The sequence below is a fragment of the Salmo trutta genome, chromosome 18, assembly GCF_901001165.1.
Source record: "Salmo trutta chromosome 18, fSalTru1.1, whole genome shotgun sequence".
NCBI lineage: Eukaryota > Metazoa > Chordata > Actinopteri > Salmoniformes > Salmonidae > Salmo > Salmo trutta.
Window position 1 is genome coordinate 17422979 of NC_042974.1, and position 71635 is coordinate 17494613.

General features: G+C 45.9%; 3 protein-coding genes across 7 annotated transcripts in view; 1 reads left to right on the forward strand and 2 right to left on the reverse strand.

The window, feature by feature from the left end:
- The window catches only part of LOC115152905 (adapter protein CIKS), an 11534-nt gene extending 10642 nt beyond the window's left edge, over positions 1 to 892 (forward strand). For both annotated transcript variants that reach the window (XM_029697827.1, XM_029697828.1), the window contains exon 10: positions 482 to 892. In XM_029697827.1, the coding sequence (XP_029553687.1) occupies positions 482 to 628 (147 nt within the window). In that variant the 3' untranslated portion in view covers positions 629 to 892. The remainder of the gene's footprint in view (positions 1 to 481) is intronic.
- Positions 1 to 9042, reverse strand: part of tepsin (TEPSIN adaptor related protein complex 4 accessory protein) — a 25559-nt gene extending 16517 nt beyond the window's left edge. The window contains exons 1-13 of one of the 2 annotated variants that reach the window (XM_029697813.1): positions 8952 to 9042; positions 8486 to 8558; positions 8249 to 8340; positions 7957 to 8050; positions 7766 to 7833; positions 7597 to 7678; positions 7211 to 7282; positions 6918 to 7106; positions 6582 to 6771; positions 6372 to 6485; positions 6166 to 6244; positions 5915 to 6049; positions 2219 to 3799 (exon numbers count right to left, since the gene is read on the reverse strand). In XM_029697813.1, the coding sequence (XP_029553673.1) occupies positions 3089 to 3799; positions 5915 to 6049; positions 6166 to 6244; positions 6372 to 6485; positions 6582 to 6771; positions 6918 to 7106; positions 7211 to 7282; positions 7597 to 7678; positions 7766 to 7833; positions 7957 to 8050; positions 8249 to 8340; positions 8486 to 8558; positions 8952 to 8990 (1938 nt within the window). In that variant the 5' untranslated portion in view covers positions 8991 to 9042 and the 3' untranslated portion in view covers positions 2219 to 3088. Of the gene's footprint in view, positions 1 to 2218; positions 3800 to 5914; positions 6050 to 6165; positions 6245 to 6371; positions 6486 to 6581; positions 6772 to 6917; positions 7107 to 7210; positions 7283 to 7596; positions 7679 to 7765; positions 7834 to 7956; positions 8051 to 8248; positions 8341 to 8485; positions 8559 to 8951 lie in introns of those variants that run through there. The other variant, XM_029697814.1, reaches the window with a different exon arrangement.
- A 2599-nt stretch (positions 9043 to 11641) lies between these two features.
- On the reverse strand, positions 11642 to 58883 carry LOC115152894 (putative sodium-coupled neutral amino acid transporter 10). Of its 3 annotated transcripts, none has more exons than XM_029697805.1 (17): positions 58781 to 58883; positions 58181 to 58476; positions 57676 to 57839; positions 48394 to 48487; positions 44319 to 44462; positions 40705 to 40829; positions 36146 to 36248; positions 35321 to 35503; positions 31915 to 32026; positions 28947 to 29053; positions 25814 to 25973; positions 24602 to 24802; positions 23963 to 24382; positions 23759 to 23851; positions 23519 to 23539; positions 14014 to 14151; positions 11642 to 13882 (listed from the first exon to the last, which is right to left on the reverse strand). In XM_029697805.1, the coding sequence occupies exons 2-17, from the start codon at positions 58274 to 58276 to the stop codon at positions 12705 to 12707; spliced, it is 3339 nt and encodes a 1112-aa protein (XP_029553665.1). In that variant the 5' UTR covers positions 58277 to 58476; positions 58781 to 58883; the 3' UTR covers positions 11642 to 12704. The 3 variants fall into 3 exon arrangements, with proteins under 3 accessions (XP_029553665.1, XP_029553664.1, XP_029553666.1); XM_029697804.1 differs by having other exon boundaries at positions 24602 to 24805; XM_029697806.1 differs by lacking the exon at positions 23519 to 23539 and having other exon boundaries at positions 24602 to 24805.
- Between the last annotated feature and the right edge of the window lie 12752 nt (positions 58884 to 71635).

Genomic DNA, 71635 nt, shown 5'->3' on the forward strand with positions numbered 1-71635 from the left:
CATTATTATGATCCGTCCCCCCCTCAGCAAAACGATTGTACCCATGTTTTCACATGTGTCCACACGTGGTATTAAAATGTGTCTTTTCCGTCCACTGTGTCTGCATTGTGACCAGGTTTTCTGGTCCCTCCCTGTATGCAAATGATATGACAGATATTGTTTCAAATTAATATGTATTATTTATTTTAAGACACCTATTGATGCCACAAGTCAATGGTGACACCTGTCAATGGTATTAGAGGGTGGGAAATTATGATTTAAATGGTTTCACTGTTCAGATCCGTTTACACTTGTACAATATCCAGACACAATGCGTGCCTGACTACCTCCAGAGGTGGGCAGGAAGATCTGATCACAATCAGATGCTTCTTTTAATCATCTACACCTATCTAAAAGTGTGGGCACAATCAGAATGTGGACAAGATCAGGACAAAGGCTGCATGTTAGAACCAGGTATAAGCAGGTCTTCTGTCTGTCTCAGTGCCATGTTCCTGCCTGGCTCCAGAACACTCTAGTCTACACCTGGCCAAAGGACAGAGACGACATCCTACGTCGACTGATGAGAGTGGAGAAGTACAACCCTCCGCCTGTTGGGGAGCTACCCACCATCGTCTCCACCCCCCTCTAGAACCACAGCCTGCTGGGTTTACTTTACAGTGAAGTCCAGTCATGCTGTTTTTCCATCAGGACTGGGTCCCACTCCCAGCCTTTTTTGGGGTGAAGGCACTAGTGTTATTCTAGGGAATTTGTGTTTCCATAGCTATGGCTGAGTGACACTAAGGAGTTGTGAAGCACATAATCAATAACCTCTGAATACTCTTGTCTTTTGAGAACATCTGTTGCAGTATTCTGCCCAGGGAGGTTGCAATAAATTGGATTTGATTGATATTTACCCTGTCTTATTTCAGTTGGTTTGCTCCCTATAAAAACTACTATTGCATGCATCCAAGATGAGTGAATAAATAGAACATTATTTTACTAAATAAATGTTTTCCCTTATGGAAATACTCTTTTAAACGGAGGCATTTTGACTTGGACTTAAGTCACGATTTTCATGACTCTGACTCGACCAGTGATGACTTTGTCAGTCTTTCTCTCTTGCATGATTCAACATGCTAGCTATAACAGCAAATGTGACATAGCTACCGTACTAGCAGTCTAGCCTTACTTAGCTTTTTACCTGATGAAATATTGATTTAAAGATTGTTGGACCGCAGCTTTTAGCATGACTTGGGACTCAAGTATAAAGGACTCGAAGTTGGACTCCAGGTATAGTGACTTAGACCCCGCTGGGCAGTGATTGAGTACCTAGACAGACAATTTTGACAGGTCGGTCCATCGGCAAAGAATATCTGCATCTGAAATGGTGCACTATCACAGGTGTCAAACTCATTCCAGAGACTAAAGTGTCTGTGGGTTTTCACTCCTCCCTTGTACTTGAATGATTAAGGTAATTGATTAGTTAGGACCTCCCCGCACCTGGTTATCTAGGTCTTAATAAGATTAGTTTGACAACTAGGTGAGGGGAGGTCCTAAGTCTTCGTTTGACAATAATTGAAAGGAAGTAACAGACCAGCAGACACTCGGACCTCCACGGAGTTTGACACCCCCTGCCCTAGAGTGACATGGTTAATGCTATACGGGATCCTTGGGACATCCCGACCCTAAACCTTTTACATTTCATCTTCAATGAGGTGATGTCCCATGGGCTCTTTTCCATAGTGACATACCTGTTATTCTTGTAGTGCAGGAATGTGTTTTAGTTCTAACATGGGCCCCCTCCGGGCACATAGCAAAGCTGAACCGCATATGAGACAACTCCCTGCTGACTGAAAGACCCACTAGATTACCTAACTTCTATGATCTGACTTCCCTGCCCCCAATGTTTTCAATCAAATTTAAAACACATGCAACAAATGTGAGCTGGTAGATTAGCCCACCCTGGAGAGGGGAACATTTGATTCAAAACATTGCAGTGCCATGGTCCCATGGGGAGTTGAATATTAGGCTGTGTTTATACAGGCAGCTCAAATCTGATATTTTCCTCTAATTGTTCTTTTGACCAACCACATCATCTCTTTTTCAGAGCTGATGTGATTGCTCAAAAGACCAATTAGTGAAAATGGATCAGAATCGGGCTGCCTGTGTAAACGCAGCCCTAGTGGCATATCCAGAGACCAAATAACTACTGAACAGATAACACATTTCTGACAAGGGAGGAATTGCAGTGAATCAGATTCATTTATTTAACGCCTCTAGGGCAGGGTGCTGCTAATGTTATGTAATGCCCCACCATAAAAGGCCTTTCTTCTACTTAGTGCTGCAACAAAGACAGCCGGTTTTATTGTAGTCACACACAGTGGTGCAACAGCATGGCTTTAGTTGAAATAGACACAGTGTCACCACTGAATGTACCAATATGCTTTCAATCTGTCGTATACTGTAGCGCTCTGACCAACAGACAGGCATGGTTTAGAGGACATAGAGAAGGACAACTCCTCATTCATACATTACTTCATTATGTTTCACTGAGGTTTTGGCAAATCGTTCATGCAACCTACAACCAGTCCCATTCCTATTGAATGTGAATCAACAGTAGAAATAAAACACACTTGTGAAATAACAATGTTTATATTTAAGGTAGTAAGAAGGGCACCTAGTGCCAGAGAAGAGCGGAAGACACATCCCACTGGGCACAGATGTCAATTCAACATCTATTCCATGTTGGCTCAACGTGGAAACAATGTTGATTCAATCAGTGTGTGCCCAAGTGGGATTACTCTAACAAAAAATCATTGTAGTGCAAAATCCTGAGTCAAAGTAACCATTAGCTAGCTTGTGAAAATGATCTCACATTTGTTAAACATAACTCTGCAAACTGAACATACTCCAGGCATACTGTGTAGAGTTTTTACCTCTGGGGATTATTGTGGAAATGAAGTTAATATTACGACTCACAGATCACAGCGAACATTGCATACCTTCAGGACTGGGAGCTGGGCACCCCTGACAAACTGTAGTCATGGTTTTAGAGCAGAGATGCCTATGGTGCCAGCATTATCCTAACCATCCTGTTCTGTGTTGGAGATCAGAGGTTAAGGAAAGAGAAGGCTGAGGCTGATTGGCTGCTGGTGGATGTGAGGTCGTATGTAGGCGTTGTATTGCTGATGTCATCGACACAGAGTAGCGGTGTGTTTGTAGGGGTAACACTCAGGCGCTCCCTCCCTTCTCTCTTTTCCACCTGAGGCTGCAGATCTCCATTCCTCTCTGTAAGGGTTGATGGACACACAGACCTCCCTCTGGTCACCAGCTCCATGCCACTGAACAAAGAGAGTCTACCCCCACAGGGCTGCTCGATCTGGGGGTCCGTGACTCGGAATGGGTCCCTCTCTGTCTGGAGTTCTGAGTCTTTTACTATAACATCTGAGGTGAGCTGGGTCTCACCAGTCCTAAACCCAATCTGACTGTCCACAAACTCTTCATCCTGACTAGCAGACCCTCTCTCATCATCAAGGTTGAGATTCAGTAACCTCTCAGATGTACCCCTTTGGGCCCAGCCCAGGTCAGGCAGGGGAGGGGGTTGAGCTTGCCCCCCAGGTGACTGCTCAGTCTCAGGGTCTCTCCCTCTGTGATGGTTAAAGACCGTGATGTCACCTGGGCGTGTTGGCAGTAGCAGTGTGGGACTTGTGGGAGTGGGGGGCTGGTCCGAGGAGGATAGAGGAACACCATTGGCTGCTGCTGCATCACATCCGGCACCAATGATTGGCCCGCCCATCAGAGCCTTAAACTGACGAAGGATCTGGAAGGCAAAACCATCCTTTTTTACAATGCAAAACTACATAGTGTATGTACCAAGAGTCAACCATCGTAGATCATCATCTTCGATTATAACACCCAGGCTCATCACACTCTGTCTCTCTGGTGTTTACTTATTATTAAAGGTTCAATATGCACAAATCGCTCTGCCATTCCCTGGTTGCTAAAATTCTAATAGTTCGCTTCATTTCAGTTTGTGACAAAACAAGCAATATAGTGTAGAGAATCATTGTTCCATCTAAGCTGCTGTGAGCAGGTCGAGAGTTTCAAGTTGCTTGGTGTCCACATCACCAATGAACTATCATGGTCCAAACACACCAAGACAGTCTTGAAGAGGGCACGACAACACCTTGTCCCCCTCAGGAGACTGAAAACATTTGGCATGGGCCCCAAGATCCTCAAAAGGTTCTACAGCTGCACCATCGAGAGCATCCTGACCGGTTGCATCACCGCCTGGTATGGCAACTGCTCGGCATCTGACCGTAAGGCGTTACAGAAGGTAGTGCAAACAACCCAGTACATCACTGGGGCCAAGCTCCCTGCCATCCAGGACCTATACAATAGGCGGTGTCAGAGTAAAGCCCATAAAATTGTCAAAGACTCCTGTCACCCAAGTTATAGACTGTTTTCTCTGCTACCGCATGGCAGGCCTTCAGAGCTTCAAACTCTCTAACACACAGGTCCTTTCTCAGCTCCTGTCTGCCTGTGGTGGGAGCAGTCACACACTTCCTATAAAACTGCAGTCGGGAGAACAAGATATTCAGAAGTAAGTATTTTGATAAGATTTAGAGGATGACTGCACTGGTTAGATAAATCTATGGTCCAAGTCATTTCTAGTTAGTCCACACTCAGTTTCCACTTGATTATTCCCTAAGAGTCCCCATAGCAACATCGGGGGCCACTGACACAATACATAACAATTGAAGCCAAATTCCTTGGCAGGCAATTCCTGTAAGTCGCTCTGGATAAGAGCGTCTGCTAAATGACTTAAATGTAAATGTTCTCCCACTGACATACAGTACATCACCAAAAGTATGTGGACACCCCTTCAAATGAGTGGATTTGGCTATTTCAGCCACACCCGTTGCTGAAAGGTGTATAAAATCGAGAACACAGCCATGCAATCGCCATAGACAAATATTGGCAGTAGAATGGCCCGTACTGAAGAGCTCAGAGACTTTCAACATGGCACCATCATAGGATGACACATTTCCAACAGGTCAGTTCATCAAATTTCTGCCCTGCTAGAGCTGCCCCCAGTCAACTTTAAGTGATGTTACTTTGAAGTGGAAACGTCTAGGAGCAACAATGGCTCAGTCGCGAAGTGGTAGACCACACAAGCTCACAGGATGGGACCACCAAGTGCTGAAGCGTTAAAAGTCGCCTGTCCTCGGTTGCAACACTCACTACCGAGTTCAAAACTGCCTCTGGAAGCAACGTCAACACAATAACTGTTCGTCGGGAGCTTCATGAAATGGATTTCCATGGCCGAGCAGCTACACACAAGCCTAAGATCACCATGCGCAATGCCAAGCGTGGGCTAGAATGGTGTAAAGCTCGCTGCCATTGGACTCTGGAGCAGTGGAAATGCATTCTCTGGAGTGATGAATCACACTTCACCATCTGGCAGTCCGACGGATGAATCTGGGTTTGGCGGATGCCAGGAGAATGCTACTTGCCCGAATGCATAGTGCCAACTGTAAAGTTTGGTGGAGGAGGAATAATGGTCTGGGGCTGTTTTTCATGGTTCAGGCTCCTTGTTCCAGCAATGTTCTAATATTTTGTGGAAAGCCTTCCCAGAATAATGGAGGATGTTATAGCAGCAAAGGGGGGGGGGGGACCAACTCCATATTAATGCTCATGATTTTGGAATGAGATGTACGATGAGCAGGTGTGAAACCGAAAGTAAAAAAGACGCAAAAACAAAACTTAAGAATGGAAAGCATATAAATAGCACACATAGAACAGATTTACCGCTTCTTAGACTTGCTTTCAATGGGAATGAAATATCTATAACTCATTTCTATGTGAATTTGGTTTGGTCACCTAAAAAGTTACATATTGCAGCTTTAAAGGTAATAACTAGACTATGCGTTACCTTGATGGTCTTGTTGGCCACAGGCCCTGGGGGTCCCTCACTCAGCTGGACCAGCCTCCTCTGGGTCACCCCGAAGATTTGCTCCAGAGACAGCAGATCAGAGGTCATGAGACAGGCCACAGCACACAGCGCCCTCTGGTGAGACGGAGGGAAGCAGCACATTCACACATATTTGAGATTTGATGTTTATTTTTCAAGAGAAACCTAGTCAAAATAGCAGCACATTCAAGACACATGTATATTGACTGTACCATCTGGGCAGTCTGTGACGGGTCCTGCAGTCTGCGAGAGAGCAGCTCCACCACCACCTCACAGTTCAGAGTGGAACACCTGGGGACAGATGGGAGGGAATTAAAACATCCAAAAACACACTGGACAAAAATCAAGGTGAAGGCAGACAGGAACAAAGGTCGAAGCCAATGCTCTAATAACATGCAACCTATTGGTCTGTACTGACTCCTTGATGAAGTGCTGGTTCTCCTCTCTGGACAGGAAGACCTTGGAGCCCTCAGTCATCCTGCTGATCAGCGCCATCTCCTGCCCACAGTCCCCTAACTGCATAGCCTCCACCCTGACACAGAGAAAGGTAGATGGAGGGAGACTCAGCATGGTTGACTCATTTAGTATTTTCCTGGTAATGACTTCTTATATCATGTAATATTTCCACCGTTCTGATAGGTCTCCGGAGCTCTCCCTACTGGCTCCCGATTGGCTACCGGTGCCACCTGAATTGCTGCTACCGCCCCCCGAGACCTGGCAGTGGTCTGCGTTCTCCTGACAGGAGTTGTGGGAGGAGCTATGGCTGCTGTCAATCTCCTCCCAGCCCCCACCCACCTGCCCTGGACACCGCTGGGAAACTAAGAGTGGGGGAAGAGAGAGAGGGAACAGGCCAGGATATTGAGAGAAGTACAGGCGAAGAAGGCTTTCAGTCCTGTCAAACATGTAACAACTATGTAATAAAAGCCTAATGATCTAATCAATATAACAGCTGATTTAAAAACACCTTTGGGTCTGTGAGGAGGCACAGTGTAGGCACATGCTGGCACTGCCACCTCTACAGGGCCCGAAGGCGCCACCACCGCCCGGTAGTGGTTGTCATGGAGACGGATACCCTGGTGTTCCATCGGGGGCAGGACGGCACTAGCCACAAACTCAGTAGCCTTGCGGATCTTGTCCATCAGGGTCTCACCACCTGCCGGAAACAGGACGTGATATAAGACATGGATTTGACTGGGTGTAATTGAAATCTATTCAAACAGGTCCACTGAGCCACATGAAACCAAAATGGTGGCCTACTTGTTATGTTCTTCCCTGGGCTGTAGCCAAACCCCTGCATTCTGGATCCGTGGGCAGACTCCGACCCCATGCCTGGAACAAAAGACCTCAGCGATAAAAGACAACCATTGTACTTGTCTGCCTGCCTTTCCCCACTCTTCCCATCCACTCCCTCTTTTCCCACTGTCTCTTCCTCTTTCCTCCCTGCTTCTTTCTTCTTCTCCACCCTCCCTCCTTTTCTCTAACTCAATCTCTCTGCCAGAAGGATTGGTTTAACTTGATTGTAATTGAGGTCACATCCATTCATTCAGTAGCCAGATGTCTGTCATTAGTAGCAGTATTAGGTCAGAGATTGTTTGTTAACTAATAAGAGAGATACACATGCAATAACAATACAATGTACTCACCCATGTTGGCCATGGCTAGTTTGCATGGAGACGTGCTGCTCTGGTGGGAGACTGTCTCTGTGAAGAGTAACCTGGCCAATTCCTGAAGACCGATAAAGACAGAGAGTTTGTGAGTTTCAAAAAGACGCATTGGGGGATAGTAATTGTTTTAGACATTGTTTTGGCTCACCTGTGCCGTGGCCCTCACTTTCTGGTACATAGCAGTGCCATGGATGGGGTCAAGAGGACCACTGTAAACTGATATTCAGCATAACACACAGATTCAGTATAACACTCATAGCTCTCCGAAACCCTACTGTCATAAAGAGAAGGATGAAATGGAGACACTGAAATGCATTAGTGGTCACATCATCATCTCACCTGAGGCCTGCTGGATGAAGGTGGAGTTCCGTCTGAGTTCCGTCAGAAAGTGAGGTGATCCGTGGCCACAGAGATGGACGAAGATCTTCAGAACCTGGAAGGACAGAGAGGATGGAAAGGGAAGAGGCACAGGAGGAACAGATGAATAGCTGATATGATATATGGTGAAGATTAGCTGCATTCTTCTACATGATTCCTCTTCTGCCTCAGTTAACAAATCAAGGTCAAATTCAGTGTTTGGGGGCTTCTAAAATGCAGCTGAAAGCCTGGTGACCTGGCTAGTTGAGCTCACCTTTATTTTGACATGGCAGGATTCTACCTGCAGCCTCTCCAACAGGTACTCCAACAGGCACTGACCACACCCAGTGGACTCCTGGGAGATTTCTGCAGCGCCAGGAGGGTAAAGGATACAAACTGTACTGTCTTTGGGTTGACATTGAAAAGAATAGGATCTCCCTAAATGATCTTTAATATCAGAACACAGTACTGTATCAGCATACAGTGAGAGGTGATGGGGATAAAAGGATACTTCCGATTTCTTCAAAGAGGTATCCAGGACAGGGCTTTTCGTCATCTGCTGTTGCTTTCATCAAAGTGGGAACCTGAGAGGGTGAGAGATCATGCATGGATTGGCCAACAGATGAACACCAGAATAGACCATTTAGCTAGGATTTGTGTCATTTTATGTTTGGGTTTATAGCGAAAAGCACAGGGTGGTGGGTCCAGCGTAATACACTGTGGGAAGAAATCATACCAATTGACTATAGAGCTCAAGTCTTATATTAGTCTGATCACGACAAACGATTTATGTCCTGGGAGTGTGATATCATATGATGTGCTAGCATGCTAACGTTAGCTAACTAGGTTGCTGTGGTACAGTAAACAGTGGGCGTAATGGGATTTACAAAACAATGTACTGTTCCCCCATAAAGTGACATATATGAATTATATCAACATGTTATTCGCAAGCGTTTATATTGGTAAATAACACCTACTTTCTGAAGGAAAGACAGTCGTTCCATGAATGTTGCCATGATTTTGCAATAACTGGAGGCTACACATCTCTTCCTTGGGACAGACAACGAGGCGGGGTCTACAATGACAGGTAGCCAATCAAACAACTATGGGTAGGACTCATACGATACCATTGGTCCAATGCTATTGCGTAAGGGTAACCATTGGCAAATCAAAATGTCCATAATCCATACTCCCCTAACAAATCACGTTCGTAGATTACATGCGTGTAATTTCCTGATTCAGGGTCAACAACATGGCGCTGTCCATGGACTATGTCATCAAATGGTTTGAGTGATGTTTTCCTACGAGTGCCATCTATTTCTATGATACTTAGTTAATATTGTACAAGAGCTTATGCGGAGGCATTAGATCGTCATTCAATTGATTGTGTTCGTAGTTTTTTTTTTCCATCGTCAAAGACTATTGATCAAGTGTCCACCTATTGATCAAACGTGTGGACTCGCAGTCGGGAGAGGACGAGATGGTTTCCAGAGCTGTTTGCCCAGTGCACTGGTGGAGTGCGTATGTAGCTACTTGCTAGCTACCTAGCAAATATGGGCACACATAATCCAAAAGCATCTATACCTCAGTCAGTGGTCATCATACACTACATGACAAAAAGTGTGTGGACACCTGCTCGTCTAACATCCCATTCCAAAATCATGGTCATTAATATGGAGTTGCCCCCCCTTGCTGATTTAACAACCTCCACTCTTCTGGGAAGGCTTTCCACTAGATGTTGAAACATTGCTGCAGGGACTTGCTTCCAGTCAGCCATGAGCATTGGTGAGGTCTGGCACTGATGTTGGGCGATTAGGCCTGGCTTGCAGTCAGCATTGCAATTCATCCCAAAGGTGTTCGATAGGGTTGAGGTCAGGGCTCTGTGCAGGCCAGTCAAGTTCTTCCACACCGATCTCAACAAACCATTTCTCTATGGACCTCGCTTTGTGCACGGGGGCATTGTCATGCTGAAACAGGAAAGGGCCTTCCCCAACTGTTGCCATAAAGTTGGAAGAACAGCTTCATCTAGAATGTCATTTGTATACTGTAGTGTTAAGATTTCCCTTCACTGGAACTAAGGAGCCATGCCCAAACCATGAAAAATAGTTCCAGACCATTATTCCTCCGCAATATGCCTTCAGGCAAGTAGCATTCTCCTGGCATCTGCCAAACCCAGATTCATCAGTCAGACTGCCAGATGGTGAAGCGTGATTCATCACTCCAGAGACCGCGTTTTCAATTGTGGCGAGCTTTACACGACTCCACCCGACGCTTGGCATTGCGCATTGTGATCTTAGGCTTGTGTGTAGCTGCTCGGCCATGGAAACCCATTTCATGAAGCTCCCGACGAACAGTTATTCTGTTGACGTTGCTTCCAGAGGCAGTTTTGAACTCGGTAGTGAGTGTTGCAACAGAGGACAGTGGTCCCGTTCTTTGAGCTTGTGTGGCCGAAACGTTGGATATTAGGTTATTAAATTATTGTATCTGGGCTCCTAGAGTGTGCGGCTCTCCTTTTCATTTTCAAGCTTGTGTGGCCTACCACTTCGCGGCAGAGCCATTGTTGCTCCTAGACGTTGCCACTTCACAATAACATCACTTACAGTTGACCGGGGCAGCTCTAGCAGGGCAGAGATTTGACGAACTGACTTGTTGGAAAGGTGGCATCCTACGACTGCCACGTTGAATGTCACTGAGCTCTTCAGTAAGGCCATTCTACTGCCAATATTTGTCTATGGAGATCGCATGGCTGTGTGCTCGAATACACCTGTCAGCAACGGTGTGGCTGAAATAGCCGAATCCACTAATTTGAAAGGGTGTCCACATACTTTTGGTGATGTACTGTACGTCAGTGGGAGAACTCAGAAGGACAGGAATTGCCTGCCAAGGAATATCGCTTCAATTGTTATGCATGGTGTCCGTGGCCCCCGATGTTGCTATGGGGACTCTTAGGGAATAATCAAGTGGAAACTGAGTGTGGACTAGAAATGACTTGGACCATAGATTTATCTATTCTAACCAGTGCAGTCATCCTCTAAATCTTATCAAAATAATTTATTCTGAATATCTTGTTCTCCCGGCTGCAGTTTATGGGAAGTGTGTTATTGCTTCCACCACAGGCAGACAGGAGCTGAGAAAGGACCTGTGTGTTAGTTTGATGCTCTGAAGGTGTGCTTTGTTACAGCAGTGAGTGGCATATCACAGGGGTTTCATTGTACATTTGATCAAATTGTCTGTTTTTGATGTATCAATTTACTTTATCATCAAATTGTCTTGCAGGACAACTAGGCAATGGACCCAATGTCCCCTCCATGAACATCATGTAGTACTGTATCAGTAATGTGCTGGCAGGTGCTGAAAGACTTCTTGTCTAGTCTCACAGGCTTTACCTGTTTAAAATTGGTTCCAGGGGTAATGACAGTGTTAGCCCACTACAGAAGACTTGTAGGACTGTGTCTTTATAATGTAATGTCCTTTATGGCTCAGTTGGTAGAGCATGGCGCTTGCAAAGGCAGGATTGTGGGTTTGTTTCCTGGGGTCACTGATACGTCAAATATATGCACAGCACGCATGACTAAGTCGATTTGGATAAAAGCGTCTGCTAAATTGAATATTGTTATGTAAATACATGTGTGTATGGGGTCGCTTTTGTTCATTTACGCAACACACATTTTAACAAGCAGTTAAGTTTAATATTTTGCACATTTTCAAAAAATACAATGAGTTGAAAGCTTTACAGAAAAATAAACTCTTATTCTAAAAAAGTCATGAGCAGTTATGAAGCCTCTTGATGTCCTCTCTCTGTGGAGTCCATTTCATTCACTGTCCTTATAGTAGCCACAGCACAGTGCACCAGTGTAGAAGTCAAAGCCACTGTTTCAAATGCTACAAGAACAGAGAGCTGACAATTAAATCGCATAAATAAACCACCTCTACAAGTATTCCAGTATTTTGCTTCCATTCTGTCACTGCTAGAGAAGCCACTTCTTAGGAAAAATTCAGTCAGGGTTAAAGAAACTTACATTTACATCTCAACATACATTACAGTATAGCATTGAGCTTCTTAATAAAAAAACTAAAATAAGTTAATATTTACATACAAATAGATTTTAAATAGATTTATGGCAGCATAATACAGCATATTATTATAGAATAGTCTACAATATATTTGATCATTATTACAATATCTTTATCATCACTATATCTGCAATGTCTTCTGGAATCATGGAAGGAGCATGCTAAAAAAAAGCATTCCTATTTGGTAGAAGAATACAGACTAGGGTCAAATGAAGACACACTGGCTGTTTACACAGGCAGCCCAATGCTGATGTATCTTCAGCCAATAAATGGTATTTTGACCAATCAGATCTTTTGCCAATAATTGGGAAAAAGCTCAGAATTGGGTCGCCTGTGTAAACGCAGCCAGAATGTTCCCTATAACAATCAATGCACCTCACACACACACAATCCTCCTGTACTGGTCAGGTATTATGAAAACAGGTGGTAAGGCAGTGTGATCTATGGTACATGACTATGTGTGGGAGAGAAAGAGTGTGTGTTGTGAATGCGTGTATAACGACCTACTGTACGTACGTGTGTGTGTGTGTGTGTGAGAGAGAGAATAGGGTGTGCACATTCTAACCAACTGTATGTGAGTGTGTGTGTGTGTGAATATAGGGATTTGCACAGTCCAACCCAACTGTCCGTGCTTGTATACCATTACCCAGTCCCAGTTATTCGTCTTTCTCAAGCTCAGAGGTCTGTTTTATCTGGCGTGTGTGTACCAGTGCTCCCCCCAGTAGCGGTCCCTCCAGGGCTGCATGGAGATCCCACCCCCCGTCCAAGAAGGGCTCCAGCCCCAGCACACCCCTCCTGGAACCCCCAGCCTCCCCTACCCCCAGGGCTCTCCTCCTTCTTCTCAGGTCCATGTTCCCTTGGTCCCTAGCCTTCTCCTGGACCCCCTGGTCCTGGCCTTTGTGGGTCTTCTCTTCAACAACGTCGCTGGAGTCTGACTGGACGGTCGCCCTCTCCTTCAGGTCCCATCCACTCTTCTTCACAGCCCTTAGTTCTTCTCCTAATCCTGGTTTGACAGGTCCTGGCCCAGCTGCAGCCAGAGCCTGCTCCTCCTGGGCCTTGATGGCGCTCTCCAGCTGTGCCAATTTCTCCTTCTGCTCCTGGACCTTTTTCTCCTTCTCTGCTCTCTCCATCACCTCTCTCTCCGTCTTCTCCCACTGGATCCTCTCTCGCTCGGCTCTCTCCCTCTCTGCTCGCTCCTTTTCCAGCCTCTCATTCTCTATTCCCTCCTTCTCTACTCTGGATTTTTCTATCTCCTGTTCTCTCGACAGTTTCTCTCTCCTCTCCCTCTCCCTATCCAACTGTTCCTCCTCCACTCTCCCCTGCACCGCTCTATCAATCCTCACTTCCTCCAGTCTCTCCATCCTCTCCTTCGCCTTGTCCACTACCTCCACCCCTCCTTTAACTACCCCGTCCTCAGCTTTGGCAGGTGGCGGCTGGGCTGGTTCTACCTTCATCCCCCCTGTCACCTTCTGACCCAGCGGTACTCCCCTAGCCACAAGGTCCCTCTCCTTAGGGGCCTCCACCGCTGCCCCTGCCACGATTGCTGCCTCAGCCAAAACAGGCCGTTTAGGGACCTCCTGGAGTACTTCTTCCTTGGTGATAACAGGGGCAACCACTTTGAAGACCTGCTCTTCTGCACTCTTCTCCACAGGGAGGACCTCATTTTGGGGCTGGATGTGAGGCTCGGCCCCTCCGGCCTGTGGAGCTCCAGCGGGCTCCCCAGGCTCCATGGTGTCTGAGGCCAGGGCAGGACCACCTTGAGCTGGGCCTTTGGGTTTGGATGCTCCCCCCTCCTCCTGGACCCCCTTCTCTGTGTCGGCCTCTGGAGCTCCATCTGTTGCAACACAAAGATCGTTATTTACTTTCCCTTTTAATAACCAAACAGTTCAATTACTCAACACTTAGATACACATCACAATATAAAGACAGAACACGTATGAGAGTGCACACACTGTGCGTCTGTACCTGTCTTTTTGGGGTGCATCTCCTGGTGCTGCTCCTTTATGACAGCCAGAAGTTTCTCCTGCTGGTCCAACAGCCTCTTCTGTTGCTCCTGCTGCTCCTTTATAACCTGCAGCAGAGCAGCATGCTCCAACTGACCCTCTACATGGGGGGGGGGGGGGACAGGGTTAGAACACAACAAACACACACAGGGGGGTGGGTTGAATATACCATTCATAAATCATATATTTGGAGGTATTGGGTATCTACATTGGAGGGAGAAAGGGTATTCGATTTATCCACACAAACAGTATAGGGATGTGTTTAAGGGTGGGGGGGGGGCTGGAGGAGGGATAACTCAGTCAAATTAATGTTGGGTATGGTTGCTACAAACAACAGTTTGGACAAGGTGGGGGGGGGGGGGGGTACTGTGTGAGAGGGTGAGGTGGTTTAGAACTTGAGGGTTACGGCCATTTGGGTTAGGGGGACACAGCATTAGAAAGGTGAGTGACAATGTGAATACAGAGAGTGAGAGAGAGAGAAACACTTGAACACACTAAACAAACAACAAGAGTTATCTATCCAAAACAGAGATGTAAGGATAAACCACTACTCCAATCTTTTTGGCTCTATAACAAAGAACAAACAGCAAAAACATATACATGATCAAATACAAATCTTAGAAACAACTATTAAAGACTACCAGATTCTCCAATTACATTGAATGAAATTCAGGACAAAATACAAACCCTCCAACCCAAACAAGCCTGTGGTGTTGATGGTATCCTCAATGAAATTATAAAATATACAAACTACAAATTCCTATTGGCTAAACTCTTTAACATCATCCTCAGCTCTGGCATCTTCCCCAATATTTGGAACCAAGGACTGATCACCCCAATCCACAAAAGTGGAGACAAATTTGACCCCAATAACTACCGTGGGATATGCGTCAACAGCAATCTTGGGAAAATCCACTGCATTATCATAAACAGCAGACATTTCCTCAATGAAAACAAAGTACTGAGAAAATGGTCAAATTGGCTTTTTACCAAATTACCGTACAACAGACCCGCGTATTCACCCTGCACACCCTAATTGACAAACAAACCAAAACGAAGGAAAAGTCTTCTCATGCTTTCTTGATTTCAAAAAAGCTTGACTCAATTTGACATGAGGGTCTGCTATACAAATTGATGGAAAGCAGTGGAGAAAAATCAAACAGTGTGCGCTTAAAACGGGCAAAAAAACACCTTTCATTCCACAGGGCCATGGGGTGAGACAGGGATGTACAGTACCAGTCAAAAGTTTAGACACACCTACTCATTCAAGGGTTTTTCTTTATTTTGACTATTTTCTACATTGTAGAATAATAGTGAAGACATCAAAACTATGAAATAACACATGGAATCATATAGTAACCAAAAACATTAAACAAATCAAAATATATTTTAGATTTGAGGTTCTTCAAAGTTTCCTTGATGACAGCTTTGCACACACTTGGAATTCTCTCAACCAGCTTCATGAGGAATGCTTTTCCAACAGTCTTGAAGGACCCTAAGCAACCGCCATCTCATTGTCGTCATAGGAGGATTTATGCCGGCTTTTATTTTATTTTTGACAAGCGCGAGTCTCTGCAACACCACACGCCTCCTTCACTCTATCGCAATACTCTCATCAACTATAGATTTTTGGGCTCATGCAAAAAATAAAATCTTCCCTAAGTTGCTGAAATATATAAATATATATTTTTCATATGTTTAAAAAAGACAAACTGTTTTAGTGGGGAAAACAACCAGGTTCTATTTCCTATTGGAAATAAACCTTCTTAGCCCTTATAAGTAAAGATTTTTCCCGCAGCTATTCAGCTGTCATGTGCATACAATTGTTTAGCTTTTTTACCTTTGACACAATTGCACTTCATTGTATCAAGGATATTTGAAAATAAAATGAAACGTTCACAGTAAAACTTTTTTTTACCCCCCCTGAGTACTTGTTGGCTGCTTTTCCTTCACTCTGCGGTCCAACTCATCCCAAACCATCTCAATTTGGGTTGAAGTCGGATGATTGTGGAGGCTAGGTCATCTGATGCAGCACTCCATCACTCTCCTTGGTCAAATAGCCCTTACACAGCCTGGAGATGTGTTTGGGTCATTGTCTTGTTGAAAAACAAATGATAGTCCCACTAAGCACAAACCAGATGGGAATTGCATATCGCTGCAGAGTGCTGTGGTAGCTATGCTGGTTAAGTGTGCCTTGAATCAGATCAAAGGACATATTTCCACTGGTCTAATGTCCATTGCTCGTGTTTCTTGGCCCAAGCATGTCTCTTCTTCTTATTGGTGTCCTTTAGTGGTGGTTTCTTTGCAGCAATTCAACCATGAAGGCCTGATTCACACAGTCTCCTCTGAACAGTTGATGTTGAGATGTGTCTGTTACTTGAACTCTGTGAAGTATTTATTTGGGCTGTAATCTGAGGTGCAGTTAACTCTAATGAACTTATCCTCTGCAGCAGAGGTAACTCTGGGTCTTCCTTTCCTGTGGCGGTTTATTAAACAAAGAATGAGTGTGAGTTGTTGTCACAACCTGGCTCGTGGGAAGTGACAAAGAGCTGTTATAGGACCAGGGTACAAATAATAATAATCAATAATTTTGCAATCTGACATATAAAACCTTAATTTGTTCATCAAAAATGGTGAATAACTCACAGGTTAATGAAAAGGGTGTGCTTGAAAGGATGCACATAACTCTGCAATGTTAGGTTGTATTGGAGAGAGTCTCAGTCTTACATCCTTTTCCACACACAGTCTGTGCCTGTATTTAGTTTTCATGCTAGTGATTAGAGGTCGACCGATTAATCAGAATGGCGGATTAATTAGGGCCGATTTCAAGTTTTCATAACAATCGGTAATCGGCATTTTTGGACACTGATTATGCTGATTATATTGCACTCCACGAGGAGCCTGCGTGGCAGGCTGACTACCTGTTATGCGAGTGCAGCAAGGATCCAAGGTAAGGTGCTAGCTAGCATTAAACTTATCTTATAAAAAAAGGATCTTAACATAATCATGGTTGATGATATTCAGTATTTTTGTAATTATTTATTTGAGGCTAAATTGATTTTATTGATGTATTATATTAAGTTAAAATAAGTGTTCATTCAGTATTGTTGTAATTATCATTATTACAAATATATATAAAAATCGGCCAATTTATTGGTATAGCTTTTTTTGGTCCTCCAATAATCAGTATCGGTGTTGAAAAATCATAATCGGTCGACCTCTACTAGCGATGGCAGAGAATCCACTCTCACATTGTCACGGCTGTTTGAAAGAGCGGACCAAGATGCAGCGTTTTCGTAGTTCCACATGTTTTATTTAAATCAGTGAAACAGAATGCAACCATTAAACACTACAAGTATATACAAAACAACAAACCGTGACGCTGGAGGAACAATAACATCACGAAGAACAATCACCCACAAACACCTGTGGGACAAACCTAACTTAAATAGGACCTCCAATTTGAGACAACGACAACCTGCTGCCTCTAGGTCATGCCAAACACCACCAACATAGAAATGCAAACCTAGAACCAAAACATAGACATACAAAAACTAGACAAACACCCCATCACGCCCTGACCTATTCTACCATAGAAAATAACACTACTATGGTCAGGACGTGACAGTACCCCCCCCCAAGGTGCGGACTCCGACCGCGCCTAAAAAACACAACACAAAGGGAGGGTAGGGTGGGTGGCAACTGTCTATGGCGGCGGCTTAGGTTCCGGGCGTGGTAACCCCACTGCCCCCGCTGATCCCCCCGCTTCTGTATGACTGGGGGAACCATACCATGGGTCCTCATTGGATTCTTCAGACCACCAACCGCCGCTGACTCCAGGCTGCAGATTACCGCTGATGATTCTGGGCTGCAGACCGCCGCTGATGACTCGGGGCTGCATGCCGTCTCCGGAGGCTCGGGGCTGCATGCCGTCTCCGGAGGCTCGGGGCTGCATGCCGTCTCCGGAGGCTCGGGGCTGCATGCCGTCTCCGGAGGCTCCGGACTGGGGGGGCGTCGCCGGAGGCTCCGGACTGGGGGGCGTTGCCGGAGGCTCCGGACTGAGGAACGTCGCTGGAGGCTCCGCGCTGAAGAGCATCTCTGCAGATTCCGGACTGGGGACCTTCACTGCAGGCTCCGTGCCATGGGTCATCACTACTGGTTCCGCGTCATGGATAATCACTGGAGGCTTTGTGCCATGGATCATCACTGGAGGCTCCGGGCCATGGATCATCACTGGAGGCTTCGTGCCTTGGATCATCCCTACAAGCTCCGGGCCATGGATCATCACTGGAGGCTTCGTGTCATGGATTAACACTACAGGCTCCGGGCCATGGATCATCACTGGAGGCTTCATGCCATGGATTATCGCTGGAGATGTTGGACCATTGACCATCATTAGAGGCTTCCTTCGGGGCGCTGGAACTGGTCTCACCGGACTGGGGAGACGTACTTCGGACCGCGTGCTCACAGCAGGCACCGGCCTTACCGGGCTATGGTGGCGCACTGGAGGTCTGCTACGTGGGACTGGCATAGGAGGCGCCAGGCTAGTCACACACACCTTCAGGCTAGTGCGGGGAGCAGGAACAGGACGTGCTGGGCTCTGGTGGCGCACTGGAGGTAGAGTGCGCGGAGCAGGCACAGGGTACACTGGGTCTTGGAGGCGCACTGGAGGTCTGGAGCTCACGGCCTGCACAACCCGCCCTGTCTGGATACTCAACTCCGCTCGATCACTGCGGGGGGCGGGCACAGTTCGCACCGGCCTTTGTATGCGCCCTGACGACACAGTGCGCGTCACCGCAAAATACGGTGTCTGCTCCATCACTTGCTCCTCATAGTAAGCCCGGGAAGTTGTCTCAGGACTCAATCCTGACTCTGCCCAACTCCCCTTGTGCCCCCCCCCCAAACATTATTTTGGGGCTGCCTCTCAGTCTTGCCTTTAGGTGCATTTAGAGCCTCCTCTCGTCGCCGCTCTGCTCTTGCTGCCTCCACTTCTTCCCATGGACGGCGATTCCATCCCTTCTGAATCTCCTCCCATGTCCAGGATCCCTTGCCATCCAATATCTGCTCCCATGTCCATTCCTCCTGCTGCTCATTCTTACGCTGCTTGGTCCTTCTTTGGTGGGTGATTCTGTCACGGCTGTTTGAAAGAGCGGACCAAGATGCAGCGTTTTCGTAGTTCCACATGTTTTATTTAATCAGTGAAACAGAATGCAACCATTAAACACTACAAGTATATACAAAACAACAAACCGTAACGCTGGAGGAACAATAACCTCACGAAGAACAATCACCCACAAAAGACCTGTGGGACAAACCTAACTTAATAGGACCTTCAATTAGAGACAACGACAACCTGCTGCCTCTAATTGGAGGTCATGCCAAACACCACCAACATAGAAATGCAAACCTAGAGCCAAAACATAGACATTCAAAAACCAGACAAACACCCCATCACGCCCTGACCTATTCTACCATAGAAAATAACACTCACTATGGTCAGGACGTGACACACATACAGTTGAAGTTGGAAGTTTACATACACCTTAGCCAAATACATTTAAACTCAATTTTCACAATTCCTGACATTTAATCCTAGTAAAAATTTGGATCACCACTTTATTTTAAGAATGTGAAATGTCAGAATAAAAGTAGAGAGAATGATTTATTTCAGCTTCTATTTCTTTCATCACATTCCCAGTGGGTCAGAAGTTACACTCAATTAGTCTTTGGTAGCATTGCCTTTAAATTCTGTTTAACTTGGGTGAAACGTTTCGGGTAGCCTTCCACAAGCGTCCCACAATAAGTTGGGTGAATTTTGGCCCATTCCTCCTGACAGAGCTGGTGTAACTGAGTCAGGTTTGTAGGCCTCCTTGCCCGCACACGCTTTTTCAGTTCTGCCCACAAACTTTCTATGGGATTGAGGTCTGGGCTTTGTGATGGCCACTCCAATACCTTGACTTTGTTGTCCTTAAGCCATTTTGCCACAACTTTGGAAGTATGCTTGGGGTCATTGTCCATTTGAAGACCCATTTGCGATCAAGCTTTAACTTCCTGACTAATGTCTTCAGATGTTGCTTCAATATATTCACATAATTTTCCTCCCTCATGATGCCATCTATTTTGTGAAGTGCACCAGTCCCTCCTGCAGCAAAGCACCCCCACAACATGATGCTGCCACCCCCGTGCTTCACGGTTGGGATGGTGTTCTTCGGCTTGCAAGCCTTCCCCTTTTTCCTCCAAACATAATGACGTAATTATGGCCAAACAGTTCTACTTTTGTTTCATCAGACCAGAGGACATTTCTCCAAAAAGTATGATCTTTGTCACCATGTGCAGTTGCAAACCGTAGTCTGGCTTTTTTATGGTGGTTTTGGAGCAGTGGCTTCTTCCTTGCTGAGCGGCCTTTGGGGTTATGTTGATATAGAACTCGTTTTACTGTGGATATAGATACTTTTGTACCTGTATCCTCCAGCATCTTCACAAGGTCCTTTGCTGTTGTTCTGTGATTGATTTGCACTTTTTGCACCAAAGTACGTTCATCTCTAGGAGACAGAACATGTCTCCTTCCTGAGCGGTATGATGGCTGCGTGGTCCCTTGGTGTTTATACTTGCGTACTATTGTTTGTACAGATGAACGTGGTACCTTCAGGCGTTTGGAAATTGCTCCTTAGGATGAACTAGAATAGTGGAGGTCTACAATTTTTTTGGCTGATTTCTTTGGATTTTCCCATGATGTCAAGCAAAGAGGCACTGAGTTTGAAGGTAGGCCTTGAAATACATCTACAGGTATATTGACTCAAATGATGTCAATTAGCTTAACAGAAGCTTCTAAAGCCATGACATCATTTTCTGGAATTTTCCAAGCTGTTTAAAAGGCACAGTCAATTTAGTGTATGTAAACTTCTGACCCACTGGAATTGTGATACAGTGAATTATAAGTGAAAAAATCTGTCTCTAAACAATTGTTGGAAAAAGTACTTGTGCCATGCACAAAGTAGAGATGTCCTAACCGACTTGCCAAAACTATAGTTTGTTAACAAGACATTTGTGGAGTGGTTGAAAACCGAGTTCATGACTCCAACTTAAGTGTATGTAAACTTCCAACTTCAACTGTAGGTACATGGTTGCAAAGGGCATCAGTGTCTTAACAGCTCGATTTGCCAAGGCAGGATACTCTGAGCGCAGCACAATCAAGAAATCTGGCAGTGGCTTCTGATTAAAATCAGTTCTCACAGAACCGCTTGTTGCAATTTCGATGAGGCTCTCTTGTTCAGATATCGGTAAGTGGACTGGAGACAGGGCATGAAAGGGCTAACAAAGCTAGTTGTTTGTGTCATCCATTTTGGGAAAGTACCTGCTTAATTGCGCACCCAACTCACTCAGGTGCTTCACTATATCACATTTGTCATTGTCCGTAAGCTTGAGTTCATTTGCACACAAAATATCATACAATGATGGAAAGACCTGTGTTGTCCTTGTTAATGCAGACAGAAAGGAGCTCCAACTTCTTAATCATAGCCTCAATGTTGTGCCGCACACTGATTATAGTTGCGGAGTCCCTTTAATCCTCGATTCAGATCATTCAGGCGAGAAAAAAAACACCCAGTCATGTGAGAAACTCGTCGTCATGCAAGCAGTCAGACAAGTAAAAATTATGGTCAGTAAATAAAACTTTAAGCTTGTCTCTCAAATTTAAAAAAAAACTTGTCAATACTTTGCCCCTTGATAACCAGCACACTTCTATTTGTTGTAAAAGCATTACATGGTCGTTGTCCATATCGTTGCATAATGCAGAAAATACATGAGAGTTCAGGGGTCTTGCGTTAACAAAGTTAACCATTTTCACTGTAGTGTCCAAAATGTCTTTCAAGCTGTCAGGCATTCCTTTGGCAGCAAGAGCCTCTCGGTGGATGCTGCAGTGTACCCAAGTGGTGTCGGGAGCAACTACTTGCACGCGCGTTACCACTCCACTATGTCTCCCTGTCATGGCTTTTGCGTCATCATAGAATTCACTGGCTTATATGCGAAGCAGTAATTGTTGCAAAACATCTCCTGCCATGTCACTGATGCGTCGTGAAACAGTGTTGTTTGATGAAGTCATTGTCTGTATAGTTGTTTTGGTCTTTTCTCCCAGCATTGTCCCAGCCATATCCGAAAGAATGAAGTCCTCCACAATAGTATGGGGCTTGCCTCTCTCAGCCACTTGGTAGCTCACCATATAAGAGGCTTCTAGCCCCTTCTTATTAATGGTATCTGATGCTTTTATACATGTCTTACTACTTGAAAATCTTCTTTATTCTCGCTCAAAAAACTCCCGTGGTTCTAAATGTCTGCGCAACAATGTCTGCACAACAAGTTTCATCGAGTTGTGAAATAGTACTTTTGCACATAACACACTGTGGCTGAGGAAAGGCACTACTCCCAATATAAGTGAACCCCAAATCAATGTAGATCTCATCATATTTGCGCCTCTTCGATGGTCCAACGTCCCTGTCTGTTGTTCGGTGCTTTCTTGGGTAAGGAGGCAGTAGCTCTTTGGCTGCATCAGATTCACAACCCTCAGTGTCCATGCTAGCTGGGCTAACAACAAATGTAGAATTACTGATGCTAGCATTGGATGTGCTTGTGGAAGCAGAACAACTTGTGTCATCGACAGGTGCAGGTGTAGTACTGCTGATAGTAGCAGTACTACCAGTAAAGCTGGTATGTGTCTCTATGGACACATTTATCAATTGTCGAGCAAACGGAATGAGCAGCAACTCCATTTGGCTACATACGGACCGTTAGTGTAATTCCCGCGAGAGAGTAACGGTTAATGTGATTGATGATAATTATTTGACTAGGCTACCTGTAATTGACATTGTGTTGTTATTTCGCTGAACACTAAATGGTATAATTTAAATTTTAGGCAGTGAAACGGGGTGAAACTCAGGCGAGAAAAAAAGCTCACCCAAATAGGCCCGTTGGACAATAGAAATGTGAATCACATTTTTATTTGGCGTACCCCCGACGGCATTGCATACCCCAGTTTGGGAATACCTGGCCTAGACCACACAAAAAAACTATACGTACCTCGGCCTAAACATCAGCGCCACAGGTAACTTCCACAAAGCTGTGAACTATCTGAGAGACAAGGCAAGAAGAGTCTTCTACGCCATCAAAAGGAACATAAAATTTGACAAACCAATTAGGACCTGGCTAAAAATAGTTAAATCAGTTATAGAACCCATTGCCCTTTAGAATTCACAAAATGGAACAAACACCAAATTTAGACTCTGAATGCAGAAATCTGCATAAATATCCTCTGTGTGCATCATAAAACACCAAATACATGCAGAGCAGAATTAGGCCGATACCCGCTAATTAACAAAATTCAGAAAAGAGCCGTTAAATTCTACAAGCACCTAAAAGGAAGAGATTCCCAACCCTTCCATAACAAGCAGAGGGACAGAGGGACGAGTTCATACCTGCAACCAGCTTTTTTATCACTGTGACAGGAGCCGGTATACAGAAAAGAAAGGAGAGAGACAAGAGTTAGAGGAGAGAAACCAAAAACCTGATGTGGAGTATCCTGAGAGAATCAACCCAAGTCTGTCTGGTCTGGCCTGGTCTGGTCTGTGAACTGCTAAACCTGGTGCTTGTTCTGTACTTCAATCCTACTCTTTAATCTTGCTCATCCTCAGTGCAATTTCCACTCCTCCACTTACCATCCATCTTGTCCTCCGCTCCTCTCTTCTTCACTTCTGGAACAGCAGCCCCCTCTGCTGCCACGGGAACCACTGCTTCAGCAACTGGCTCACCTAAACCACATGGTCAAAGGCCAGGTGATGTCCAACACATCTACAGCCAATCAAATCACCGAGAGCATCTGAGATGATTGAATGTTCTGCATAAAGACCAGACATACTCACGTTTCCCAGCAGCCTCTGGGGCTTTGGCCGCGTCAACCAGCGCCTGCTCAGCCATCACATCCTTCCCAACAAGCACCTCTTTCACTGGGGCAAGTTTCTCCACTTGCTTTAGGGGTGGGACTTCCTGTTTCTTCCCCGCCCCTGGGTCAGGCTTCTCCAGCACCTCATTGGACTGCACCTCGGCTCCTCCCACTGCCTCCTTTTTCACCAACAAAGGAAGTTTCTCCTCCTCCTCTCTTCCCTCTTTATTCTTCACCTCTTCCTGGTCCGCCACACCCTGACCCTCAGAATCTTCTCCTCCTGCTGCAGGTTGGTTCTCCTCCTCCAGCTCTGCGTCATTCTTCCTCTTCTCTATCTGGACCTCATCATGGGGGATGGGCGGCTCGTGCCGATGGGCCTCCCCGTCAGGTACTGCCACACCTGGAGGAGGGGGAATGCACACAGCTATAACACATGGAGTTTCAGGTGTTGCTGTAAATAGTATTCTGACAATCCATCACTTATAGATTATTGCTTTTCTTCTATGCTCTAGTCTAGTAGATTCCCTCTGGTTCTATAGGGTTCACCCTGGTTCTATAGGGTTCCTCCTGGTTCTATAGCGTTCCCCCTGGTTGTAACGGGTTCCCCCTGGTTCCGTACCTGCATCAGGGCTGTCCAGCTGCACTTTCTCCTCCTCCTTCCTGTCTGGAACTCCTTGTTCAGGTCCTTTGATCTGGGGGGGCTCAGCCTGTTCCTGCTGTCTCTCTACTGGACGGACTGGCTCTACAGCAGCAGGGGCCTTAGGCCTCTCCACCAACACAGGCTTCACCTCAGGCTGTTTCGCTACCACCGGCTTCTCTACTGCTGGGAAGGAACAATTTGTTTGTATGTGTAAGAGCCACTAGATGGCAGCAGAAATCTAAGCTATAAAGAGATGCAACACTAATACGGACCTACAATACAGCCTAAGAGAATGAAAAGGGGACAGCGACAGAGAGCTAGTGAGCTCGACAGACAGACAGGGAGCTAGGGAGCTCGACAGACAGACAGGGAGCTAGGGAGCTCGACAGACAGACAGGGAGCTAGGGAGCTCGACAGACAGACGAAGCTCGACAGACAGACAGGGAGCTAGGGAGCTCGACAGACAGACAGGGAGCTAGGGAGCTCGACAGACAGACAGGGAGCTAGGGAGCTCGACAGGCAGGGAGCTAGGGAGCTCGACAGGCAGGGAGCTAGGGAGAGAGACAGACAGGGAGCTAGGGAGAGAGACAGACAGGGAGCTAGGGAGAGAGACAGACAGGGAGCTAGGGAGAGAGACAGACAGGGAGCTAGGGAGAGAGACAGACAGGGAGCTAGGGAGAGAGACAGACAGGGAGCTAGGGAGAGAGACAGACAGGGAGCTAGGGAGAGAGAGACAGGTAGCTAGGGAGAGAGACAGAGAGAGCTAGGAAAAGAGACAGACAGAGAGCCGTCTGTACCTCTGAATCGTCTCCCTCCATCCCGTTACAGGAAAGAAATAGCAGGCATTTCAGCTGCCCAGGAGAGCGGGAAAAAGAGAAGGGGAGAGAGAAGAGGAGAGAGAAAAGGAAGTAGGAGAGGGGGAGAGGAGAGAGCGAGATGGGGGGAGATGAGAAACCACCGGAGTTTGAAGAGCATCACTCTGGCTCAATCAATGTCAAAGGCTGCTCCTCTTATCCTCTACCCCGTCTGTCTAGCTGTCTGTCAGTCAAACATTCAATATATTCCCCCTTGGTCTCTTGGTCTCTCTACTCTCACCAACAGTGACATCAAAATATGATCTTTGGAGTTCGGAGCATATCAGACTTAGAACTGAATAGAATAGCTGACTCAACATTGTAATATGGTCCACACCGTTCAGTAAATCAGCCATGTCAGGAAGGACTCGCAAGATGGCATTCTTGTCAGCTGCAGGGGGAGGAGGGGCATGCTTGGGGGTGGAGTCAATGGCTGAGATTGACACCGTGGTGAAGGTGCTGACCAGCAAGATGCCTAACCCAACCCACAACACCAACTATACAGAGAGAGAGATGTTGGTCAGTGATGAGGTTAGTCGAGAGAAATAATGAATGAATGAATGAATGAAATGTATGTACAGTGGGGGGAAAAAAGTATTTGATCCCCTGCTGATTTTGTATGTTTGCCCACTGATAAAGAAAGGATCAGTCTATAATTTTAATGGTAGGTTTATTTGAACAGTGAGAGACAGAATAACAACAAAAAATATCCTGAAAAACACATGTCAAAAATGTTATAAATTGATTTCATTTTAATGAGGGAAATAAGTATTTGACCCCCTCTCAATCAGAAAGATCTCTGGCTCCCAGGTGTCTTTTATACAGGTAACGAGCTGAGATTAGGAGCACACTCTTAAAGGGAGTGCTCCTAACCACAGCTTGTTACCTGTAAAAAAGACACATGTCCACAGAAGCAATCAATCAATCAGATTCCAAACTCTCCACCATGGCCAAGACCAAAGAGCTCTCAAAGGATGTCAGGGACAAGATTGTAGACCTACACAAGGCTGGAATGGGCTACAAGACCATCGCCAAGCAGCTTGGTGAGAAGGTGACAACAGTTGGTGTGATTATTCGCAAATGGAAGAAACACAACACTGTCAATCTCCCTCGGCCTGGGGCTCTATGCAAGATCTCACCTCGTGGGGTTGCAATGATCATGAGAATGGTGAGGAATCAGCCCAGAACTACACGGGAGGATCTTGTCAATGATCTTAAGGCAGCTGGGACCATAGTCACCAAGAAAACAATTGGTAACACACTACGCCGTGAAGGACTGAAATCCTGCAGCGCCCGCAAGGTCCCCCTGCTCAAGAATACATATACATGCCCATCTGAAGTTTGCCAATGAACATCTGAATGATTCAGAGGACAACTGGTGAAAGTGTTGTGGTCAGATGAGACCAAAATGGAGCTCTTTGGCATCAACTCAACTCGCCGTGTTTGGAGGAGGAGGAATGCTGCCTATGACCCCAAGAACACCATCTCCACCGTCAAACATGGAGGTGGAAACATTATGCTTTGGGGGTGTTTTTCTGCTAAGGGGACAGGACAACTTCACCGCATCATTTGACGGGGCCATGTACTGTCAAATCTTGGGTGAGAACCTCCTTCCCTCAGCCAGGGCATTGAAAATGGGTCGTGGATGGGTATTCCAGCATGACAATGACCCAAAACACACGGCCAAGGCAACAAAGGAGTGGCTCAAGAAGAAGCACATTAAGGTCCTGGAGTGGCCTAGCCAGTCTCCAGACCTTAATCCCAAAGAAAATCTGTGGAGGGAGCTGAAGGTTCGAGTTGCCAAACGTCAGCCTGAAACCTTAATGACTTGGAGAAGATCTGCAAAGAAGAGTGGGACAAAATCTCTCCTGAGATGTGTGCAAACCTGGTGGCCAACTACAAGAAACGTCTGACCTCTGTGATTGCCAACAAGGGTTTTGCCACCAAGTACTAAGTCATGTTTTGCAGAGGGGTCAAATATTTATTTCCCTCATTAAAATGGAAATCATTTTATAAAATTTTTGATATGCGTTTTTCTGGATTTCTTTGTTGTTTTTCTGTCTCTCACTGTTCATATAAACCTACCATTAAAATTATAGACTGATCATTTCTTTGTAAGTGGGCAAACGTACAAAATCAGCAGGGGATCAAATACTTTTTTCCCCCACTGTATGTACGTATGTATGTATGTACGTACGTATGTATGTATGTATGTACAGTTGAAGTTGGAAGTTTACATACACTTAAGTTGGAGTCATTAAAACTCGTTTTTCAACCACTCCACAAATTTCTTGTAAACAAACTATAGTTTTGGCTAGTCAGTTAGGACATCTGTGTGCATGACAAGTAATTTTTCCAACAATTGTGTACAGACAGATTATTTCACTTATAATTCACTGTATCACAATTCCAGTGGGTCAGAAGTTTACATACACTAAGTTGACTGTGCCTTTAAACAGCTTGGAAAATTCCAGAAAATTATGTCATGGCTTTAGAAGCTTCTGATAGGCTAATTTACATAATTTGAGTCAATTGGAAGTGTACCTGTGGATGTTTTTCAAGGCCTACCTTCAAACTCAGTGCATCTTTGCTTGACATCATGGGAAAATCAAAAGAAATCAGCCAAGAACTCAGAAAAACAATTGTAGACCTCCACAAGTCTGGTTCATCCTTGGGAGCAATTTTCAAACGCCTGAAGGTACCACGTTCATCTGTACAAACAATAGTACGCAAGTATAAACACCATGGGACCACGCAGCCATCATACCACTCAGGAAGGAGATGTGTTCTGTCTCCTAGAGATGAACGTATTTTGGTGCAAAAAGTGCAAATCAATCCCAGAACAACAGCAAAGGACCTTGTGAAGATGCTGGAGGAAACAGGTACAAAAGTATCTATATCTACAGTAAAACAAGTCCTATATCGACATGACCTGAAAGGCTGCTCAGCAAGGAAGAAGCCACTGCTCCAAAACCACCATAACAAAGCCAGACTACGGTTTGCAACTGCACATGTGGACAAACATTGTACTTTTTGGAGAAATGTCCTCTTGTCTGATGAAACAAAAATATAACTGTTTGGCCATAATGACCATTTGGAGGAAAAAGGGGGAGGCTTGCAAGCCGAAGAACACCATCCCAACCGTGAAACACGGGGTTGGCAGCATCATGTTATGGGGGTGCTTTGCTGCAGGAGGGACTGGTGCACTTCACAAAATTGATGGCATCATGAGGGAGGAAAATTATGTGGATATATTGAAGCAACATCTCAAGACATCAGTCAGGAAGATAAAGCTTGGTTGGAAATGGGTCTTCCAAATGGACAATGACCCCAAGCATTCTTCCAAAGTTGTGGCAAAATGGCTTAAGGACAACAAAGTCAAGGTATTGGAGTGGCCATCATAAATGTATTTGGCTAAGGTGTATGTAAACCTCCGACTTCAACTGTATGTGTGTGTGTGTATGTGGTACCTGTGCGGTGAGTCCATTCTTCTGGATCTTTCTGTAGATGAGGGCAGGGCAGATGAAGCAGATGAGGGAGCCCATGGTGGCTCCAGTCAGACCCAGGATGGTCTCCACTACAGAGGGAGTAGCATAGACAAACATTAAGTCACACAATCCACTTGCATGGCTAAAGGCACATACTGCCAGTGTACCACGTGGGTCTACATGTCAGCCAGGTAACAATCCTCATCCAACTCTTCCACGCTCCTCTTTCTCTCCACGTCTTCCTCAACTTTTTCCAGACAGACAAGGACATGGCTAAGCCTTCCTGTTCAATCAGTCAGAATCCCCATGGCCCCGTTCCAACCCATCTGGCCCCATTCCAACCCCGTTCCAACCCATCTGGCCCCATTCCAACCCCGTTCCAACCCATCTGGCCCATAGCCCCGTTCCAACCCATCTTGCCCCGTTCCAACCCATCTGGCCCATGGCCCCGTTCCAACCCATCTGGCCCATGGCCCGTTCCAACCCATCTGGCCCATGGCCTCGTTCCAACCCATCTGGCCCATGGCCTCGTTCCAACCCATCTGGCCCATGGCCCCGTTCCAACCCATCTGGCCCATGGCCCCGTTCCAACCCATCTGGCCCATGGCCCCGTTCCAACCCATCTGGCCCATGGCCCCGTTCCAACCCATCTGGCCCATGGCCCCGTTCCAACCCATCTGGCCCATGGCCCCGTTCCAACCCATCTGGCCCATGGCCCCGTTCCAACCCATCTGGCCCATAGCCCCATTCCAACCCATCTGGCCCATAGCCCCGTTCCAACCCATCTGGCCCATAGCCCCGTTCCAACCCATCTGGCCCATAGCCCCGTTCCAACCCATCTGGCCCATAGCCCCGTTCCAACCCATCTGGCCCATAGCCCCGTTCCAACCCATCTGGCCCATAGCCCCGTTCCAACCCATCTGGCCCATAGCCCTGTACCAAATGAAGCAGAAACCTACCCCCCTTAATCTAATCTAGCACAAGCTTCACTTCCAGACCCTGTGTTTCAAGCCAGCACCAATCTCTCCTCCTGGGAACCCAGGCCATATTGTGTGCCTCAGATTTAGTGTCCGTTTCCCCTCTGAGTCCCCCCATTCCCCTTTCACTCTATTAGCCTGATTAGGTACACACACACGCTGGTGTGTGTGTGTGTGTGTGTGTGTGTGTGTGTGTGTATGTGTGTGTGTCCATACCCAAACACAACCCTAACTAATAGCCTTACCACATAAGATGAATAAAACATGCAAACTAACCCCAACCTCTAGATCATCGTTACAGAAAACACATAACAGAGACCTCTAAAGAACAAGTGTGTGTGTTTTGTGGGGGGGCTATGAGCCAGAGAGGGTGTGTGTGTTTTGTGGGGGGGCTATGAGCCAGAGAGGGTGTGTGTGTTTTGTGGGGGGGCTATGAGCCAGAGAGGGTGTGTGTGTTTTGTGGGGGGGCTATGAGCCAGAGAGGGTGTGTGTGTTTTGTGGGGGGGGCTATGAGCCAGAGAGGGTGTGTGTGTTTTGTGGGGGGGCTATGAGCCAGAGAGGGTGTGTGTGTTTTGTGGGGGGGGCTATGAGCCAGAGACGGTGTGTGTGTTTTGTGGGGGGGGCTATGAGCCAGAGAGGGTGTGTGTGTTTTGTGGGGGGGCTATGAGCCAGAGAGGGTGTGTGTGTTTTGTGGGGGGGCTATGAGCCAGAGAGGGTGTGTGTGTTTTGTGGGGGGGCTATGAGCCAGAGAGGGTGTGTGTGCCTGGGTGTCTGAGAAGGGAGAAAAATAGCTCTATAAAAAGGTGTGATTTAAGGAGTGTGACATTCACTGAGTCGTAAATTCATATTCACACAGCCTGAGCTACAATACACGACACAACACATGCACCTTAAAGACCTGCAGTCACACACACACACACCTTAAAGACCTGCAGTCACACACACACGCACCTTAAAGACCTGCAGTCACACACACACACCTTAAAGACCTGCAGTCACACACACACACACACCTTAAAGACCTGCAGTCACACACACACACACACACACACACACACCTTAAAGACCTGCAGTCACACACACGCACCTTAAAGACCTGCAGTCACACACACGCACACACACACACCTTAAAGACCTGCAGTCACACACACGCACCTTAAAGACCTGCAGTCACACACACACACCTTAAAGACCTGCAGTCACACACACACACACCTTAAAGACCTGCAGTCACACACACGCACCTTAAAGACCTGCAGTCACACACACGCACCTTAAAGACCTGCAGTCACACACACGCACCTTAAAGACCTGCAGTCACACACACGCACCTTAAAGACCTGCAGTCACACACACACGCACCTTAAAGACCTGCAGTCACACACACACGCACCTTAAAGACCTGCAGTCACACACACACGCACCTTAAAGACCTGCAGTCACACACACACACCTTAAAGACCTGCAGTCACACACACACACCTTAAAGACCTGCAGTCACACACACACACACACACACACACACACACACACACACACCTTAAAGACCTGCAGTCACACACACGCACCTTAAAGACCTGCAGTCACACACACACGCACCTTAAAGACCTGCAGTCACACACACGCACCTTAAAGACCTGCAGTCACACACACACACCTTAAAGACCTGCAGTCACACACACACACACCTTAAAGACCTGCAGTCACACACACACACACACACACACACACACCTTAAAGACCTGCAGTCACACACACGCACCTTAAAGACCTGCAGTCACACGCACCTTAAAGACCTGCAGTCACACACACACACACCTTAAAGACCTGCAGTCACACACACGCACCTTAAAGACCTGCAGTCACACACACGCACCTTAAAGACCTGCAGTCACACACACGCACCTTAAAGACCTGCAGTCACACACACGCACCTTAAAGACCTGCAGTCACACACACAGTTGCACACACACCATTGGGGATGAGGATGCCTCCCAGCATTGTTCCGAAGACGATGGCGAAGGTGATCATCTTAAAGCGCAGTGGAGGCATGTACCCCCCTGCAGTAAATGTCCCATCCTTCTGCTGAGGGACAAAAAGAGGGGAGAGAGAAAGGGAGAGACAGAGATTCATTATAACAGTGTTGTACAGTAAAGCTCTTCCAGGTTAGGGAATTATAATATCATATCACTGTTCACAGTGTGTGTCTGTGTGTTTGGATTTCATTTCCTTGTGGGGACCAGATAGTAAAACAAAGACAACAGTGGGTCCCCACAAGGAAACAGACTATTTTGGGTTTGGGGGTTAGATTCAGGGTTCGGGTTACAATTACAGTTAGGGGTTAGTTTTAGGAGTTAGGATTAGGTTTATAGCTCAGACACACCAGTGGGATTGTCAAACGTTTGCCTGCCAACAGTACATAGCACCTCTGAATAGAGTGTAAGCAGTCAATCTCGTGTCCACACAGCAAAAATCTTGAAGTAGTCAGCCACTCAGCCTTGTTAAAATACTCCAAACCAGAAGGTGGCAGTAGCATTGTTGGGCAATGCATGTCCGTGTCTGTTGCTTCATGGTTTAGTCAATGTTAGATACGCTAATGTTGCTATTGTTATAGAAAGCCTTTCTTGATACTAGCCAGATGGCCACGGCTAGATAACTGGCTAGCAAGATGACAAATAAACAATTTAATTAATTCTCCATAATCGCATAGATACATGTTTAGCTAGCTAGCTAACGTTAGCTAAATTGTTAACATGATACGCTTGCTAGCTACCTGTTGTGCTAGCTAGGTAAAGACACCGCATTGACTTTTGGCAGCCAGCTACAGGCCACTGCTTCATGCAAACAAATCAATTGTGATTGCTATAGTGGCCAGATAGGTAGCTTGTTAAATGTAATGTTGTGTGCATTGTGCTGCACTTACCACCCCTTTCGTTTCATATGAAGTGTGTGACTGCCTTTCTCAGTTAGCAAGGTAACGTTAGCTAGCTACAAACGAATAAGCTAGTGCACATAATCAAACCGAACAAAAAAAATATTTATTTAAGCACAAAAATCCTTAGCTAGATGTAAAAGATCTAAAAAAATATATAAATAATGTATTATACAGCTTTGTTAACCTCTATGTTCTAGGAGGGACGCTTGTGTCCCACCTACTCAACAGCCAGTGGAATCCCGTGGCGCGTTATTCAAATACCTTAGAAATGCTATTACTTCAATTTCTCAAACATATGACTATTTTACAGCATTTTAAAGACAAGACTCTCGTTAATCTAACCACACTGTCCGATTTCAAAAAGGCTTTACAACGAAAGCAAAACATTAGATTATGTCAGCAGAGTACTCAGCAAGAAATAATCAGACACCCATTTTTCAAGCTAGCATATAATGTCACATAAACCCAAACCACAGCTAAATGCAGCACTAACCTTTGATGATCTTCATCAGATGACAATCTTAGGACATTATGTTATACAATACATGCATGTTTTGTTCAATCAAGTTCATATTTATATCAAAAACCAGCTTTTTACATTAGCATGTGACTAGCATTCCCACCGAACACTTCCGGTGAATTTACTAAATTACTCACGATAAACATTCACAAAAAATATAGCAATTATTTTAAGAATTATAGATACAGAACTCCTCTATGCACTCGCTATGTCCGATTTTAAAATAGCTTTTCGGTGAAAGCACATTTTGAAATATTCTGAGTAGATAGCCCAGCCATCACAGGCTAGCTATTTTGACACCAACCAAGTGTGGTACTCACCAAACTCCGATTTACTATTAGAAAAGTTTGATTACCTTTGGTGTTCTTCGTCAGAATGCACTCCCAGGACTTCTACTTCAATAACAAATGTTGGTTTGGTCCCAAATAATCCATAGTTATATCCAAATAGCGGCGTTTTGTTCGTGCGTTCAAGACACTATCCGAAGGGTAAATAAGGGTCATGCGCCCGACGCATTTCGTGACAAAAGATTTCTAAATATTCCATTACCGTACTTCGAAGCATGTCAACCGCTGTTTAAAATACATTTTTATGCCATTTTTCTCGTAAAAAAGCGATAATATTCCGACCGGGAGTGGTGGTTTTCGTTCAAAGAGAGAGAAAGTAAACATGGAGTCGACTCGGGCACGCGCGCCCCGTCCCATTGTCCTCAGATCGACCACTATCAAAATGCGCTACTGTTTTTCAGCCATGGGCTGCAAAGCCACGATTCAGCTTTCTGGCGCCTTCTGAGAGCCTATGGGAGCGTTAGAAAATGTCACATCATGCCAGAGATCCCCTGTTTTTGTTAGAGATGATCAATAAGGCCATGAAATGGTCAGAGAGAGCGCTTCCTGTTTGGAATCTCAGGTTTTGGCCTGCCAAATGAGTTCTGTTATACTCACAGACACCATTCAAACAGTTTTAGAAACTTTAGGGTGTTTTCTATCCAAATCAAACAATTATATGCATATTCTAGTTACTGGGCAAGAGTAGTAACCAGATTAAATCGGGTACGTTTTTTATCCGGCCGTGCAAATGCTGCCCCCTAGCCCCAACAAGTTAAAGTTAGAGCGATTCGAATGAAAAGGGTGGACTGGATGGGAAAATGGGCCTTTTCCCCCTTTCCTTGTTACTCCTGTCAGCTCCTCCACGTGGAGGTTCGTGCGCTTTAATTGTCTCAAAGTCAAATTGTCAGCCACTGCCGAACATCGCGATTCTACAAGTAGAAACTTCAGGTTCGTCGGTACACAGCAGGTACGGATTTTTATTCTAGCAAGATAAGGAATGGCCTCCTACTGTGCTAAGTGCCTATCGACACTCAAATTCTCAGTGAATTTCATGCTTTAGGGAAAATAGGATTTTGAATGGGAATTAATGGTTTGGTCTCCACAAAGATAGTAAAACAAACGTGTGTTTGCGTGTTAGGGCTGGGAATTGCCATGGACCTCACGATATTATCACGATACTTAGGTGCTGATATGATATGTATTGCGATTCTCACGATTCTATATGTATTGTGATTCTCACGATTCTATATGTATTGTGATTCTCACGATTCTATATGTATTGTGATTCTCACAATTCTATATGTATTGTGATTCTCACGATTCTATATGTATTGTGATTCTCACGATTCTATATGTATTGTGATTCGATACTGTGATTTTACTGCGATTCAATGTTCCAAATATGTTACTGCTGCAGAGGGACAAGAGATGGGCTACCGAGCCTAAGCAATGAAGGTACAAGCTAGCGCAAAAATATTGTTGCAATATTGTCAAAAAGATACATCGTCAAAAATAATATTCCGATATCTAACGGTATAGATTCCCCCCCATCACTAGTTATGTGTGTGTTAACCTGCATGTGTGTATATAGTCACCTGTTGTTCGAACAGCATGGTGTTGATGGCCTGTCTACAGGGCAGTATCATCATGGGAAAGCCCACCGCCACAGACATCATGAAGCCCACCCGGATCGTCTTAATCACCAGGTTAGAAGGGAAGTTCATCAGAACGTTACCGGCTATGTCCTCCGTGAAACTGACATAGCCAAAGAATCCCACCTAGAGAGGAGGAGAGGATGGAAGGGTTCATAAGAAACGGAATAGAGCTAAGCACATGCAACATTTGGTTCATTCTGCTTTCCAACAGACACTGGGAATCAAATTCAACTTTCAGCAGAACAATAACCTAAAACATAAATATGCACTGGAGTTGCTTACCAAGACAACATTAAGTGTTCCTGAGTGGCCTAGTTACAGTTTTGACTTAAATTGGCTTAAAAAATCTATGGCAAGACTTGAAAATGGCTGTCTAGCAATGATCAACAATGTGCGCATATTGTACAATCCAGGTGGGCACAGCTCTTAGACTTACCCAGAAAGACTCACAGCTGTAATCGCTGCCAAAGGTGATTCTAACATGGATTGACTCAGGGGTGAGAATACTTATGGAAATGAGATATTTATGTATTTCATTTTCAGTAAATGTGCAACAAATTCTAAAAACATCTTTTCACTTTGTCATTATGGGATATTGTGTGTAGATGGGTGAAAAAACAACAATTGAATCCATTTTGAATTCAGGCTGTAACAACAAAATGTGGAATAAGTCAATGGGTATGAATACTTTCTGAAGGCGCTGTAATACACACCTAAACCATCGTGCAGTATAGAACAATGACATCATCAGCGTACACCACTCACCGTGATGTAGAAGGTGGTGACAATGTTGAGGGAGGTGGTGAAGATGGTGCTCATGCGTTTGATGGAGGGCTCGTCCAGACTGTCGTAGGTAGGCAACACCTGCCTGTAAACAAACAACCAGCCCACAAACTACAGCTGCCACATCAGACTGGACAGGAGAGCTCAAGTTTCAGGACAAACTTTATAGGCTACTAGAAAAATAAAGCTTCAAGACTTTGTGGATTATCAAATGTTTCAGGGGTCTTAAAATAATCATTTTATCAAAATCTAAAATATTCTAGGCAGAGAACAAGACAGACAAGGCAAATCATGAGGGTAAAAAGGTGAATTTCGGCTGATAGTTCAAATCTCTAGTCATTATAGATGATCAGATTGAATAGTGAGGATCAGGGGTGCAATCATTTGTCCAATGATTGCACTCAAAACGGAAACAATTTGCAACGAAAATGAGAGTTTATTGGACAAATTTAGGTAGGTCCCTCCCTGTTTTGTACCGTTTGGTTCGGTCTGGTTCCTAGTGAATACACCCCAGATGTCATGGAGAGAACAGCTGATTTCACAAAAAGTCAGTTGGATTTCCATTAACTGGTAGGTAGAGGGGGTGAGAAAGACGTGTGTGTGCGACACAAGTGTGTGTGTGTGTGAGAATGAGTGGGCACTTTACTGTACTGTTTGTCAGTACTGGTTATCTCTGAGAAACAAAGAAGAGACAAGGGGCTGTCTGTCATCGAGCAGCACTGTACCAGAACAGGCCAGCAGCACTGTACCAGAACGGGCCAGCAGCACTGTACCAGAACGGGCCAGCAGCACTGTACCAGAACGGGCCAGCAGCACTGTACCAGAACGGGCCAGCAGCACTGTACCAGAACGGGCCAGCAGCACTGTACCAGAACGGGCCAGCAGCACTGTACCAGAACAGGCCAGCAGCACTGTACCAGAACAGGCCAGCAGCACTGTAAAACAAGCCTGTAAAAGGGGAACTTACAGGCCTTCTACTTTACACCTCGTGCTAGCCTGGATTTAGAGCATTAGAAAGTTTCTTGGCAGTCTTTTTTGCACTTACTCATGTGTGTGTGTGCGTGTGTGAGTGAGAGGGAGAGAATACAGTTACTGTGTCTCTACCGCATTCTCTCCCTCTCCTGTGGTTTGTATGAGTGTGCAGCACTGTCCCAACGGTGCTTTTCTTTGACGCCTGTTTAAACTTAGGAACTATTCCATCTTATAGGCGATGGCAAATAAAACAGCTCACTGGAACTAGACCTCAAACCTGTACTGTAGATTCTCTCTTTTTTTCGTTCCGTTTACACCGTCTGTAAAATAGTCCAATGTATGTTTTTTCATTTGGTTCATACGGTCTGTAAAACAGCTTTCAATACACATTTATTTGTGCTATTCCTGCTAGTAAAATTGAAAGCGTTAACTGAAACTAGCACCCAAGCATGTGGGTAGAGTTAAACACATATTCATATTGCTCATCTTGTTTTGTTTGAATCCACAGCAGTATCACAGAGGGACATTTTCATTAGTGTTAGTCTATTCTATGACTGCTCAGTTTCATAACTATAGTCTTGTTGGTTAATAATGATGTTAAATCATGTTGTAACTGAAAGTAAACAGCTTTATAAAGGTCATAAAAAGCATATGTGTTGAAAGCTGTTTAATCAGTGTGTCGCAAGATGGCCGCCGTCCAGTGGTCTGATTAGTGGTTTGGCTGGAGAAGCGGTCCGCTTGCTGTTTCACCATTGGCCAACAGAGGGCCCTGCCAAATATCACTCATCACCGCCAGACTGGGACAGGCCCACACGTGCGTGCACACAGGGACGAGTGTGCTCGCTCTCTCACACACACACACACACACTCACACAGATGAGAACAGTGTTAAAATCAATGTGATAATTATTAAAGCCTTGTTCCAGCACCAGTCAGCCTCACCCATCCAACACCTACCTCACCCTCCCCCACCTCATCCATCCAACAACCTACCTCACCCTCCCCCACCTCACCCATCCAACACCTACCTCACCCTCCCCCACCCCACCTCACCCATCCAACACCTACCTCACCCTCCCCCACCCCACCTCACCCATCCAACACCTACCTCACCCTCCCCCACCTCACCCATCCAACACCTACCTCACCCTCCCCCACCCCACCTCACCCATCCAACACCTACCTCACCCTCCCCCACCTCACCCACCCAACACCTACCTCACCCTCCCCCACCCCACCCCACCTCACCCATCCAACACCTACCTCACCCTCCCCTCCCCCACCCCACCCATCCAAAACCTACCTCACCCTCCCCCACCCCACCCCACCTCACCCATCCAACACCTACCTCACCCATCCAACACCTACCTCACCCTCCCCTCCCCCACCTCACCCATCCAACACCTACCTCCCCCACCCAACACCTACCTCACCCTCCCCTCCCCCACCTCACCCATCCAACACCTACCTCCCCCTCCCCCTCCTCACCCATCCAACACCTACCTCCCCCTCCTCACCCATCCAACACCTACCTCCCCCTCCCCCACCTCACCCATCCAACACCTACCTCCCCCTCCCCCACCTCACCCATCCAACACCTACCTCCCCCTCCCCCACCTCACCCATCCAACACCTACCTCCCCCTCCCCCACCCAACACCTACCTCCCCCTCCCCCACCTCACCCAAACACCTCCATACTCACATCAAACTCCTTAAAAAGACACTTCATACATGCAAACCTCCGGTGCGCGTCCCAAACAAAGTTAACCCCAAAATCCCAACCCAGTCCAACCCCAACACACCCCTAACCAGAACCAGAATTCCCACCCCTCTGCAGCCCAGGCACCACCACCATGACAGAAGAGAGGAGGCAGCGACAGAGCATGCAGATGAAGGTGAAGGAGGAGGGATGGATGAAGGGAGGGAGGGAGGAATGGGTGGATTATGCCGTAGAGGGGGGAGACTTTACTCCTCAAGATCTCCAATCAACATATTGTATTCATTCAGGCTTCTCTTCAACAGCCAAACTAAACAGCACACAAACTATGACGTAATAAAGAATAGATTTTCTGGGGCGAGAATGCAGCTCTTGAAATCCGTACCAAAACAATATTCTGCACTTTGTTAGACATATCCACTTACAGTACTGAACTGTGTCCAGAAGTAGCAGTAACTGGTGAAAGGACAGGGAATGAAGAAGCCGATTGGTTAAGCGTGAAGCTGTGAAAATGCAACAGCAAATCAGCAAACTCCCCTACAAACATCCCCCTAATTCTCCACCCAAAAACTCTGTCTCCGTCCCCTTGCAGACTAACCACCCCTATAGCCTTTGGGGGCATTCGCCAAATCAATCTGGCTATCTAGTCCGGCTATCTAGTCCGGCTATCTAGTCCGGCTATCTAGTCCGGCTATCTAGTCCGGCTATCTAGTCCGGCTATCTAGTCCAATTTCAGAGCACTCATCTGAGTGTGCCAGAGTGCAGAATAACTGATGAATTTACGAACGTGCAACACCCGTTGAATATGGCCAGTGTCACTAAATGTCTGCATATTTGTTTTATGAAATTGTTTCCAGCAGCACAGTTACAGTCACTAGCACATTTCAACATATTAGGTTCAGCATGAAACACCACCTGAACTACCATGTCCATTCTACCCATTATTGTTCTGTCTCTAGACTCTACATCCTGCTCATGTTCCATACCCCGTTCAAAGGCACTTTAATCTGTTGTCTTGCCCATTCACCCTCTGAATGGCACACATACACAATCCATGTCTCAAGGCTTAAAAATCCTTCTTTAACCTGTCTCCTCCCCTTCATCTACACTGATTAAAGTGAATTTAACAAGTGACATCAATAATGGATCATAGCTTTTACCTGGATTCACCTGGTCAGTCTATGTCATGGAAAGAGCAGGTGTTCCTAATGTTTTGGACACAGTGTATATACATTAATAAGGGTCACATGGGAAACACTGACCAACCATTCGGTTCCTACTCTGTCACAATCATCTCCTCCATTACTTTTTCCATTCGCTGTCATGCCAAACCGTATTCCAACCAGAAAATTAGAATGATCACTCTACTTATATGATTCCAACAGTTTACCCAAATCGCAATTTGATTTTTTTGCCCATATCGTGCAGCCCTAAAAACTAAAGCAGAATGTTAAGACTGATCAAGAATTGAAATGTGTATTTCTGAGGGGCAGATGTTTTGATCGGCACGACATTTCCCGTGTGTAGCTGCTTCCCATATCCAGCTCCAGAGGACCAGAGAGAGAGAGCTCCAAGAGCATCCTCCACATCAGAAGATGGTAGTTGAGGAGGGCAGAGGTTGAGCAACAACTGTAAACCCCATTGCCTCCAAACCATAGACACTAGAAACAGAGACACACAAACCACATAAAGAGGGACTTTGAAGAGGGGACAGGAAATGGAAAGGTGAGGACTGGAGAGTAAGAGGGAGGAGGTTATTAGTGGGTGAGAGTTGAATTTTTGTCCCCTTAGCGTTGGAGTTGATATCTTCCCCCAGGTCGGAGTTCAAAGGTCGTTTCCATGGTTACTTACGGGTGACAGCAGAAGGTGGTGGCGATAATGGGCAGGCACTGTATGACGCCCCTGACCCGCCACAGATGCACACGCTGGAACCAGGAGCCTGAAGTCAGGCCGTAACGCAGAGAAGACATGACTATCTACAGCCGCCAGCCAGACAGACAGCAGTCAGCAGCAACACAAGAGAGGAAGGTAGAGAGAGCCAGTCGCAGAGAGAGGAAGGTAGAGGGAAACAGTCGCAGAGAGAGGAAGGTAGAGGGAAACAGTCGCAGAGAGAGGAAGGTAGAGGGAAACAGTCGCAGAGAGAGGAAGGTAGAGGGAAACAGTCGCAGAGAGAGGAAGGTAGAGGGAAACAGTCGCAGAGAGAGGAAGGTAGAGGGAAACAGTCGCAGAGAGAGGAAGGTAGAGAGAGCCAGTCGCAGAGAGAGGATGGTAGAGAGAGCCAGTCGCAGAGAGAGGATGGTAGAGAGAGCCAGTCGCAGAGAGAGGATGGTAGAGGGAGCCAGTCGCAGAGAGAGGAAGGTAGAGGGAGCCAGTCGCAGAGAGAGGAAGGTAGAGGGAGCCAGTCGCAGAGAGAGGAAGGTAGAGGGAAACAGTCGCAGAGAGAGGAAGGTAGAGGGAAACAGTCGCAGAGAGAGGAAGGTAGAGGGAAACAGTCGCAGAGAGAGGAAGGTAGAGGGAAACAGTCGCAGAGAGAGGAAGGTAGAGGGAAACAGTCGCAGAGAGAGGAAGGTAGAGGGAAACAGTCGCAGAGAGAGGAAGGTAGAGGGAAACAGTCGCAGAGAGAGGAAGGTAGAGGGAAACAGTCGCAGAGAGAGGAAGGTAGAGGGAAACAGTCGCAGAGAGAGGAAGGTAGAGGGAAAAAGTCGCAGAGAGAGGAAGGTAGAGGGAAACAGTCGCAGAGAGAGGAAGGTAGAGGGAAACAGTCGCAGAGAGAGGAAGGTAGAGGGAAACAGTCGCAGAGAGAGGAAGGTAGAGGGAAACAGTCGCAGAGAGAGGAAGGTAGAGGGAAACAGTCGCAGAGAGAGGAAGGTAGAGGGAAACAGTCAGAGAGAGGAAGGTAGAGAGAGCCAGTCGCAGAGAGAGGAGGGTAGAGAGAGCCAGTCGCAGAGAGAGGAAGGTAGAGAGAGCCAGTCGCAGAGAGAGGAAGGTAGAGAGAGCCAGTCGCAGAGAGAGGAAGGTAGAGAGAGCCAGTCGCAGAGAGAGGAAGGTAGAGGGAGCCAGTCGCAACGAGAGGAAGGTAGAGGGAGCCAGTCGCAGAGAGAGGAAGGTAGAGAGAGCCAGTCGCAGAGAGAGGAAGGTAGAGGGAGCCAGTCGCAGAGAGAGGAAGGTAGAGAGAGCCAGTCGCAGAGAGAGGAAGGTAGAGGGAAACAGTCAGAGAGAGGAAGGTAGAGAGAGCCAGTCGCAGAGAGAGGAAGGTAGAGAGAGCCAGTCGCAGAGAGAGGAAGGTAGAGAGAGCCAGTCGCAGAGAGAGGATGGTAGAGAGAGCCAGTCGCAGAGAGAGGAAGGTAGAGAGAGCCAGTCGCAGAGAGAGGAAGGTAAAGAGAGCCAGTCGCAGAGAGAGGAAGGTAGAGAGAGCCAGTCGCAGAGAGAGGAAGGTAGAGAGAGCCAGTCGCAGAGAGAGGAAGGTAGAGAGAGCCAGTCGCAGAGAGAGGAAGGTAGAGAGAGCCAGTCGCAGAGAGAGGAAGGTAGAGAGAGCCAGTCGCAGAGAGAGGAAGGTAGAGAGAAACAGTCACAGAGAAACAGTCACAGAGAAACAGTCACAGAGAAACAGTCAGAGAGAGGAAGGTAGAGAGAAACAGTCAGAGAGAGGATGGTAGAGAGAAACAGTCACAGAGAAACAGTCAGAGAGAGGAAGGTAGGAAAGGGAAGGTAGAGAGAAACAGTCACAGAGAGGAAGGTAGAGAGAAACAGTCACAGAGAGGAAGGTAGAGAGAAACAGTCACAGAGAGGAAGGTAGAGAGAAACAGTCACAGAGAGGAAGGTAGAGAGAAACAGTCACAGAGAGGAAGGTAGAGAGAAACAGTCACAGAGAGGAAGGTAGAGAGAAACAGTCACAGAGAGGAAGGTAGAGAGAAACAGTCACAGAGAGGAAGGTAGAGAGAAACAGTCACAGAGAGGAAGGTAGAGAGAAACAGTCACAGAGAGGAAGGTAGAGAGAAACAGTCACAGAGAGGAAGGTAGAGAGAAACAGTCACAGAGAGGAAGGTAGAGAGAAACAGTCACAGAGAGGAAGGTAGAGAGAAACAGTCACAGAGAGGAAGGTAGAGAGAAACAGTCACAGAGAGGAAGGTAGAGAGAATCGGAAAGTAGGTGTCAGCAAGGAAGGAGTCAGGAACGACAGTGAGAGAGAGAGAGAGAGAAGGAAGGAGTCAGGAACGACAGTGAGAGAGAGAGAAGGAAGGAAGGAGTCAGGAACGACAGTGAGAGAGAGAGAAGGAAGGAAGGAGTCAGGAACGACAGTGAGAGAGAGAGAAGGAAGGAAGGAGTCAGGAACGACAGTGAGAGAGAGAGAGAGAGAAGGAAGGAGTCAGGAACGACAGTGAGAGAGAGAGAGAGAGAAGGAAGGAGTCAGGAACGACAGTGAGAGAGAGAGAAGGAAGGAGTCAGGAACGACAGTGAGAGAGAGAGAAGGAAGGAGTCAGGAACGACAGTGAGAGAGAGAGAAGGAAGGAGTCAGGAACGACAGTGAGAGAGAGAGAAGGAAGGAGTCAGGAACGACAGTGAGAGAGAGAGAAGGAAGGAGTCAGGAACGACAGTGAGAGAGAGAGAGAGAGAAGGAAGGAGTCAGGAACGACAGTGAGAGAGAGAGAGAGAGAGAAGGAAGGAGTCAGGAACGACAGTGAGAGAGAGAGAAGGAAGGAGTCAGGAACGACAGTGAGAGAGAGAGAGAAGGAAGGAGTCAGGAACGACAGTGAGAGAGAGAGAAGGAAGGAGTCAGGAACGACAGTGAGAGAGAGAGAAGGAAGGAGTCAGGAACGACAGTGAGAGAGAGAGAGAGAGAGAGAAGGAAGGAGTCAGGAACGACAGTGAGAGAGAGAGAGAGAGAAGGAAGGAGTCAGGAACGACAGTGAGAGAGAGAAGGAAGGAGGAGAGGAAGGAAGATACATCACAGTTAGAGGGTTAGTGGTCTGGACCAGGTTGGGTGGTGGTCGGGGCCAAGACTGGGTCTGCTTCTAATCCCAGACACCACAGTACTCCAACTCACAGTGGTGTCCAGTAGAGATGTCATGGTAAAACTACAGGAGGTTGGGGCAGAGCACAGGATAGCACTACAACGCTATACTAGAATACAGTAACAGTGCTAAAGGCTAACTGTGTAAGCGGCGCAAACACTACAGAAATAGACAGCGACAATAAGTTTAACAACAATAACTCAACATCAATTCATTTCACAACAGGGTCAAAGAAAAGGCAAGGGAGTCACACTGTCCACATACATTAATCTGTCAGTGTGAAACAGGATAAGAACGTTAAAACATATCATCAAGCTTGGTATTAGAAAGAATGAGCCATCTATTGACTTACATTTCTATTAGCAAAACTCTGAACATTTTCCCCATCTGAACAGGACCCTCTTTTACACCAGGAATTCCTGTAGCCCTACCCGTTCCCCGGTCTGGTCTCACCGTGAACATGAAGAACGTGTAGAACATGAGGGCCATGGCAGAGAAGGACTGGATAGATGACATCATGTTCCTCTGCAGACTGAGAGGCAGAACGATGAACAGAGACACCACCATCAGCAGCAGCACACGGAAACTGAATGACACCTGCAGAGGGCGGGACACAAGCTCTAACCAATCATATCACACATACAGTCAGTTCAAACCAATCAGCAACAGTACATGGAAATGTTCAATTGAATGTTTGCTACGTTGTGGAACGATTTGTGCTGAACGACACGTTTCCCCAAAACTTCTTCTGTCTCTGCTGCTAAAGCCACTTTCTACCACTCTAAATTCCAAGCATCTGCCTCTAACCCTAGGAAGCTTTTTGCTACCTTCTCCTCCCTCCTGAATCCTCCTCCCCCTCCCCCCCCCTCCTCCCTCACTGCGGATGACTTCGTCAACCATTTTGAAAAGAAGGTTGACGACATCCGATCCTCGTTTGCTAAGTCAAGCGACACCGCTGGTCCTGCTCACACTGCCCTACCTTGTGCTTTGACCTCTTTCTCCCCTCTCTCTCCAGATGAAATCTCGCGTCTTGTGACGGCCGGCCGCCCAACAACCTGCCCACTTGACCCTATCCCCTCCTCTCTTCTCCAGACCATTTCCGGAGACCTTCTCCCCTACCTCACCTCGCTCATCAACTCATCCTTGACCGCTGGCTACGTCCCTTCCGTCTTCAAGAGAGCGAGAGTTGCACCCCTTCTCAAAAAACCTACACTCGATCCCTCCGATGTCAACAACTACAGACCAGTATCCCTTCTTTCTTTCCTCTCCAAAACTCTTGAGCGTGCCGTCCTTGGCCAGCTCTCTTGCCATCTCTCTCAGAACGACCTTCTTGATCCTAATCAGTCAGGTTTCAAGACTGGGCATTCAACTGAGACTGCTCTTCTCTGTGTCACGGAGGCTCTCCGCACTGCTAAAGCTAACTCTCTCTCCTCTGCTCTCATCCTTCTAGACCTATCTGCTGCCTTTGATACTGTGAACCATCAGATCCTCCTCTCCACCCTCTCCGAGCTGGGCATCTCCGGCGCGGCCCACGCTTGGATTGCGTCCTACCTGACAGGTCGCTCCTACCAGGTGGCGTGGCGAGAAGCTGTCTCCGCACCACGTGCTCTCACCACTGGTGTCCCCCAGGGCTCTGTTCTAGGCCCTCTCCTATTCTCGCTATACACCAAGTCACTTGGCTCTGTCATATCCTCACACGGTCTCTCCTATCATTGCTATGCTGATGACACGCAATTAATCTTCTCCTTTCCCCCTTCTGACAACCAGGTGGCGAATCGCATCTCTGCATGTCTGGCAGACATATCAGTGTGGATGACGGATCACCACCTCAAGCTGAACCTCGGCAAGACGGAGCTGCTCTTCCTCCCGGGGAAGGACTGCCCGTTCCATGATCTCGCCATCACGGTTGACAACTCCCTTGTGTCCTCCTCCCAGAGTGCTAAGAACCTTGGCGTGATCCTGGACAACACCCTGTCGTTCTCCACTAACATCAAGGCGGTGACCCGATCCTGTAGGTTCATGCTCTACAACATTCGCAGAGTACGACCCTGCCTCACACAGGAAGCGGCGCAGGTCCTAATCCAGGCACTTGTCATCTCCCGTCTGGATTACTGCAACTCGCTGTTGGCTGGGCTCCCTGCCTGTGCCATCAAACCCCTACAACTCATCCAGAACGCCGCAGCCCGTCTGGTGTTCAACCTTCCCAAGTTCTCTCACGTCACCCCGCTCCTCCGCTCTCTCCACTGGCTTCCAGTTGAAGCTCGCATCCGCTACAAGACCATGGTGCTTGCCTACGGAGCTGTGAGGGGAACGGCACCTCCGTACCTTCAGGCTCTGATCAGGCCCTACACCCAAACAAGGGCACTGCGTTCATCCACCTCTGGCCTGCTCGCCTCCCTACCTCTGAGGAAGCACAGTTCCCGCTCAGCCCAGTCAAAACTGTTCGCCGCTCTGGCACCCCAATGGTGGAACAATCTCCCTCACGATGCCAGGACAGCGGAGTCAATCACCACCTTCCGGAGACACCTGAAACCCCACCTCTTTAAGGAATACCTGGGATAGGATAAAGTAATCCTTCTAACCCCCCCCCTTAAAGGATTTAGATGCACTATTGTAAAGTGTTTGTTCTACTGGATATTATAGGTGAATGCACCAATTTGTAAGTCGCTCTGGATAAGAGCGTCTGCTAAATGACTTAAATGTAAATGTTCTTGAATTGACTTTGAGGTACATTTGCTCCTTTTATTGGGTGATGGCGAGGCGTGGCTGGGTGTGGCCGGGTGAGGGCGCGGCGTAGCCGGGTGAGGGCGCGGTGTGGCCGGGTGAGGGCGAGGCGTGGCCTGGTGAGGGCGAGGCGTGGCTGGGTGTGGCCGGGTGAGGGCGCGGCGTAGCCGGGTGGGGGCGCGGCGTGGCCGGGTGAGGGCGAGGCGTGGCCTGGTGAGGGCGAGGCGTGGCCTGGTGAGGGCGAGGCCTGGTGAGGGCGAGGCGTGGCCGGGTGAGGGCGAGGCCTGGTGAGGGCGAGGCGTGGCCGGGTGAGGGCGAGGCGTGGCCTGGTGAGGGCGAGGCCTGGTGAGGGCGAGGCGTGGCCGGGTGAGGGCGAGGCCTGGTGAGGGCGAGGCGTGGCCGGGTGAGGGCGAGGAGTGGCCTGGTGAGGGCGAGGCGTGGCCTGGTGAGGGCGAGGCCTGGTGAGGGCGAGGCGTGGCCGGGTGAGGGCGAGGCGTGGCCGGGTGAGGGCGAGGCGTGGCCTGGTGAGGGCGAGGCGTGGCCTGGTGAGGGCGAGGCGTGGCCGGGTGAGGGCGAGGCGTGGCCGGGTGAGGGCGTGGCGCGGCCGGGTGAGGGCGCGGCGTGGCCGGGTGAGGGCGAGGCGTGGCCTGGTGAGGGCGAGGCGTGGCCTGGTGAGGGCGAGGCGTGGCCGGGTGAGGGCGCGGCGTGGCCGGGTGAGGGCGAGGCGTGGCCTGGTGAGGGCGAGGCGTGGCCGGGTGAGGGCGCGGCGTGGCCGGGTGAGGGCGCGGCGTGGCCGGGTGAGGGCGAGGCGTGGCCTGGTGAGGGCGAGGCGTGGCCGGGTGAGGGCGAGGCGTGGCCGGGTGAGGGCGCGGCGTGGCCGGGTGAGGGAGAGGCGTGGCCGGGTGAGGGCGAGGCGTGGCCGGGTGAGGGCGAGGCGTGGCCTGGTGAGGGCGAGGCGTGGCCTGGTGAGGGCGAGGCGTGGCCGGGTGAGGGCGAGGCGTGGCCGGGTGAGGGCGCGGCGCGGCCGGGTGAGGGCGAGGCGCGGCCTGGTGAGGGCGAGGCGTGGCCTGGTGAGGGCGAGGCGTGGCCGGGTGAGGGCGCGGCGTGGCCGGGTGAGGGCGAGGCGTGGCCTGGTGAGGGCGAGGCGTGGCCGGGTGAGGGCGCGGCGTGGCCGGGTGAGGGCGCGGCGTGGCCGGGTGAGGGCGAGGCGTGGCCTGGTGAGGGCGAGGCGTGGCCGGGTGAGGGCGAGGCGTGGCCGGGTGAGGGCGCGGCGTGGCCGGGTGAGGGAGAGGCGTGGCCGGGTGAGGGCGCGGCGTGGCCGGGTGAGGGCGCGGCGTGGCCGGGTGAGGGCGAAGCGTGGCCGGGTGAGGGCGAGGCGTGGCCGGGTGATGGCTGAGCGTGGCTTAGTGATGGCTTAAAGTAATGAGTAAAGTATGTAGATGGCAGCGTTCCCCAAACTACAACCTCCCAGTGGTTCAACTGGTAGTTAAGTACAGCACCGTTTCCGTTTAATTGAACAAATACATTTTTTGGTGCTGAACGCAGCCCTGGGGAGGGTGGGACAGGAAACTAATCAGACCAATCATATCACACGGTCAGTTCTGAGAGTGTACATCCAATCAGAGCATTTATGAATGTTTATGTATTGTTTATGATGACATTGTAATTTATCTATATGCAGGTGATTTATGAGGTGCTGTTCATATGTAAACTAGGTTTCGGAAAAAGGGATTGTATTCTCTGGTTCTATTCTCTGATTGTATTCTCTGATTGTATTCTGGAACTCAAAACTCATGACTCCTACCGGTAGGCCCAACAACGGGGCAAAGAAATTAGAGCCCAGGTCAGCGATGACGACATAGAAGGCAATACAGGTCCCCAACATCAGACCTATCATACTGTAGAGAGAAAGAGAGAGACAGAAAGAGAGAGACCAGGAGAGAGACAGAAAGAGAGAGACAGAAAGAGAGAGAGACCAGGAGAGAGAGGGGAAGAAGTGGGAGAGACATTCAGACAATAGCGAGGCTCTAAAGACACAAGATATACAGTGCATTCAGGAAGTATTCAGACACCTCCACTTTTTCTACATTTTGTTATGTTACAGCATTATTCTAAAATTGATGAGGGGGAAGAAAAACAAATGTCATCAATTTACACACAATACCCCACAAATACTACTTTTCTTCTTTTCACACAACATTTCCCCCCCAATTTCACAGTATCCAACTGGTAGTTACAGTCCTGTCCCATCGCTGCAACTCCCGTACGGACTCAGGAGAGGCGAAGGTTGAGAGCCGTGCGTCCTCCGAAACACAACCCAGCCAAGCCGCACTTCATCTTGACACAACGCCCGCTTAACCCGGAAGCTAGCCTGACCAATGTGTCGGAGGAAACACCGTAAACCTGGCGACCATGTCAGCGTGCATTGCGCCCGGCCCGCCACAGTAGTCGCTAGTGTGCGATGACACAGGAACACCCCTGCTGGCCAAACCCTCCCCTAACCCGGAAGACGCTGGGCCAATTGTGCGCTGCCCCATGGGTCTCCCAGTCGCGGCCGGCTGTGACAGAGCCTGCACTCGAACCAGGATCTCTAGTGGCACAGCTAGCACTGCGATGCAGTGCCTTAGACCCCTGCGCCATTCGGAAGGCCCTGAAATATCCTATTTACATAAGTATTCAGACCCTTTAAAGTATTTTGTTGAAGCACCTTTGGCAGCGATTACAGCATTGAGTCTTCTTGGGTATGACGCTACAAGCTTGGCACACCTGTATTTGGGGAGTTTCTCCCATTGTTCTCAGCTGATCCTCTCACACTCTGTCAGGTCGGATTGGGAGCGTTGCTGCACAGATATTTTCAGGTATCTCCAGAGATGTTCGATCGGGTTCAAGTCCGGGCCTTCACCCCACTCTGAGGTCCTGAGTGCTCTGGAGCAGGTTTTCTCATGGGTCCCTCTGTACTTGGCTCCGTTCATCTTTCCCTCAATCCTGACTAGTCTCCCAGTCCCTGCCACTGAAAAACATCCCCACAACATGATGCTGCCATACCATGCTTCACCATAGGGATGGTGCCAGGTTTTCTCCAGACGTGACGCTTGGCATTCAGGCCAAAGTGTTCAATCTTGGTTTCATCAGACCAGAGAATCTTGTTTCTCATGGTCTGAAAGTCTTTAGGTGCCTTTTGGCAAATTCCGAGCAGGCTGTCATGTGCCTTTTACTGAGGAGTGTCTTCCGTCTGACCACTCTACCATAAAGGCCAGATTGGTGGAGTGCTTTAGAGATGGTTGTCCTTCTGAAAGGATCTCCCATCTCCACAGAGGAACTACGGCGTTCTGTCAGAGTGACCATCGGTTTCTTGGTCACCTCCCTGACCAAGACCCTTCTCCCCCGATTGCCGGGGGGCCAGCTCTAGGAAGAGTCTTGGTGGTTCCAAACTTCTTCCATTTAACTTAGGGATAGGCGTCCCGTCAACAGGACAGTTGTAAATCATGCTGCACCTTGTCATGATCGCAGATTATAGAGAAACAACAAATGTCGGTACATAGAAGTGTCTTATTTCGGCTGAAAGCTTAAATTCTTGTTAATATAACTGCACTGTCTAATTTACAGTAGCTTTTACTGCAAAAACATCCCATGCTATTGTTTGAGGAGAGCTCCTAACAACAAAACACTTTTCACCGCGATAGGTTTGATAAATTCACCTCTGAAAGTGAAATGTGTACTTACATTCTAAAATCGTGCTCCGATTTAGCATCCAAAGGGTTCCAGAGATAAAGTGTGGTTTTGTTAGATAAAATAATATTTCATATCCTAAAAAAGGTCCATATACCATGCACAATCGATTTTGAATGTCCACTTGTTCAATTTGCAAAGAAAGAAATCTGTGAAAATCTAACCCTAAACGTTGTTTCAACCAGCCAAATCCTGTCCGTATGTATTCCTCAGAGGTCCTAGAACGTAACCAGACTTCACTATATCATTAGGGGTGTAGTATATCCTATAGGACACCATATTTGGTCAGAGAGCCTTCATGGCCGATGACGCAGACGGTCTTCACTTGAACGACTCTAACTTTGTCAAATAAGCACCAATTTGGGTCAAACAAAGCCAGCTACTCCCGTAAAGCCCAGCTCATTGGCTATCTGGAAACCCTGTATATGTCATAAAATGTAGCTACTAACCTTGTACAACAGCATGCCTTTTCCTTTTGGACAAAAATTGCAAGAATATTCGGAGTTATGAAGTTATGAAAACTGGTTGTTTTGCAAATGTTGAACTTATAATATGGCTACTAATACTGGAAAAGCTAAATCAAAGTCCAAGTATACAGATTTGACGATATTCTTGCAGAAAAATGTAATATGAATGCAAATGTCTCCTTGACGATTTGCCCAAATGTACCTGGATGACTTCACACTAAATGTCATGAAGCTCATACTTCAAGTTATCTATCCGTCTGAAACTTTGCACATACACTGCCGCCATCTTGTGGACACCATCGGAATTACAACCAGAGTGATGGCGAACAGGGACCTTTCTCTTGCATTTCAAAGATAGTGGTAGAAAAAAAACGTGTTTTTTGTTTCTTTGTATTTTCTTCTACCAGATCTATTGTGTTATATTTTCCTACATTCAATTCACATTTCCACAAACTTCAAAGTGTTTCCTTTCAAATGGTACCAAGAATATGAATATCCTTGCTTCAGGGCCTGAGCTACAGGCAGTTAGATTTGGGTATGTCATTTAGGCAAAATTGGAAAAAAAAGGGGGCTATCCCTAAGAACTGTGTTCTTGGGGACCTTCAATGCTGCAGAAATCTTTTAGTACCCTACCCCAGTTCTGTGCCTCAACACAATCCTGTCTCAGAGCTCTACGGACAATTCCTAGCTTGGTTAGGAATTGGTTATAGCTTGGTTTTTGCTCTGACATGCACTGTCAACTGTGGGACCTTACATAGACAGGTGTGTGCCTTTCCAAATCATGTCCAATCAATTGAATTTACAACAGGTGGACTCCAATCACGTTGTAGAAACATCTCAAGGATGATCAATGGAAACAGGATGCACCTGAGCTCAATTTCGAGTCTCATAGCAAAGGTATTTCTTTTTTTTTTATAAATTTGCAAAAATGTCTAAAAACATGTTTTTGCTTTTTCACTGTGGGGTATTGTGTGTTGATTGACGAAGAAAAAAAAGCATTTAATCAATTATCGAATTAGGCTGTAACGTAACAAAATGTGGGAAAAGGGATGCACTGTACATCGCAACTAGTGCTGACCCCATTTAGTCGACTGGTTGGTCGATTGTTTGGTCAATAGGCTATTGGTCGACCGAGATTAGATTTTGTCGAGTACTAGCAATATATAAATATATTACACACACACACACACACACACACACACACACACACACACACACACACACACACACACACACACACACACACACACACACACACACACACACACACACACACACTTAGAAATTGACGTACAGGCGTACAGAGGCCCATTATCAGCAACCATCGCTCCTGTGTTCCAATGGCACGTTGTGTTAGCTAATCCAAGCTAATAATTTTAAAAAGGCTAATTGAGCATAAAAAAAATTGCAAAAGGTTATGTTAGCACAGCTGATTAAAGAAGCAATAAAACTGGCCTTCTTTAGACTAGTTGAGTATCTGGAGCATCAGCATTTGTGGGTTCGATTATTGGCTCTAAATGGTCAGAAACAAAGACCTTTCTTCTGAAACTCGTCTGTCTAGTCCAACTAACTGAAGATCTCGTACAACGCTGTGTACTACTCCATTCACAGAACACCACAAACTGGCTCTAACCAGAATAGAAAGAGTGAGAGGCCCGGTGCACAACTGAGCAAGAGGACAAGTACATTAGTGTCTAGTTTGAGAAACAGACGCCTCACAGGTCCTCAACTGGCAGCTTCATTAAATAGTACCCGCAAAACACCAGTCTCAACGTCAACAGTGAAGAGGCGACTCCGGGATGCTGGCCTTCTAGGCAGAGTTCCTCTGTTCAGGGTTTGTGTTCTTTTGCCCATCTTAATCTTTTATTTTTATTGGCCAGTCTGAGATATGGCTTTTTCTTTGCAACTCTGCCTAGAAGGCCAGCATCCCGGAGTCGCCTCTTCACTGTTGACGTTGAGACTGGTGTTTTGCGGATAAGTGACTCACTGGTACGCTTATGTTAACAAAGCAACATATCCTAAAAACAGGACAGGTCAAAGTAAAATGGATATTATGGAATGGACAATCACAACTGTTGTCCAGGATTTTCACCCGATTGTCATGATCAGTTGTTTCAAGTTTGTATCAGTAAATTTTTGACAAGCTGATCATAGTGAAAAATAAAATACTTCTGCATTTCCCGCTATGTAAATGTGGAAATAGGCTCGCGATAACGCCTGATGAAGTTGGGTATGTGACATTCAGTGCTTCAACAGCCAAATTGATTAGTCACAGGAATCAGGACTAATAAAGCCAATGCAATGCTTTTTTTGGTCTTGTCCGGACATCGTTGTTTTGGTGTTTTACAAACGATAGGCTTACCACATAGATGGGAATTCATAAAATGTAATTTCAGGCAACACTGTAGGCTACACCTCAGTAAACACGGACTGATGCCTTTTGGATGTCTTTTTTTTGGTGCAGTTCCAGACCGGCCTTGATTTCCACATCCACGGAGATTGCTTTTTGGTCCAGTCCAGACAACATTTTAACCAATCATAGACGTTTAAGTTTGGTTCAAATATTGTCCGATCTGAACCAGCCTTGATTTGGTCCAAACAGTCTATAAATTACATCTTTTCAACTTTCATTCAGAACCAAAAATGAGCCTGATTTCAATATTCGGAAACATTTATTTTTAACGTTTGTAAAATAGGTATTTTCAACTTTCATTCAGAACCTAAATTGAACGTATTTGTTACTGGGACTATTCTAGTTTTGCAGGGGGTGGCATTTTTTTGGTATCGCCTATGGCGGCAGAACGGTAACGAGTGGCCCTGGCTATAGGTCAGGCCCTATTGTGCCCGATTCGGACTGGATTAGTTTTACTGAGGGAGGTTGGGTAATGTCGGGTAAATTTAGAACCAGGAACAGATATAGCCCTTCCTTCACTCCAGACCTGACTGCCCTTGACCAGCACAAAAACATCCTGTGGCGTACTGCATTAGCATCGAATCGCCCCTGCGATATGTAACTTTTCAGGGAAGTTAGGAACCAATATACATAGGTAGTTAGGAAAGCTAAGGCTAGCTTTTTCAAACAGAAATTTGCATCCTGTAGCACAAACTCAAAAGCTCTTGGACACTGTAAAGTCCATGGAGAATGAGAGCACCTCCTCCCAGCTGCCAACTGCACTGAGGCTAGGAAACACTGTCACCACCGATAAATCCACTATAATTGAGAATTTCAATAAGCATTTTTCTATGGCTGGCCATGCGTTCTACCTGGCTACCCCTACCCCGGTCAACAGCCCTGCACCCCCTACAGCAACTCGCCCAAGCCTCCCCCATTTCTCCTTCACCCAAATCCAGATAGCTGATGTTCTGAAAGAGCGGCAAAATCTGGACCCCTACAAATCAGCCGGGCTGGACAATCTGGACCCTCCTCTTTCTAAAATTATCTGCCAAAATTGTTGCAACCCCTATTACTAGCCTGTTCAAACTCTCTTTCATATCGTCTGAGATTCCCATAGATTGGAAAGCTGCCACAGTCATCCCTCTTCAAAGGGGGAGACACTCTAGACCAAAACTGCTACAGACCTATATCATCCTACCCTGCGTTTCTAAGGTCTTCAAAAGCCAAGTTAACAAACAGATTACCGACCATTTCGAAACCCACCGTACCTTCTCCACTATGCAATCTGGTTTCAGAGCTGGTCATGGGTGCACCTCAGCCACGCTCAAGGTCCTAAACGATATCATGACCGCCATCGATAAAAGACAATACTGTGCAGCCGTATTCGTCGACCTGGCCAAGGCTTTCAACTCTGTCAATCACCACATTCTTATCGGCAGACTCAACAGTCTTGGTTTCTCAAATGATTGCCTTGCCTGGTTCACCAAATACTTCTCTGATAGAGTTCAGTGTGTCAAATCGGAGGGTCTGTTGTCCGGACCTCTGGCAGTCTCTATGGGGGTGCCACAGGGCTCAATTCTCGGGCTGACTCTTTTCTCTGTATACATCAATGATGTCGCTCTTGCTGCTTGTGATTCTCTGATCCACCTCTACGCAGACGACACCATTCTGTATACATCTGGCCCTTCTTTGGACACTGTTAACTAACCTCCAGACGTGCTTCAATGTCATACAACTCTCCTTCCGTGGCCTCCAACTTCTCTTAAATGCTAGTAAAACTAAATGCATGCTCTTCAACCGATCGGTGCCCGCACCTGCCCACCCGTCCAGCATCACTGCTCATCGCTGCTCTGGACGGTTCTGACTTAGAATATGTGGACAACTACAAATACCTAGTTGTCTGGTTAGACTGTAAACTCTCCTTCCAGACTCACATTAAGCATCTCCAATCGGCTTCCTATTTCGCAACAAAGCATCCTTCACTCATGCTGCCAAACATACCCTCATAAAACTGACCATCCTACCGATCCTCGACTTCGGCGATGTCATTTACAAAATAGCCTCCAACACTCTACTCAACAAACTGGATGCAGTCTATCACTGTGTCATCCCTTTTGTCACCAAAGCCCCATATACTACACACCACTGCGACCTGTACGCTCTCGTTGGCTGGCCCTCGCTTCATACTCGTCGCCAAACCCATTGGCTCCAGGTCATTTACAAGTCTTTGCAAGATAAAACCCCGCCTTATCTCAGCTCACTGGTCACCATAGCAACACCCACCCGTAGCACGCACTCCAGCAGGTATATTTCACTGGTCATCCCCAAAGCCAATTCCTCTTCAGCCGCCTTTCCTTCCAGTTCTCTGCTGCCAATGACTGGAACGAACTACAAAAATCCCTTAAGCTGGAGACTCATATGTCCCTCACTAACTTTAAGCACCAGCTGTCAGAGCAGCTCAAAGATCACTGCACCTGTACAGAGCCCATCTGTAAATAGCCCATCCAACTACCTCATCCCCATACTGTATTTATTTATCTAGCTCCTTTGCACCCCAGTATCTCTACTTGCACATTCATCTTCTGCACATCTATTACTGCAGTGTTTTAATTTCTATATTGTAATTACTTCGCAACCATGGCCTATTTACTGCCTTAACTCCCTTATCTTACCGCATTTGCACACAATGTATATAGACTTTTTCTACTGTATTATTGATTGTATGTTTGTTTATTCCATGTGTAACTCTGTGTTGTTGTATGTGTCGCACTGCTTTGCTTTATCTTGGCCAGGTCGCAGTTGTAAATGAGAACTTGTTCTCAACTGGCCTACCTGGTTAAATAAAGGTGAAATAAAATAAATATGTAATTATGTGAAAGACCACAAAACACCACATCTGTCATTTTTGTCCAATCCGAATCTGCCATGTCAGTCATTTTTACATAACCGGAGAGGAACAATTCCAGCCAGAGTAACCTAATGTTTTGGTTAACTCCAAGGTCCTCTGATTGTACTAGTCCCATGTGAATCGACATCCCTGTGTTTTGAGAGAAATGTCTGAGTTTGACAGGTGTTGCTCGCCGTTTGCGCAAGAAAACAATAACTGATTCGATAAATGGAACTAAGTGCCGCGCATAAGCTATATATGAATGGCCTACATGTAGCCTATCATCTTCACAGTGAATGCTTTAGTTTCTATGTTTTGTGCGTATGAATTGAATATTACCAAACGCATCAGTTAAAAAATATTGAGCCTATTAAATGCAACCCTTGCAGTTCAGTGTGTCAAATCGGGTATTCTAATCCTATAACTATTCAAATATTATGGAGACACTATGGGGAAGATGGTTTGGAAACTTGGGAACCAAGCTGGAGTTATCAGTGTAGTCCCATCAACAGGACATGTTGAAATACTGTATCTTCACGCCTAGAATAAAAACCTTCAGGCTTCCGCCAGAACTGTCAATATATTGGGAAATACATTTAAATTAGAAAGGGGCAGTTTGATAAAAAATGAATCCAGTCTGACTCGTCCTCTGGAATAACGGACATTCTGGAGTAATAATTACATAACCAATGATCTCTAGTAATACTAGTCCCATTAAATAGGTATTTGGTCATGTGCATGCGATGCATACATGTGTCAAGTAAAGACTGCAAGGGTTGAGGGACAAGGGAATGTTTTTCCTAAACAAATAAGGGATTTCGGTAACAGAACTTTTCAGCCAGAAATGACCGTAATTATGTTACAGCTTCAGCAACACGGACAGCACGATTAACACTGTTGATGTTATGTGGTGGCCGCTGCAGCAGAGAGGAGAGAGAGAGAGACAACGGGTGCTAGTCAGTCACTCGCTGTCTTTAAAAATATACATGTTTTACACAGCAAGTCTGAGTCCGGCCCGGCACAATCAAATCAATTGCTGGTCGGACTCACTCTAGTCATTTGTGTGTCTTAATTATTTAATCAAACCAGGTGCTTAATACATCAGAGAAGCTCAGTGAATATAGTTGATTTGATTAAAACACATTGGATGTGTCAATATATGGAAAATACACGTTTAAAAATGTCGATCAACCGATTGGTCGAAAGAACAGACGACTCTTGGCGGTGTGTTTCTAGTCAGGGACAGCCCTAATTGAAAGAACAGACGACTCTTGGCGGTGTGTTTCTAGTCAGGGACAGCCCTAATTGAAAGAACAGACGACTCTTGGCGGTGTGTTTCTAGTCAGGGACAGCCCTAATTGAAAGAACAGACGACTCTTGGCGGTGTGTTTCTAGTCAGGGACAGCCCTAATTGAAAGAACAGACGACTCTTGGCGGTGTGTTTCTAGTCAGGGACAGCCCTAATTGAAAGAACAGACGACTCTTGGCGGTGTGTTTCTAGTCAGGGACAGCCCTAATTGAAAGAACAGACGACTCTTGGCGGTGTGTTTCTAGTCAGGGACAGCCCTAATTGCAAAAGCATTGGCTCTCAAAGGAAAGGACACATACCTGGTCGCCACCAGTGTTTTGCCTGGTTTGCCGTAGGCATGGAAAGCTAGGCCAGCATAGGTCCTGCGTTTGGTGCTGCTGGCCGTGTGGACCAGAAACATACATGACTGGTGGGTCATCCACGAACAGAAGAACAGCAACAAAGTCCCTAGCACTATCCCACACTAGAGAGAGGAGAGAAGCAGAGAGAGAGGGAGATGTCAAAACTCTCAGCAAATAAGGCAACTCTGTCATACACATTTCATATTGACAGGCGCATGATGAGGGACTAAAACGGCAATTCAATACAAAGGTGTTAACATCAGATAAAACATTTTGATCCACAGCCTGTATATTACACCTGTTAGGGCGCGTGGAAAGGTAAACACGGAACATATGGTGCCTTATTCACTGTCATATGTCAGACCAGTAGATTATCGCGAGTTCACAAATAAGTTATACACACCGTATAATAAACTAGATCTGCTATAGGAATAATCGTTTGGCCGGTGTGAGATAACGGTACCTGTTTGAAACAGAAAGGCATGGTCAGCACGCTCACTCCAACGATGCTGTTGACCACGTTCATGATCAAACCCCAGTTTGAAGCCGCCACCGTCATCTTGCACGGTTCGATGTTTTTCACCACCCAAAACCGTTCACCGAACTAGCTAGGTAGGTTGAGGAATGACAACGGGAAATCGCTAGCAGTGGTCGGCCGTTATTTGGTCCAAGTTGCAATGATGACAGTATTTGAATCCGGTGACACTGCTTTGCTTTTTCCAAAACGTATCCCTCAAGAGTTGTGACGTGGTTAGCGACCTTGGAGAAACAACAACAAAACATCACCGCATCTATCGATCAGATCAGGCAAACTAGATCATTCAGCTAAAATACATGTATGAGACATTTCGATTAAATAAAGTGCGTTCATCTGCATGGTGCATGTGAGTTTAAAAGGAAAAGTTGACAGCTTAAAGGAAATCGAACTGTTACAAAACTGGTCAACCGTTCGTAGCTACCGTATTAGCTATGTTATCATCGGTGATTCTTCTACTTTGGTCCACTGTGTTGGAAAAATAGCGTTATAAATGTATATCCATCACATAACATTTTATATATTTACCATGAAACAGACGACTACAACAGCTTCGAAAATCCCTTTTTCCTGAATGCCTAACCAGGAAGTATGAATCTCGCTCGACAACTCGTGACAAGACAACAATCAAAGTATAACAACTCTGACTCGTGGTGCATCTGGAAGGCTTAGGTTCCCTCTAGCGGCCTGGCGTGTTACTGCATTACAAAAGGGTGGTGTCCCAACATGCAATACATTCATTGCGTTTAAGCAGCCGTGACAACTTCGAAAAAAACTCCAGGTTCATGTTACGAATGACTGTCTGGCATTTTTCTGTTAGTGTATAGCATTTGAGAAATTACTAATTTGTCACTTGATCATGGTGTAGCCATTTTTCATAATTACTTTCTATTTACAAAGTGCAGGCAGATATTGAATAGGCCTACAGTAGAGACTTTGTTATCATCACAAACACACAGCCACAACTCGTCCCAAATTAAGTGAAAGCGACACACATACAGATGACATCCATGATGTTCTGTTTTTCTAAATCACTTAGAGATTCCAGGAGGATGGGAAAACAGGAATGGTCGATGTGGGAGCTGGAATCAGAGCAATAGAATCCTGACTCTGAAAGAGGTTTCTACTAGGTTCCCTAGACGCGGGTTCGAGGTAAATGTTGTGTGTTTCTTCCTAATGTTACGGTTAGGATTGGGGGAGGGTAAACGGATCATGGGTCAGTTTGGTTAAGGTTAACATCCACCCTGAGCCGTAGCTCTGTCGAGGTGGTTATTTTGTTGTCTGGCTAAAAAGGTGGGGGACCAGGGGAGGGGAATGACCTGACCACTTTACCCCAGCTAGGGCTCTGGTCTCTGGGGAAGGGGATTTGAGAGGCAGGGATCCGATGGAGCTTTGGAAGGTGGAGAGAAGGGGAGAGAGAGCAAGTGTGAGTGTGTGTCTGTGAGAATGTGCGAGCATGTGTGTGTGTGTGCGTCAGGGAGGTAGGGGAGGTTAAGACAGGAAAAGCCTGGACATTGTGCTCCAGTGACCCCTCAAAATCAATGTGACAGACTGGTTGATTGGCTGGAGGGTCCTGTCTGTCCACACCTAACCCCTCAAGGCAAGTCCACGACCTGGGTTGGGATAGGGCTGGGGGGAGTGTGTGTGTGTGTGTGTGTGTGTGTGTGTGTGTGTGTGTGTGTGTGTGTGTGTGTGTGTGTGTGTGTGTGTGTGTGTGTGTGTGTGTGTGTGTGTGTGTGTGTGTGTGTGTGTGCAATGAGGCTGGCAGGAGGTAGGTACCTTGGCAAGACTGGCAGAGGCAGGACAAAGTACATGGGCAGCAGTTGTAGTTGGGGAAATTTTTCAGAGGGCAGATTTGGGAGGATAACCCAGTCGGGTGAAATTAGACACAGGCATCTGGATTTGACCTCCTGACCTCTGGGGGTGACCCCAGGTCATGGTGGGGTCGCGGGGCACAAAGCAGAGCACTGACCCCCAAGAGGTCAAGCATGAGGGCGGCTGAAAGGAGGTCTTTGTGGGGCCAGGCATGCACACAATTTCCTATGAGCACCGAGGGCTTGAGGTCCTGAGTCTGCCCAGGAAACCAGTGTACAAAGAGGAGGAGAGACGGGTGTGTGTGTGTGTGTGTGTGTGTGTGTAACAGTGTAGGTTCCGTCCCTCTCTTCGCCCCAACCCGGGCTCGAACCAGGGACCCTTGCACACATCAACAACTGACACCCACGAAGCATCGTTACCCATCGCGCCACAAAAGCCGCGGCCCTTGCAACGCAAGGGGAAACCCTACTTCAAGTCTCAGAGCGAGTGACGTCACCGATTGAAACGCTATTAGCGCGCACCACCGCTAACTAACTAGCCATTTTACATCGGTTACATGTGTGTGTAAGAGAGAAATAAAGCAAGAGATACAGTACCAGTCAAAAGTTTGGACACGCCTACTCATTCAAGGGTTTTTCTTTATTTTTACTATTTTCTATATTGTAGAATAATAGTGAACATATCAAAACTAGGAAGTAACACATATGGAATCATGTAGTAACCAAAAAAGTGTTAAACAAATCAAAATATATTTCATATTGTAGATTCTTCAAAGTAGCCAATTCCAGATTATTTTGTAGATCATCTGGAATTTTCATTACAGCAATACTTCTCATAAAAACTAGTAGAGAAGCAGTCAATCTCTCGTCAACCCTCAACCAGGAAAGAAAAACAGATCCTAAAGGTAAATGGATGATCTTAAATATGTTATTGGACCATAAACAGTTATGGCTTTATTAACCTATACAGTCCAAATAATAATGATCCGCGCTTCTTTGAAAATATCTATAATAATTTATCAACCCTACAAGCAATGCAAGACTATATTATTATGGTAGGAGATTATAAAAAGGTTTTAAATACCTCAATGGACCATAAAGGAATTCACACTACAATCTATCACCCTCATGCACTTAAGGAAATCACGAATATCATGGATATATTGGAACTAGTGGATATATGGAGGCTTAAATATCCTGACCTAGTGAGATATGCATGGAGGAGGTTTAATATCCCGACCTAGTGAGATATGCATGGAGGAGGTTTAATATCCCGACCTAGTGAGATATGCATGGAGGAGGTTTAATATCCCGACCTAGTGAGATATGCATGGAGGAGGTTTAAATATCCTGACCTAGTGAGATATGCATGGAGGAGGTTTAAATATCCTGACCTAGTGAGATATGCATGGAGGAGGTTTAAATATCCTGACCTAGTGAGATATGCATGGTGGAGGTTTAAATATCCTGACCTAGTGAGATATGCATGGAGGAGGTTTAATATTCTGACCTAGTGAGATATGCATGGAGGAGGTTTAAATATCCTGACCTAGTGAGATATGCATGGTGGAGGTTTAAATATCCTGACCTAGTGAGATATGCATGGAGGAGGTTTAATATCCTGACCTAGTGAGATATGCATGGTGGAGGTTTAATATCCTGACCTAGTGAGATATGCATGGTGGAGGTTTAATAGCCTGACCTAGTGAGATATGCATGGTGGAGGTTTAATATCCTGACCTAGTGAGATATGCATGGTGGAGGTTTAATATCCTGACCTAGTGAGATATGCATGGTGGAGGTTTAAATATCCTGACCTAGTGAGATATGCATGGTGGAGGTTTAAATATCCTGACCTAGTGAGATATGCATGGTGGAGGTTTAAATATCCTGACCTAGTGAGATATGCATGGTGGAGGTTTAAATATCCTGACCTAGTGAGATATGCATGGAGGAGGTTTAATATCCTGACCTAGTGAGATATGCATGGATGAGGTTTAATATCCTGACCTAGTGAGATATGCATGGAGGAGGTTTAATATCCTGACCTAGTGAGATATGCATGGAGGAGGTTTAATATCCTGACGTAGTGAGATATGCATGGTGGAGGTTTAAATATCCTGACCTAGTGAGATATACATGGTGGAGGTTTAATATCCTGACGTAGTGAGATATGCATGGTGGAGGTTTAAATATCCTGACCTAGTGAGATATGCATGGTGGAGGTTTAATATCCTGACCTAGTGAGATATGCATGGCAGAGGCTCAGTCAAGATAGTTGTCTTGACCACTTTCTTATGTCATTCTCGTCAAAAGTTTAAAAAAAAGTGTTGATAGGGGACAGAATACGGTCGGACCATCACATAATTGGCATATATATTACTCTTACAGAATTTCCACGTGGGCGAGGATATTGGAAATTTAATCAAGCCTATTTGAGGATAACTTGCTTTTAATTAGGACAGAAGAATTTATAACTGACTTTTTCCGACATAACATAGGTACAGCAGATCCCCCTTATTGTATGGGACACGTTTAAATGTGCCTTTAGAGGCCATGCAATTCAGTACTCATCTCTAAAGCAAAATCAATTTAGGTCAAAAGAGTACATTTTAACAAAGGATATGGAAGGACTAACAGTACAGATATATAGCAATAACAACTGTACCATAGAGGCTCAGAATAACTTATTGAGGAACTTATTCAATAAAGATCAAGTGTAAAATATGATAAAAATAAAGCTGACTGGATGGAATATGGGGGAAGAAAAGCACCAAATTATTTTTTTAATCTTCAACATAGAAATGCTACCTAAAAGCTTTTACTGAAACTTGTTACAAGTTACTTAGTCACCAATGATTCACCAAACAATATTTTGAAAGAGGAAGCATATGTTTTTGTTTCAGCCTCCTCCATCTCCACTAACCGAAGCTAATTGTATGGATTTTTTTCTAATAGTAATGTGAAATGAACAGCTGTACAGAAAGACTCATGTGAAGGCCAAATTAGAGAGGAGGAACCTATTGATGCAATTAAAGCCTTTAAGTCCTGGAAAACTCCAGGGCTGGATGGCATACCAGTTGAGGTATACCCACAAAAAATAGATATACTCAGAGGACCATTATTAGCATGTTTTAACTCCTATAAATTGTAGAATTTCAGACACTCAACAAGAAGTTCTTATTTCATTATTACTGAAACAGGATCCAAGTGGTAAATATAAAGATCCAGTCCATTTAAAAAATTGGAGGCCTCTTACACGTCAGTGTTGTGAAGGAAAATTATAGCAAAATTCATAGCGCATAGAATTAAAAAGGTATTGTCGGATATTATTCTTCCTAATCAGACAGGTTTTTTACATGGACGATACATTGGAGATAATATAAGGCAAGTACTGGAAACAATAGAACCCTATGAAAAATCTGGGAAACCAGGCCTGGTATTCATAGCTGACTTTGAAAAGGCTTTTGATAAAGTACAACATATAAATGCCTGGAATTTTTCATTTTCAGATTATCTCTTATAAAATGGGTTAAAGTTATGTATTTGTAACCCTAGGTATAAAATAGTAAATAATGGATACTTCTCAGAAAGTTTTAAACTGTCAAGAGGTGTAAAACAAGGTTGTCAACTATCGACATATCTATTTATTATTACCATCAAAATGTTACCTATTAAACAATTGTTGGAAAAATGACTTGTGTCATGCACAAAGTAGATGTCCTAACCGACTTGCCAAAACTATAGTTTGTAAACAAGAAATTTGTGGAGTGGTTGAAAAACAAGTTTTAATGACTTCAACCTAAATGTATGTAAACTTCAGATTTCAACTGTATATAATGAATATGAGTGCAGAAATTATTAAATATTAAAGCATTAGACCTCTCACTAAAGCTGTCAGTCATACAAAAGTTATACTTAAATCTGAACTGGTTCTTTAGCAAATTAGTAAGAATGTCTCACCCCATGTTCAATAATGGCATTTTTCCCTTTAATCAGATTACAACCTCTCACTTTCAGTTATTTGAAAATGAAATAATCTCAAAAAATCTATTTTTTTAAAAGAAGCCATAGAAAGTTGGTTGAAATTTCAGTTTAATCCACCAGAAAAAAAGAACAAATAATACAACAAATATTGTGGTTAATGTGAAATATACTAATTGATTAAAAAAACACTTTTGATAAAATTTAGAAAAAAGGTATAATCTTTGTAAATGATATCATGAACAGGACTGGTGGAGTTATGTCAGTTATGTGTGCTAACAAAAATATATAGAAATGTCTGCTCTACCCAATATTACAATCAACTAACTGCAGTATTACCACAAAAATGGAAGAGGCAAGTAGAAGTGGGAAAAGTAAGGAACTCATCTGTCAGCCCTGCATTAAATACCAAAATTCGTTAAAGAAAATTGTGATAAATAAAAAAAATATACCAGTTTCGTTTAAGGAGCAAAAAATTGACAGCAGTGCCATATAGATTGCAAAATAGTTGGGAAGAGATTTTCGATGTACCAATTCCATGGCACATGGTTTATGAAGTGATACACAAAACGACACCGGATTCAAACCTTTGAATTTTCAATTTAAGTTATTATACAAAGTTCTTGCACCCAATAGCATGTTAAATATATGGGGGATACAACCTTCCCAGCTCTGCAGATTTTGCTGCGAAGAGACGGAGTCATTAGATTATTTATTTTGGTAATGTCTATATGTAGGTTGTTATTGGTCACCGGTCCAGGAATGGCTGAAGAATTCCAATATTTATATGGAGCTAACTCTGCAGAGAGCACTACTGGGTGATTTGAAAAGTCATAGTCAATCGATCAATAATATAATAATACTTTAACAAAAATCTTTATCTTTAATTTACAATTTGTAGAAACTATGAGAATAGAAAAGTTCAGAACTTTTGTGAAACATCACAACACTGTTGATAAATATATGGCAAATAGAAGTCCAATATGGATGGTGTTAAGAGATAGATGGGAGGGGTTGAATGGAGCTGAAATGTGGGACTAATAACAACACGATAACTAATGTCAAATATAGTTGTAAGGGGTGCGAACTGGTGGGAGAGAAGTCAGATGCAGGAGAGCAATAACTGTATTTCCAATGGCACAGTTTATTAACAAAAAAACCACCAGAAAACAGAATAATAAAATAAATGGGTACATAACCCAACGCACACCAGGACAGATGTGCACAAGCTCTTACAATAAACAATCACCAACAAGGACAATGAGGGGGAACAGAGGGTTAAATACACAACATGTAATTGATGGGATTGGAACCAGGTGTGATGGAAGACAAGACAAAACCAAAGGAAAATGAAAAGAGGATCAGCGATGGCTAGAAGGTCGGTGACTTCGACCGCCGAATGCCGCCCAAACAAGGAGAGGGACAATAGTGTCCGTAAAATGTAAACTCAGCAAAAAAAGAAACGTCTTCTCACTGTCAACTGCGTTTATTTTCAGCAAATTTAACATGTGTAAATATTTGTATGAACATAACAAGATTCAACAACTTACACATAAACTGAACAAGATCCACAGACATGTGACTAACAGAAATTGAATAATGTGTCCCTGAACAAAGGGGGGGGGGTCAAAATCCAAAGTAACAGTCAGTATCTGGTGTGGCCACCAGCTGCATTAAGTCTCCTCCTCATGGACTGCACCAGATTTCTTGCTGTGAGATGTTACCACACTCTTCCACCAAGGCACCTGCAAGTTCCCGGACATTTCTGGGGGGAATGGCCCTAGCCCTCACCCTTCGATCCAACAGGTCCCAGATGTGCTCAGTGGGATTGAGATCCGGGCTCTTCGCTGGCCATGGCAGAACACTGACATTCTGTCTTGCAGGAAATCACGCACAGAACGAGCAGTATGGCTAGTGGCATTGTAATGCTGGAGGGTCGTGTCAGGATGAGCCTGCAGAAAGGGTACCACATGAGGGAAGAGGATGTTTTCCCTGTAACGCACAACATTGAGATTGCCTGCAATGATAACAAGCTCAGTCCGATGATGCTGTGACACACCGCCCCAGACCATGACGGACGCTCCACCTCCAAATCGATCCCGATCCAGAGTACCCGCCATACGTGGTCTGACACTGCTAGGATGATCAGCTGTCCGTCCTGTCTCCCTGTGTCTCCCTGTAGTGCTGTCTTAGGCGTCTCACAGTACGGACATTGCAATTTATTGCCCTGGCCACATCTACAGTCCTCATGCCTCCTTGCAGCATGCCTAAGGCACGTTCACGCAGATGAGCAGGGACCCTGGGCTTTTAGTGTTTTTCAGAGTCAGTAGAAAGGCGTCTTTAGTGTCCTAAGTTTTCATAACTGTGACCTTAATTGCCTACCATCTGTAAGCTGTTAGTGTCTTAACAACCGTTCCACAGGTGCATGTTCATTAATTGTTTATGGTTCATTGAACAAGCTTGGGAAACAGTGTTTAAACACTTTACAATGAAGATCTGTGAAGTTATTTGGATGTTTACAAATTATCTTTGAAAGACAGGGTCCTGAAAAAGGGACTTTTCTTTTTTTGCTGACTTTATTTGCTGTACCATCAAAACAATGATCTAAGTGAGTTTCAGAGATGGACAGCATATGAATGTTATCCCATCTTAGCGAGTTATTGATTTCATGGAGCTTATTTTTAAGGCTAAATACATTTGAAGTGGAAAGTTTACATACACTTAGGTTGGAGTCAATAAAACTCGTTTTTCAACCACTCCACAAATTTCTTGTTAACAAACTATAGTTTTGGCAAGTCGGTTAGGACATCTACTTTGTGCATGACACAAGTAATTTTTCCAACAATTGTTTACAGACAGATTATTTCACTTATAATTCACTGTGTCACAATTCCAGTGGGTCAGAAGTTTACATACACTAAGTTGACTGTGCCTTTAAACAGCTTGGAAAATTCCAGAAAATGATGTAATGGCTTTAGAAGCTTCTGATAGGCTAATTAACATTATTTGAGTCAATTGGAGGTGGACCTGTGGATGTATTTTAAGGCCTACCTTCAAACTCAGTGCCTCTGCTTGACATCATGGAAAAATCAAAAGAAATCAGCTAAGACCTCAGAAAAAAAATTGTAGACCTCCACAAGCCTGGTTCATCCTTGGGAGCAATTTCCAAACGCCTGAAGGTACCACGTTCATCTGTACAAACAATAGTGCGCAAGTATAAACACCATGGGACCACGCAGCCATCATACCACTCAGGAAGGAGACGCGTTCTGTCTCCTAGAGATGAACGTACTTTGGTGTGAAAAGTGCAAATCAATCCCAGAACAACAGCAAAGGACCTTGTGAAGATACTGGAGGAAACAGGTAGAAAATTAGCTATATCCACAGTAAAACGAGTCCTATTTCGACATAACCTGAAAGGCCGCTCAGCAAGAAAGAAGCCACTGCTCCAAAACCACCATAAAAAAGTCACACTACGGTTTACAACTGCACATGGGGACAAAGATCATACTTTTTGGAGAAATGTCCTCTTTTCTGATGAAACAAAAATAGAACTGTTTGGCCATAATGACCATCGTTACATTTGGAGGAAAAAGGGGGAGGCTTGCAAGCCGAATCACACCATTCTAACCGTGAAGCACGGGGGTGGCAGCATCATGTTGTGGGGGTGCTTTGCTGCAGGAGGGACTGGTGCACTTCACAAAATAGATGGCATCATGAGGAAGGAAAAGTGTGTGGATACGTTGAAGCAACATCTCAAGACATCAGTCAGGAAGTTAAAGCTTGGTCGCAAATTTATTTTTTATTTATTTTTTATTTCACCTTTATTTAACCAGGTATGCTAGTTGAGAACAAGTTCTCATTTGCAACTGCGACCTGGCCAAGATAAAGAACCAGGCGAGGTAATCATTTGAGAAACCAAGGCTGTTGAGTCTGCCAATAAGAATGTTGTGATTGACAGAGTCGAAAGCCTTGGCCAGGTCGATGAATAGGCTGCATAGTAATGTCTCTTATCGATCGCGGTTATGATATCGTTTAGGACCTTGAGCGTGGCTGAGGTGCACCCATGACCAGCTCTGAAACCAGATTGCATAAACCAGATTACATAGCGGAGAACGTACGGTGGGATTCGAAATGGTCGGTAATCTGTTTGTTAACTTGGCTTTCGAAGACCTTAGAAAGGCAGGGCAGGATAGATATAGGTCTGTAGCATTTTGGGTCTAGAGTGGGTCTAGAGTGTCTCCCCTTTGAAAAGGGGGAAGAGGGGGATGAATGGGTCTTCCAAATGGACAATGACCCCAAGCATACTTCCAAAGTTGTGGCAAAATGACTTAAGGACAACACAGTCAAGGTATTGGAGTGGCCATCACAAAGACAATCCTATAGAAAACGTTTGGGCAGAACTGAAAAAGCATGTGCGAGCAAGGGGCCTACAAACCTGACTCAGTTACACCAGCTCTGTCAGGAGGAATGGGCCAAAATAACCCAACTTATTTTGGGAAGCTTGTGGAAGGCTACCTTAAGGCTACCTGAAAAGTTTGACCCAAGTTAAACAATTTAAAGGCAATGCTACCAAATACTAATTGAGTGTATGTAAACTTCTGACCCACTGGGAATGTGATGAAATAAATAAAAACTGAAATAAATAATTTCCTCTAGTATTATCCTAGTATTATTCTGACATTTCACATTCTTAAAATAAAGTGGTGATCCTAACTGACCTAAGACAGTGACATTTTTACTAGGATTAAATGTCAGGAATTGTGAAAAACTGAGTTTAAATGTATTTGGCTAAGGTGTATGTAAACTTCCGACTTCAACTGTATATTCATATGGGTTATTCTTAGCCCTTTTCTGGGTAGCTTATCAGAGGTAGACATATTGTAAAATGGAGAAAAAATAAATAAGTAAAATATAACACTGTTTAGGTAATAGTCAGTCAATCAGGCGCTTGTGAGCATCAGTGGGTGTATGTATGTGTGTGTATATGTGATGCTGGGTTGAAGCTACTGACCCGGAAGCTAAGCTCTCTGATTCCTCCCAGGCTTCGGGACAATGAGTTGTGTGTGTGGCATTGATAGTGCATCCTTGTCTGTAAGTCTTAAAGAACGCATGCATATTGCTGTGTGTTCAAGAGAGAGAGATAGAGAACCCTCTGCTCCAGTAATCACAGAACGCATACATATTGCTATGTGTTTGAGAGAGCGAGAGAGTGAGAGAGAGAGAGAGAGAGAGAGCGCGAGAGAGAGAGAGAGAGAGCGAGAGAGAGAGAGCGAGAGAGAGAGAGAGAGAGAGAGAGAGAGAGAGAGAGAGAGAGAGAGATAACCCTCTGCTCCAGTAATCACAGTTAATTACAACGCAGCATTAGCCCTGGCCATGAATGGGGTTTTCAACCAGCCTCTTATACAGAGAGAGAGACTGCATGGCCTTGTCTGTCCAACTGAACATTGCCTACCTTTGTCCCTCGCCCCTCTACATTCTATTAACCCCCTGTCATTTGACCATCATTAATACACTGGGGGCTTGAAGCTAGGCCCTAACGACCACTCTGCTCATAGGCTACTAAGCTTCAGATAGAAGGAAGGAATGGATGAAAGATGTCTTCTGGGCTGGATGGGTAGGTCTGGTGTTGTCGTTGTTAAATGGGGAGGCCATGTAGAATCTGAAATAAGCTTTAAAATGCTTTTTTTTACTTGGAATTTCAGTGAATTCTTGTTCGTTCTGTCCTTGAAAAATGGAGGGTTATGTTCTACGTATTTTGGTCATGAGAAATCTTGTTAATACTTATATTAACGCCGGCAAGTCAGTGCTTTCTGATAAAGTTATAATGTCAAAGATGTACCGATAGTGTTGGAGCCTGAGCTTGGGACAGTAAAAGTGTCAGTGTAACATCTTGATAAGGAGAGCAACTCAATCCTCCCTCTCACACTCTTCTCCTATACGAATGGCATCGAGTGCCTCTTTCTCTGCATCACCTATTTTAGGCCTGAACACACACACACACACACACACACACACACACACACACACACACACACACACACACACACACACACACACACACACACACACACACACACACACACACACACACACATAGGGATACACAGTCACACACACATAGAAAGAGACGGGATATTACCCTCCGGGGACAGTGTGCAGTGTGAATGGCGGAGACTGTTACCTGTGTGAGTGAATGGAACAGAGCGTCTGTGTGGATTCATGCTGGGTCTCCTCTGCTAAACCCACTAAAAGGCACAGTGTGTCTGACATTCCTGCCCACCCCTGTGATCTACAGTGTGTGTGTGTGTGTGTGTGTGTGTGTGTGTGTGTGTGTGTGTGTGTGTGTGTGTGTGTGTGTGTGTGTGTGTGTGTGTGTGTGTGTATGTGTGTGTGTGTGTGTGTGTGTGTGTGTGTGTGTGTGTGTGTGTGTGTGTGTGTGTGTGTGTGTGCGCGCATTGATGAGCGTATTTCAGTGCGAAAAGGGAAGACATTCCTTCACATTTAAAGTCTCTTTGGTGGGGTTTGAGGGATCTAGGGATGATAATTTACACAGGCTTTTCACTTACTGACCGGCCGGGCTGTAACTGGAGTGGAAAACCAGTTCCTAAAGCATCTAGTCCCTCTGTGCTGAATGACTACCGCCCTGTTGCCTTGACATCCTTAGTAATGAAATGCCTTGAGAAACTTGTGAAAAGTCATATTCTCAGCGCCACCCAGAAGCTCCTCGACCCATTTCAGTTTGCCTATCAGCCCAGCAGAGGAGTTGATGATGCCATTCTTACTCTCCTCAACATGGTCTACAGACATCTAGAGGGTGCCAAATCCCATGTCAGACTTTTGCCTTCATGCATAATCCAGCCTTACATTCTGGCACAGAGACTCATTCGGGAATTCTCATTGGATGGGGGGCTGGTTTTGTGGCTGTTGGACTTTCAGAGCCAATGGTCACAGCGGGTCAAAATAGGTCCCCACGTGTTGGACATACACGACACCAACACAGGCTCTAATCAGGGATGTGTTTTGTCCCCACTCCTGTACATCTGTTACACTAATAGTTGTACTAGTTCCCATCCTGACAGACACCTCGTTAAGTTCGCTGATGACACTGCCTTGATCAGCCTGTTGTATGATAACAAGGAACATCATGGCCCGGTCCTAGATGACTTTGTAGAGTGGTGTGAGGAATCACACTTGGTCCTCAATACCAACAAGACCAAAGAGATGCATAGACTTCAGGAAGCGTACAACACCTACCTCTGCAACATCTATCAGAGGTCAGAATATAGAGATTGTAGAGGAATACAATATCTGGGTGTCCTCTTGGACAATAAGCTTCATTGGAGTAAATGTACAGACCTGATCTACAAAAGAGTCAACAGAAACTGTACTTTCTCAAAAAGCTGGGATCTTTTGATGTTAATTGTACTGTACTGACTGTTTTACAAATATTTCATTGAGAGTATTTTAACTTTTTGTGTTGTTTGTTGGTTTGGCAATGCCACTGTCAGCCAGAGAAATATGCTGAGAAGGATTATCACCACAGCAAGCAAGGTACTTGGAGTCAAACAGTCAGGCCTGGACG

Excerpts from the sequence above, each read along its gene's own strand:
- LOC115152894 (XM_029697804.1), bottom strand. The coding sequence starts at position 58,276 with ATGACGGTGGCGGCTTCAAACTGGGGTTTGATCATGAACGTGGTCAAC. Across the intron at positions 48,488-57,675 it reads AAAACACTGGTGGCGACCAG|TATGATAGGTCTGATGTTGG; the intron begins GTATGTGTCCTT and ends TTCTCTCTACAG. Across the intron at positions 25,974-28,946 it reads AGAATGGACTCACCGCACAG|TTGGTGTTGTGGGTTGGGTT; the intron begins GTACCACATACA and ends CTCTCTGTATAG.